The following is a 72,089-nucleotide window of genomic DNA, read 5'->3' as shown; positions in this document are numbered from 1 at the left end:
AATTAAGCTCATATAATTTTTTTACCTGTTACTTGTTGTTGTTCCAAAGTGCATCACATGATTTGTCCATGCCTTGGCAAATTTCTCCTTGTGGACCAACCATGTAGTAGAACAATAGGAGGTAAAGTTGTTGTATTTTGCCTTGCACATATTAAACAATTGCATCCATTTCACTTCAAATTCTTCAACTGTTGCAGCATCCACCACCTCTGCCCACTTCATCATAACCAATTCAGCAAAATCATCTGTGCCAACATAGAGTTTGCACTTTGCCAAAACACACTTGTTGATGTGCCACAAGCATAATAAATGTGTAGTGTTAGGAAGGCTTTGCTTAGCAGCACTCAATAAGGCAAGATCCATGTCAGTAACAATCACCTTAGGCAACATGGCTTGATCAGCTAATAGAGACTTCATACACTCTAGTGCCCAAACGTAGTCATTTGTGCCCTCATTAACAATGTAGCAAAAGGCTATGGAGTATGTCTTATCTGTGGAAGTCAGTCCAACAATCTCAAGCAAGGGAATTGCATATTTGTTTGTCTTGTATGTGCAATCCATAATCACTACATACGGGAATGTGTTGAACAGTTTGATAGCATTTGGATGAGCCCAAAATACATCTCTAATGACTTCCGATCCAGGCTCATGTCTTTCAAAGTGGACATACTTGTCACCGTCCAACTTCTTCAACAAGTGTTGCATTTCTGTCAATCCCCCGCAGAGGGATTTTCTTAACCTCTTGCACCATAAATCTGAGATATGGTAGTCAAGTTTGAAGGATTGTTTTCCTTCAAAGTCAACAACATCTTTCTCGGTAGAACCCAACTCCTTGTCATTTTTCCCACTTGCTCCTTCTCTCCGGGTTTTAGACGACCAACAAAATTGTGCCCAAGTAGTGACCTAGCTGGTTCATGGTTGTGTATACCTTCCATCACCTTTAGCCGCCAATCTCTATCTATGCCATTTTTCCTAGGTCGTCCTTTTAGTCGAAAAGGACATCCTGTCTTTTGTGATCTCGTCCCTTCAACAAGGTCAGGGTCTCTGTAGGGAACATATTTACCATGCTTCTCGCACCCCAACATGACATAAGCTTTTCTGCTTCCATTCCCACCATAATCTGACTTTGTGATCAACGTAACATATCCATTTTCAATCGCAATTCCATGAACCCAATTGATAAGATCATCACGGGTAGGGAAAATCTGTTATAATAATAAAAATTGATTACAAGGGTGATCAAGACATAATAAGAATTGATATATTACACTCTCAAAACAATGCAAAAATCTGTTCAAAGAATACCTGATCAGTTGCAAATAAATGCGAGACATCTATACTTATACACGGGGGCACAAATGCTGGTGGTGGCACCTCTGTAGTGGCCTCTTCAGGTTGACCATTATGAAATCCAGCTTCAATCAATTGTGACTCACGGAAGAAAAATGAATCTGTCATCCCTGTACATATTAAATATGGAACTTTAGAATCCGTAGTGAATACGGAATTGGAAAATCCGTATTGAATACGGAATTGAAAAATCCGTATTCAATACGGACTATACATGTCCGTATTAAATACGGAAATGTGTATTCCGTATTTTATCACGCTCAGAATTCAAAAACTCATCATTCTAACTACTCAAACTACTTAATCTAACTACTTAAACTACTTAATCTAACCACTTCCACTACTTCAACATAACAACAAAGAACAAACAACACTTACCTCAAATGCATCCAATGGTGAGGTAGGAGAGGGTGAGAGAGAGGGTGGTCTGGAGGCATTGAGGGGGTTAAGGGGGCTGGTGAGAGGTTGGTGACAGAGGAGTAATGGTGGAGGGGTTGGTGGAGGGAGGAGTAATGGTGGAAAAGGTGATGTCTGTCAGAGATATAATACGGAAGTTTAACTTCCGTATTCTATTTTAGTGAATACGGAAGTGTTATTTCCGTAGGGCATTTTTGGGTTAAAAATAATGAGGTGGGGCGCGAAGCCCCATAGGGGGGCCCCAAACCCAACTCCTCAACTAACTCATCAAATAATGTTTAAAATAAATCTATACAATCGACACTCCCTCAAGCTGAAGCATATATATCGTGAATCCAACTCGTTACAGTTGATTATTTGTTTTTATTATATATTCCTTTTGTTCCTTTCTATAAGATCCAAACCACCATTTTACGCCCACTAAGAAATGTAGTTAAAGTATTTGGTAGTATTAAATTTGTTCCAAATTCATATTGGATTGGGCGAGACCCTAGGGTCCCTCGCCCAGGCGCACCAGCCCGGGGTGACGCGCGAGTCAGGGAGTTGGGCCTTTTCCTGGGAGGCCCAAATGGCCCATTAAGAGAAGTTAAGGGAACCCAAGCCCAAACCCCGAATGTATAAATAGGGAGCGATTACCAATTGTAAGGGACTCTTAGCTCATTTGAGAGATAACAACTTGAAATTCAGTTACTTTCTCTCTCTAAGCGGTTACGCTCTCACTCTCTCTAGATTCTCACTTCACGATCCTCTCACTATGGGTACCATACCTCATCTCTATGTTCTTGGATAGAACATTTGGCGTCGTCTGTGGGGAACGATAGATTTCGATTCCCGGATCACGTGGATTGTGATTTGTCCAAGAGAAATATGGTTTTCTGTGCAAATTCTATTTGGATTTTGGGACTGTTGGTGGAATTCTAGTCATCCAACGGAACTTGATGGAATCGCGTCGTCGACGACGAAGCCAAGAGCTAGAGCATGGACGTGGCTCACCACCGCGCCGCGTAAGAAGGAGGTTGCGTCGTGAAGAGGAGCACCGTGCCAGGGGTGATGACCTCAGGTTGCAAAACGATTGTCTACAAGAAGAGTTAGAGTATTACCGCCTCAAGCAGTGGGGCGCAGAAGTGAGGGAATCCGAGGTCGCTAAAAAGGTCAAGCCGTTCTCAGCGGCAGTAAGGGAGGTGGCTGTACCGGATGATATGAGGAGCCTTGAGTTAGCAACATACGACGGACAAACGAATCCAAAGGATCATCTGCTTTATTTCAATATGAAGATGGCGACAAGCGCGGCTTCCGATGCGGTCAAGTGCAGGATGTTTCCATCCACGTTTAAGAGTGCAGTAACGACTTGGTTTAAGGCTCTGCCAAGAGGGTCTATAGCAAAGTTCCGCGACTTCTCATCGCAATACCTTACTCAGTTCTCTACAAGCAAGATCGAGCCGGTGACAATTGCAGATCTGTATGACATTCGACAGACGGAACGAGAAACTTTGAAGCAATATGTAAAGCGGTACAGTGATGTGTCTAGGAAGACCGAGGAGTCAAAACCTCAGGCATGCGCGCGCGCCTTCATAAACGGATTGCTGCCGGGAAAGCTAAACAGCAAGTTGAGTCGGAAGCCGGCGCGCTCGATGACAGAAGCACGCGCCCAGGCGCGTGCCTACATCCTATAGGAGGAGGACGACGCATTCAAGAAGAAACGTGTAAGGGCGGAAAAAATAAGCAGCCGAAGGGATGAGTTGCTAACAGGAAAATGGAAATGGAAAAAGGAGGCAAATGGAGCGCGAGGAAAGGACGTCGAGCGTTTCCGCCCTCACAGGACAAACAGCCCCCACCAGCGTGGAAGGCCCAAGAGATGCTCGAACGAAGAATTGGCAAAACTGCTCCAGGAGGCGGAGGTGACGAAAGTGGTCAAGAGCGCAGGAGATGGAAATGGTTCGCAGCGAGAGGTGGAGGGCCGGACAAAATGGTGCGAATATCACCAATTGAAAGGCCATGACACCAGTACTTGTTTCGCGCTGAAAGGCAAGGTCGGAAGGTTGATTAGGGCGAGGCGAGCACAAACAACAGACCGCGAATCAGATAAGGACCAACGGGGCGTTCGTTGGCGAGCACCAGCGTTAGATAAGAGACGAGCAAAGGTGGCGACGGAGAAAGGGGCTGAAGAAACTTTTAACAGCAATACCAAGATGTCAGTCGAAACGATCACCACAATCGCAGGAGGTTTTGACAAGGGTGGCGGTAGGTCCACGGCGAGACTGAGGCGCGAGGGGGCGGTAGCATCGGTGCAAGAGTATCCAGCCCCGTTTGGTTGTCAACACCCAGATATAGTGATATTGGCGGTAGATTTTGAGGGGATTAGGACGCACAAGGACGATCCAGTGGTAGTAATGGTGAGAATCAATGGCTTTAATGTGCAAAGAGTGCTTTTGGACCAAGGTAGTTCCGCAGATATCAATTACGGAGATGCGTTTGATAAGTTGGGATTGACATACAGAGATTTAAGACCGTACACAGGGGTCGTAGTAGGTTTCTCTGGGAAGCAGGTCCAGATGCACGACTACAAAGATTTGTTTACGGTCTTTGGGGTCGACGAAAGCGTTGAGCTTCTACGCGTAAGGTATTTGGTCTTACAGGTTGCGGCGGCGTACAATGTCATCATAGGGCAGAACACATCGAATCGTCTCTGCGCGGTGATTTCAACGGTCCACCTGGCAGTAAAATACCCCCTGATTTGCGGTAAAGTTGGTAAAATCGAAGTAGACCAGCGAAGGGCGAGAGTATGCTACAACAATTGTCTTAGTTTGTATGGTAAGAAAGGAGTTAATGACGGGCACATGTGTCATGAGATTGAAGTTGACAAGGGTGGACGAAAAAAGCTAGTTGCACAGGGTCAAAACGCCGAGGGACAGCTAGTCGGCGAGAGCATGAGAGGATCAAGGAAAAATCAAAGTCGGGAGAAGGAAAGCCGAGAGGAGGGGCAGAATGGACAACATACCCCCACCGTTGACGAGAGTCGTTGGGAGAACTGGGATATGGACGCATCCAGCAGGGGTGTGCTGGCGATTGAGCCCAGGCTTACCGCCGAGCAGGAAGAGCGCTTTGATAGATTGGTAGAGGACAACGTGGACCTCTTTAGCTGGGAACAATACGAGGCAGCGCTCCGAAGGTTGAATACACTTAACAGACCAGTACAGTTGGCGGGAAATAAGCATCAAAGGGCGAGCAGGGAGGCTGACCCAGATCAGAGTAACTGGAGGACGGAGGAAGAATGGGGTCAGTCGCGTGGCCGCCAGGATAAGAAAAGGAATAATACAAAGTATAAGAACCCAGCAGAAGCCGCTGATATGGGGCCGAAAGGGGCGAACCAACACGTCGGGCGAGAGAATGAGACCGGAAGATCCTTTCTACCATAGGGTCGTCGGGCAGGGCGAGGTGCTGAAAGATGGGGTGTTCGGTGTGGTGCTCTGATCAGGTGAGCCGACGATAGAACAAGGGCGTGGCGAGGAAGCTAAGGAACTAGGGTAAAAATAAAGATGTGCTCTTTTTCTCCACCACGAGAGTTTTTTAACGAGGCATCCCTCGAATGTAAAAACTTTTCACAAGTCAAATATACAAGGATATTCTCCGCAATACTCCTAACCTTCAACTAAATAGAGACGGCAGCCTGGTGGGAAAAATTCCCTGAAGGTGGCGATCCCAACACGACCTTGATGTCTGGGGATCACTCCGAAAAGTCCGGCGCTGTCCGTAGCCACCCGTTGGCGACGTGTGCGGATAAGCTTCTTATCCCAAGAACCTCCCCAAAATATGGGCGAGTCAAGTCTCCCTAAAACGCGGGCGAGCATTTTGACTAGGCCAAGCCTTGGGCAACCCACATGGCCATTGGGCCCCAAGCAATCATAAGTCCCCGCCTAATAAGGCTGGTGGGGCCACACATGATCTAACGGGAAAAAGGTGTGAACAAAGCCTCGGTCAAAGACTGAGCAAAAGACCTAGTTATACCCAGCACACTCTCAAAATCACTCACGCGAAACTCGGACTCGAGTACTGGAGCTACGGGCAAAAGGGCGGCGTAATATGGCGAATCGCCGAACTCGCATGTTTATGCATAAATTCGTTCATTCATTCATAAACTCATTCATTCATTCATACATTCATTCATTCATTCATTTGTGCATTCATTATATACTTGCTTGATTCATTCATTAAGGATAGGCGTAACTTTATTCATTAAAATTAACAGAGTACATTTAAAACAGAGGATTCATCCTCATTACATGATACTCTAGCATCACTGCCAGCTGCCTATCTAAGATTCGCCTATGAAATATCAGTTGCGCCATCTCATTCTTGCACTCTTCTTTTCGCTCCTCTGTATCGTTCTCATGGAGCTCCAGTTCCCATTCCCAACCACCAATCTGCCTGGTGATTTTAGCCTCCTCTTGAAGGAGCCCGCCTAGCTCCTCCACATACTCCAGAAAGATGCGAACGACCGCATCCAGAATTGGGTTCAACTCCATTGCCAGCAATCGACAGACTAATTGACGGATGTGGCCCACGGGTGTCCTCCGGTGATACAAGGCGGCGTACAGATTCTGCTCGACAGCTCTTTCCCTCAGTTCGTTCAGAGCTCTCTCGTAGTTTGCCATGGATGAAGTTTGTTCCTTTCCCTCAGATAACCCTGCTATTTATATTCATGGAACGCTTGCTAGCATTTAAACGATGAAACACCTTCCCGAGACTCCGTTACCGAGGTCATCTTTGAATGCCTTAAATCCACTTGGTCGGTGGTAAACGATGGTCCTCTGACTAGCACTAAAGGATGTGGGATTTCGGGAACGAAAGTCAGGAATTCGCAGGTCGATTGACCTGCTCGTTCCAGGCCAGGTCACCAGGGCTCATGAGGAGCATGTCTCCAACGGGGAGAGATGAGAGCCCGAACGTTGTTAAGAAATTCAAAAAAAAAAAGAGGAAAAGGAAAAGAGCTCAGGATCTTCATTAAAAGTGGGCAGGAAAATTAATTGTTATTACACAACAAATTTAGGGGTCATTAACATTTTTATTTTACTCTACATCTTCTTCGCCCAGGAAACGCTCGGCGACGAAGCCCGGAGGATCGTCGGGGCCGACAAGTCCATCAGAAGTCACCTTCTTGAACGTTCCCATTTGGCTAAGGTCAATTCGGGGATGGAGGCGTTGAACTTGAGTTTTGGCGAGGAAGAAGCCACGCCCACGCTCGAAGACGGCGGCAGCAGCGACATCTGACCTCACCTTTTCTTCTAAAGCCTTCGCGTCAAACTGGGCTTGGGCTTCTGCCGCAGATAGAACTTCGTTTTTCTTCGCCAGTTCGGCACGAAGGGTTTCCAATTCCTCGCCCATTGAAGAAATGGTTTGATCCTTGGAGGCCACCAAATCTTCCTTAGCGTCGAGCTCCAACTTCTCTTCCTGTTGAAGTTTGGCAAGGGCTCCTTCCAGTTCCGAAATCTTCTTGTCTCGAAACTCCAAACTAACCACCGAACGGCTAATCTGCTCAGCCAGCCCTTTGGAAAAGGTGGCTTCTTAGGAAGCTAGCTTAGCAAGGAGCGTCTTGCGTTCCTCGAGGAATCCAGCGTTGAGGGCGCGAAGGCGGGCCACCTCAGACTGTAGCGCCTCAGCATCTCAGGCAGACCACTTGTAGCGATGGAATGCGTGGAGCATCGTCGCCAAAGCGCCTTCAGACACTCATCCATCCTCATGGCTTGCGCCGGTGTCAAGGATAGGGAACATGGCAATCCCCGGTCTGTAGAGCTTGGGGGTGAGGGTAAATTGTGTCCCGGGGGTGGCGAGACAGCGGTTGGTACCGAGCTTTGACCAGAGAATGGCGGGACAACAGCCCCCTCAGGGGGTGATTCACTAACAGGGTCGCCCCGGGTATTGGGTGAAGAAGCTGGGGTCGCCCTGGGAGGCCCGCCGAGCTGAGCCGCTTTAAATATCTCTTTCAGACCAGGAGGAGCCGTGGCGGTGGCGGGAATGTTTTCCCCGCCAGTGGAAAAGGTAGAAGTAAAGAGTTGTGGCTTCTTGGGAGGCGGGCGAGGGGCTCCCTCGCCGAGAGCTCGTTTTCCGCCCTGACCCGCCGTGGTCGCTGTGGAAGATGTCTTGTCGCCCTTCAGGTTGATCCGGGGGGGAAACGAGATGTTCCTCTTCTTTTCAAAGGCGGCCAGAAGGTCCGCACTGGCGAAATTCATTCTCCCTGAAACAAGCGAAATCCAATAAAAAGTCAGCAAGAGGTAAGAAGTATAAAATAAGCAACGGGCAGGGGTCGAAGCAGAGAGGCCCGCCGAGCTGAGCCGCTTTAAATATCTCTTTTGGACCAGGAAGAGCCGTGGCGGTGGCGGGAATGTTTTCCCCGCTAGAGGAAAAGGAAAAGAGCTCAGGATCTTCATTAAAAGAGGGGACAAGAAAACCTAAGTAAGCGGAGGTTGATGAAATTTTGGCTTTACCAATCACGCGAGAGCAGTCTAAAACCGGGAGTTTAGCGAGGAAGTCGATAACAACTTTGTCCTCAGGAGTTAAAGAGTCCTTAGGTGGGTCGTTTACTGAGGATACTTCTTGGGTCCAGGAGAAGGGAAATCGGGCGGTTCCGTCCCTCAAGGTAAAAATCTCGGGGTATTCGTGAGATACCATGATTTTGAAATACCTACAGGCGAGGTTGGTGGTGATTGTGGGTCAGAAAGGGTTTAAGCATTGACGGTTGGGTCTATCTTCAAGGGAAACCCAGCTGCGTGGTGGTGAAAGCTGGGCGGACGTCCCGTAGAAGTAAAAAAAGTGAGAGGGCTCGGGTTCTTGCTGGATTGCGTCGCATAGGATTTCAAAGCATCGCAAGAAAGTCCAGTTGTTGGGATGAAGCTGACACGGGGCGACGTTAATACTACGCAACACGGAGCAGATAAACGGAGAAAAAGGAAACCTGATTCCCAAATTTGTGAACATGTACTCATACACATAGAAGAAGTGGGGCTAATCAACAAGGTGGTCAGGAAGGTGAAGCCAAGGGCGCTCGGAGGCTGAGCAGCCACCGTAATACAGAATGTTGTCAAGGGGTTTCTCATGACAAAACCCAGCAGACTCTGAAGAAATTTCGCAGATGGAAGACCACTGTTCTAGGCTGGATGGCTGGTTAGGAATCGTCCCAGCCGGTAGGCCCATTACCGTAGGAACTGGCAAGGACTCCAAAGGTTTAGCTCGAAAGGCGGAAATGTCTTTTTTATCAAGCAAAATTCCCCCGGGAGGGGGAGAGTCGACGGGGGGAACGCATCGTAGAGGGGTGGCGACGGTGACATTGCGGTTGGAGTTCTTGGTTCGGCGTCTTGAAGACATTAGAGGGGAAGGCACAGGAAATGAAAATATTTTGAAGTTGTAGGAACTCACCGGAAGAGGAGGCGGTGCGTAGGGTGCTGTGTGGACTGAGGCAAGGGTGTGTTGAAGGGGTTTCGTTTGCAAAAAGAGTGGCCAGGAGTTGGGGTTGTGAAAGGAGTAGAGGATGGGGGAGCAGCGTCTTTATAGGAGGAGGATGATGATGACCGGGGGAAAACGTGTGGGGAAGTATTGGGGGCAATTGGGGAACGTGGGGGAGAGGTGGAAAATCGTGCACCATACCGACGAAGAAATGATTGCAGTTGCGGGATTTTAGGGAGTGGGAATGTCGCAATAAATGGAAACTGCCACAACTGAAGCTAATTGGTTCAAATTCAAACTGGCAGGCTTTTGCGGGGATTTTGAAGGGATATTTCAAGGAAGGCAGTTGGGATTCTGCAGACCTTCCCTGCCACGTGGCATAGGTTTAATACGCGTCAAACCACCATGACCCGTGACGCATGCATAACAGCAGCTGGGCGAGAAGACCAAGTGTGGGTGATGGTTGTCGCCGCTAGCCGACTTGTGGACTCGTGGGGTGAAAGGAGTTCGTCGGGAAAGTCAAAGAATTAGTCTTAGGCTCTGGTTATCAAGCCATGTTGGCAATTATTTTAAGTCGTTAGGTTTTGGCTTTAGGTAACTTACTCGTAATTGTCGCCTTGTATTTACTTTTTCTTTAAAAGACACACTCAGCTCTCATGCTTCGAGCTCAATGTCTTGTGGACTTGTGGACTGGGCGAGACCCTAGGGTCCCTCGCCCAGGCACTCCAGCCCGGGGCGACGTGCCAACCAGGGAGTTGGGCCTTTTCCTGGGAGCCCCAACTGGCCCATTAGGAGAAGTTAAGGGAACCCAAGCCCAAACCCCGAATGTATAAATAGGGAGCGGTTACCAATTGTAAGGGACTCTTAGCTCATTTGAGAGATAACAACTTGAAATTCAGTTACTTTCTCTCTCTAAGCGGTTACGCTCTCACTCTCTCTAGATTCTCACTTCACGATCCTCTCACTATGGGTACCATACCCCATCTCTCTCTAGATTCATATCAACTTTTCAAAACCACCTCAACCTACTTTTCTTAATTTCTATTCATGATTAATGAGTTCGATAGTGGAAAAGAGAGAAAGCTCAATTAAATGAGGGTATTATTATCTAAAAATAATTAATGCACCTTAAAGTATAAGTTTGTTCCTATAAAAATGATCAAGATTCACCCTCATTTGGTTCTTATAAAAAGGAACGGAGGTAATAGGATAATCACATCAATGGGAACCATAAAATCAAGGATAATCCCATAGAACCAGGGATTGACTAAGACTTCAATTAGGAATGATTTCCTTAGTTGCGTGTATAAATATTGTACAAATCATATTGATTTGAAATAGAAAATATATTTCTCATATCCAACTTGGTACCGCATCAATCTTGTCTGGTTGTAGTTGCTTTCCCCTTCCTTTTCACATTTCCAGTCTAGGGTTCCAACAATAGTGTGCTGACCCGCGTATCTACAGTCGCCTGTTGTTCAAGAAGCCACTATCAGGCATCATTGAAGTTTCACAGGAGAACCACCGTCATATTATGTTGCATGCGCCACCAGTGGCGGATCCAAGACCCGGGGTCAGGGGATTCAAATTTTTCAAATGAACACATCAGTAAAAATATAATTAAAAACAACTTTAATATGTTTATACATTACAATTAAACAACTTTACAAATTATCCTCTACGTGATTTCATATTCTAAAATTGTTGAACAATAAGCTCAGAGTCAATGTTATCAGTAATACAAAAGATATCCTTTACTTACATTTCATTATTTTTTTCACCAAATTTTGCAACACATTTTTTTATAGGCAAATGAAGAATATATTAAAGCGAAGTACAATGAGTACTACAACCCAATACAAGTAGGGTAAAAAGAAAAAATAAAATAGTACAAAAGTAGCTAAATGGAACGACTTACATGAACAATGAACCTTCTATTATCCAAAAATGGCCCACCCAACTCCATGGAAAATGATTTCAGAAAAGAGCCTCATTATTAGAAAAAACCTTATTGAAAAAATCTAATGAAAGAAAAAGAGTACTATTTTTTAAAATCAAACAAGAAGAGCTAAATAATAAAATTGAGCCCATAGATTCACCCCCTCCAAATTCGCCAGCACAAAGCAGCAACCAAATTACTCCAACAACAAATACTCATTGAAATATTCAAATCATATCCACTAATCAAGTAAATGGCCTTCCTTCAACAGAACCAACTACTCTATCAAGCGCACAACATTACATCCCAATCATTTCCCAAGCATTGTGGCATTAGTAAATAAGCAATATTCCTTCACTAGAGCCACATGTCCAACATAAAGGTTTACTATCTATCCTCAAGACAGCACGTAGGCTCATTAATCCTGCAGCCACATGTTGAAAGTTCCTGCTTTTGAACCCTATCCAGCACCAAGCCTTCGACCTTATCTCTCAAAATTTGCCTCTGAAATTAAATCATCCCTACGGAAACACTTCGAGTTCCTTCCAATCCAAATCCCCCAAATAACAGCAACACATAATCATACATGTAGTCCTATTTTGGTGCAAATAGGTGGGTCTTTGGTGCAAATATATATAAAATTTGGTCTACTGGTATAATTTAAAATTTTCAGGAAGTTCAAAAAAAACATTATATAAGGGTGTAAGTGCAAATTTTTTTGATTCAGGGGGTTCACCTGACTTTGAGCCGTGTCCACCCCTAGCCATAACACTGTTTTGCCGACGTGTGAATACCAAGGTGGCCTTCTAAGTCTCTATTTCACGTTAAATGAGACATATATATATATATATATATATATATATATATATATATATATATTCTAGGCTTAAATATGTTAGAGGTCCCTCTAAAATAGGGGTGTTATGGTTAAGGTCCCTACAAAATATTTTTGTTGGAATACACCCTTATGTTGAAAATAATATAGTGGGATAAACCCCTGCCGTCAAGTCTGTTAGTGAAATCCGTTAAGTGCTGAGGTAGCAATGAGAATGCTTAATTCTCTCTCATACATGTCACTCCACATCATTCCATCTCTTATATTCATTTTCTATTTCATAAAAATAAATTTTGGAAGAAAAAAAAAACAAATTTCTTCATCTCTTCTCCCAGCTTCTCCCTTCTCTCTCCCTTCTTCATTCACTGATCACCGCCGGCCACCACCAAGACTCTCCTCTGTATCCCTCCTCTAGTTCTCCTCCATTGTTCCCCTCCTCTCCTTCACCATGGCATATGGTCAAAATCCCTAAATCAGCATATGGTAAAAAGTAAAAACCCCTAAATCAGCAGACTGTAATCGATCTCCATGGTCATAGACAGAGGAGGAGAGTCGAAACCCATCTCCTTGGTGAAGAAGAGGAGGGGGCGATGGAGGCGAAGTAGAGGAGGGAGGTGATGACGGAGTTCCAACAGGTTTACGACAGGGATGGGACAGCGGCGATGGCAAGGTTGGATCCGGCGAGGATGTCGGCGACGATTCTTGCTTGATTTTTCCCTCTCCCCATTAACATCTCTTCCTCTTCTTCCTATTCCCGTTTCAGATTCCTACTACTTCCTCTTCTTCTCTTCCCCCTTCTTTCATCTGTTGACGGCGGTGATTATTGATTGAGATGACAAAGAAAAGGCATCGAGATCTGGGTGTGAGGATTGGGTTTAGTTTTTGTGGAATTTTTGAATTGAAATTGATTTGGGATTGAGATCTGTTGTATGGCTCGAAATTTGGGGGAGGAAGGAGGAGGAGGAGGAAGAAGAAGAGAATCTATAAAAGTTACAGACGTCTGATTTCATAAATAAATATATAATCATGCACATTATTTACAAAGGATTCCTGCAGCCTAGTGGTTAAGCCTTTGTTGTTTTTCCTAGAGATCGCAGGTTCAAATCCTATGGATGCACATTTTAAATTTTTATCATTTGCTTACATGGCGAGGCTGATGACTTGGTCTGAGATGTGGCTCTGCCACGTCATCCTCCGTTAAGAATTAACGGTTTCTGTAACAGCGGGGGCTAAAGCCACCTATTATTTTACCTTTAAGGACTTTTTCCAAAAAAAATATTTTACAGGGGCCTAAACCAAAGCACCCCTATTTTAGAGGGACCTCCAACATATTTAAGCCTATATTCTATATAAAAGGGAAGGTGCTTGTTGTGGTATGCACAATTATGATTATGGGTATGTACATGAGTGACATGAACCACTAATATTAGGCACTTGATTTGAACTTACCTTATGTTCTAATATATCCTTATACTTTCATTAATTATGAAACGACCTCAATCTTAGTTACCTCAGTAAATTTTCACTTATCGTTTCTAAAAGAACTTATGAAGGAAGCTAGAACAATTGCAACAAACTTGTCAAGGATTGGGACAGGAGATCCCAAGGACTCTGACGCAATAAAGGGGAAAGAGAACACCATTACAGACGGAACAAAGTCGGAAAAACGAAACAAGTCGTGAGAACAAGGCTGCCACCGCGTCAAGGAAGGCCTTGTGACGCAAAATGTGACAGAAGGGTGCTGAATAAGCAAGATACGGTCAGTCTGGGCTTGAGTCGGAACCGTCGTCGCCCTGAACGGTTGCCAAATCGGAACACTTAACAGATCGAGTCAGACCAAAACGCAGCAGGGAACAGAGCAGAAAATCGAGCAATAACAAGAGCAGAGGTGCTTGAGCGTGGACAATCGAAACTAGGGTGGTGGCCTGGGTCAGTCGTCGGATCTCCACCACCCTGAAGGTCGCGCTACCGCCTAAAGATCTAGTAGTCCAGGAACCTAGCAGGGGTTAGTCGTGTATATTCGTAGGTTTAAATTCTAATAGTTTCAACTGTTATCAATTAGAAAAAGAAATTTTTTTTTGAAAGTAATTAGAAAAATAATTAAGTCTTTATATTTTTGGACAAAAATAATTTAAATTATAAACTATAAATTTTAATTTGTGCAATGACAATTGAGAACTGAAAATGATGTGAAATGTGAGTTGTTATTATTTACTTAAGTAGTTTCCATTTTGTAACAAGTTAGTATTTATTTACATTATGTTACAATTGATTATCTATTTTCATTAATATTTACTATTTAATATATTAATTATTATAGAAGGGAAAATTTTAAAACTTCATTACTTCATATTTCATGTCGACGATGTGTTCCGGTCGACTCTTCAACTACATGACCCGGACAACATAGCAGCTAGCCCATGAATAGAGATGGCAGAAAAAACCCATACCCGCCGGGCCCGATCCAAACCCAACCCGAAATTTCGGGCGAAACCCAATTTTTTGGGTGTGGGTTGGGCTTGAGTTTCACCCGAATTATAAAACCTATTTGGGTTCGGGTGTGAGATTGATTAAATCCGCACCCAAACCCAAACCCGAAGTCTTATGCATGTAATTACCAACCCTTATATATATTATTAAAGTTACTAATAAGTAGGGTTTTCTTTAATTAGACATTTAGAATTGTGATGTTTATAAATCTATTAATTATGTTGTTTATAAGCTTATGTCCATGACCTATATTTTTCCTTTGTATTTGAAAGATGATGAAGTTTAATCTGCTTATGTTCATGTTGTTCTCTTATGCACAAGTTGTTTCCGGGTCGGATTTTTGGATTTTTTTGTGGGTTCGGTACTCACATCGACTTTTGGATTTGGGTTTGGGTGACCCGAAACCCAAGGGTTTGAGTTTGGATTTAACTTTTGCACCCACATTGGGCTTGGGTTTGGGTTTGGGTGTTAAGTTCGGGTTTGGGTGTGGTGATGACTAAACCCGCACCCACGGGGCCCGTTGCCAACCCTACCCACGAAGGATGCTTTTAAGCATACACCTAAGAGGCAACATGTAGGACATGGGCTAGGGTCGAGCCCTCCCGGTATACTTATTGTTCGATACATTTTTATGTAATTATTATGGTGAATTTTCATTATTTGGTTTATATTAAGTCATCGGCATGAGGACGCTTCGTATAAAGGGTTCAAAGTAGAGGTCTATGTCAACCCTAGCTAAGAGCTCCACACATTCCCCACTAATACCCTGAGTATTTTAGGTCAATCCTAACTAAGAGTTATACTTATTCTTCGATGACTTTCTAAATAATCCATGTTAATCATATCTAAGCTTCAATGAGCCAATAAGGGATGCTTAGGCCCAATAAGAATAGTCAAGTGTCTCAAGTTCATCCTTAAGCTTCAATGGTCTTTTACTAAAAAAAAAGCTTCAATGGGCCAATAAGGGATGATTTGGCCCAATAAGGAATGTTTATGCCCAATAAGGGATGCTTAGACCCAATAAGAATAGTGAAGTGTCCCAAGTGCATCCATGAGCTTCAATGGACTATTAAGGGAGGCTCTGGCCCAATAAGGGAAGTCAGGTGTCCCAAGTGCATCCTTAAGTTTCAATAGGCAAATAAGGGATGCTTAGGCCCAATAAGAAAATTCAAGTGTGAAGGTATGAAAAACGATAGAAAGGGGGGGTTTGAATATCGTTTTCAACTAAAAAAATTTCCCTCTTGAAATTTAGACAAATCTCTCGAACAAACAACACAAGGTGTAAAGATAAGAGATGAAGAGAAGCACACAAGTATTTTATCCTAGTTCACTTGATAATCGCTCAAGCTAGTCTAGTCCACCCGTTAAGGTGATTTCTTCCTTCTTAGAATGAAGGCAGTCCACTATTCAATGTTTGTTACAACTGCACTAGAAACCTGCTCAGTGACTAACAATACAATGAACTAGCAAACACTAAGATTCACTCTCTTAGTCTTCTCAAGGAGCTGACCAAACTTGGTCCCTTAAGGAAATCAAACTAACTGTTTGAGGGTTTTGGGTTTACAATGAATGCTTCTAAGAAAGCTAAGGTAAACACAGTAAGAACGATTGAAGAAAGATTGCTAAGAGAATATTTAATGGTTGCTTAAGCCTGTACAAAGTTTCTTAGCCTCTTCTTCCAACTCCAGCCTCTATTTATACTCCAAGGATTAGGGTTGTATTCGTTGTTTGAAATGCTACCGTTGGAGGGCAAATCCGGAACTTCTAGATCCTGCTGTGGCTGAACATCTTAGGTAAGGTCGTCAGGATAGTACAATTGTTTTTGTACTTGGACAGCGACGTGAGCCTTATCCTAGTTGACTTCTGGTCAGACGATGCTTCATGTTGGAACTTGTGAAGCTTGGTGATCAGAGTCAGAGGGAAGCTTGGATCCTCTGATCTTCGTATCTTCTGCTTCTGGACATCAGAGTTTGAAGTACTTGGTCTTCAGAGCCAGCTTACTCTTGGACTTCAGAATCTTTACTTCTTAGCTTCTGTGTAACACCCCGATTTCGGTGGCGTCACTTTAGTAACTCAAGAATAAAATAAAGCGGAAAAGCAGGTATTTTTTTTCATTTTCTTTAAATAAAAAGACTTGTCGAAATAAAGATTCAACCCCAATCGCGATTAACAGCGATTAATATACAATACAAACACAGCCCTCGCTGCAACTAAAAACATCGTCACGAGTGTCCTCAAGTGACGGAAAGTAACATCAAGTAACTAAGGTGTTGCCCAGCGGCAAACAAGTGCGACTCATAAATGGAGTCATAAGTCTTATAAATACAGTCCTCCGAAAAGTAAGTCAGCCCAAAACGGCTTCCAAAACGACTTCTTACGTCCGACTACTCCATGCGATTCCCATTTACGGAGAACCACACCGAAAGCAACCTGTCGAAAACTATCCTGTCCCAAAAGTACAAATGACGAATCAGAGCTATGACACTAACACCCAACCTTAGTAGGCTTCTAAACACCCATACCCTATACTACTATCATCGACCCTTCCTCGATCAGGCATGAAGTCCGGGTCCTCGTCGAAAGCTTCAGTAATAGTCATTTCGCTCCTGGTCCTCCTCGAGTGACGAGTCATCACGAATCGACTGACGGACGCCTGGCAGCAGGCCGACCGCCCAAACACAAACATACAAACAAAGCCAAGGCGTTAGGGTCAACTCACGGAATAAAATAGATATTACAACCAACATGCGATAAAGGGGGTATATATATATATATGTTGTATATATACATATAAGTTCTGCATTGCCTACCCTAAGGTATATACATGGCATGTTATCTAATCTCTAATAACAACACAATATTCAATATCTCAACAATTCAACAAATAACATAACAATGTTCACTAATATCAAAACATCAAAAACTCATAACGATGTTTATCAACATCAAATTATCAAGATCTCAACCAATATAGTTAGAGTGCATGTTATGTCAATGCAACGTCAATTCAAAAGGTTCCGGAAGAAATAGGCTGCGCACGATCGAGTCGGTCCTAACACTGGCATTGTGTCGACCATAACCCTCGAGTGTCACTTACAACCTTGACATAGCCGGATCAGTCCTAACCCTGTGGGTCGACTTTTCCCTCCGTTATGCCTGACATCAACAGGTCGATCCTAACCATTCGGTCGATCATATCCCCCATCGAATGCCCGAGTTACCCGAAGGCATGTTGTACCCGAAGGTATATATTGTACCCGAAGGCATATACTGTACCCGAAGGCATATAGATATACTGTACCCGAAGGTATATACTGTACCCGAAGGCATATAGATATACTGTACCCGAAGGTATATACTGTACCCGAAGGCATATAGATATATTGTACCCGAAGGTATATACTACTGTACCCTAAGGTAAATGTCGATTCGGCGACAAAAGACAATTAATTATGAAAGGAGTGCAATCACCCTTGATGACTTCTTGAGTCATCTAATTCATCAAATTTCGATGGTCAAAAACTGCTCAGAGAGCGAAGAGTAACAATGTACTTGGAAACTTATAGTTCCCTGACTTATCCTTCAGATAGTCAAATAAATAAACTGCTCATCGAGCGAAAGAGTATAAGCATACTCAGAAACTTTTGAGCTTCCTCAAAACTTCGATTCGGCGACACTTCTCATTTTTCAAAATTAATATCCAAATCCTAGAAGTTCATTTGAGATCCTTGACATTTAATTAAAAGAGTTTGAATGTTATTTAAAGCATTATGGAATTTCTCATGAAAATATTTTCTTTCCAAAACTATAAGTTCAAAAGATCCCGATATCCCCAAATTCCCATGAGAAGGTCTTGAAACTACAAAAGAAGACAAGAGCATGAACCTCAGTTCGTCCTGTCGAAATAAACCTTTAAGAGTTCGCCACCAACGGGGCATAACTAACTGTTATTCCTCACATTTGGTTAGTCCACGAATAACCGATATAAGTTGCACAATGTGGTCAGCATATTCCAATAATAATTGCATACTCCAGAATAATGTGCACAAGTATTCACATAGCCTAAGATTAACCATTTAATCACTTAGCAAGTATGGCATGTGAATTAAGTAATTGCGGCAAAACATAACCCTGTCCTATCCACTAGGAAGCAGTAATACGGAAACCAGTAAACGGCCGAAGCCTCTCAGAAAACGGAGACACACGTCTCATATAAGTTCACTCGGCCGAAGCCTCCATAAAACATTTTCCAGTTCAAAACGATAAACAACATTCAATATCAAGCAATATTCAAGTCGAATTTATCGACGCCTATAAATCAATAGCTAGTAAGTAAGTTACCCTAACCTCGAGTTGTTCTAGTCTCGCGGTGCAGGTCTCGCTCACAAGCTTGTTCAGTCAATCCCAAAGTTTCCACAATCGAACCTTTGAGCAAACAAAGCAATAATGAATCAAAACAAGTCGATACCGTCGAAACAATCCTAACTAATGTTCGACTAAGCTCAAGAAGCTTCAGAGTACCACATTTAGGCACGTATGAAAGGGCTTTCCCCGAATGGATGAGTTTTGACTCGATTCAAGTTTTGTACAAAAACACATTATTCACTAAAACGTGCATAACTCGAGCTACAGAACTCAGAATGACACGAAACCGACGCCAAAATTTCGACAATTGAAAGAGCTACGCAATGGCTCAGGTCATAGAGACCAAAAAATTATTTTTGGACACGGTACCCAAGCAAATAGGTTTCGGCCACTATGGAAAATAGGGTTTTCGAACTTTTTCTTCGGTCTAAATCAATTCCTAGGTTATCATTAGCCGTAACTAAGGCGAATCTAAGCTCAGAAAAATTTTCGGATCAAAAACTGCCGCAGGGGTATTTTGGTCATTATATTCAGCTCAAAATTTCAAAACTGGATTTTCGAAAAACAAATTGGATGGGGACGTCAACAACGACGTTTATGACGACTAATCGTACTAGCGCTAAGCTAAGTCGTGAGTTTTCAGCTTAAAGAACGGAACTTTACCCAAAAATGGGTTTTTCCAACAGAAATTGATCCCGGCGGCATTTCGGCGAGATTCAACAGAAAACAACCGGATATTCATGCTCTAGAGTACGTAGGCAATAAGTTTAGACACCAAAATTAGCTTATTTGGACAGTTTTACAAAAAGCTCAAAACTTTGAGCACAGAAAGACATAGAGAAAAGCGACAGAATTGACGATCAGAAGTAAGAAATAGCATCAGTACCTTGAGGCCTACGCGTAGCAACGAACGGAACGACGATCGGTCAAGAATTGGAAAAAAATCACTTTTCCTCCTTTCCTCCAAGAGCTCTCGGCCGTGTGTGTGTGTTTTGGGATTTTTTGTTTTTTTTTTTTCATTTTTCATACTATATATAGGAAATGGAAAATGCGGAAAAATGAAAATTTCGCGATTCCGATTTTTCCTACTGATTGCAACGTATTTTAGACACGATAATCTTCCCGCTGAATCTTCTAATTCTTCAAAGAAATATCAGTATGATTTTTGGTTTTCGAGGCTTGTTTTTAATGTGTACCGGCTCAAAATGCACTTTATGCACTTTATGATTTTGACCTCGGATGCAGAAACTTCCTTCTGAAGAAAGATTCGGAACGTCGATTAGAGTGGGCATACGTGAATGAAATCTTTATTTGAAGCTCCGAATAGAAAAAGTCTTTATCGTCTGTCGATTTTAGGGTTCTTGAACTATCAGGGTTTCGGTTTCGGCAAACTTCCGAGTATTGAAAATTAACGTTCGTACATTCCAGGGTTTCGTATCGAAATGCTTGTCATGGAAAGAAATAAGAGAAATTCTAACATTCCTCTAAAGATTTTTTGGAATTAGGTTCCATCGTGTCCTAAAACGTTAATTAGCTATTTACTAGCGTTTTTGACATAAGTTTAAGCGAATGCTAGTCGTGCTATAACTTTTATCGACTCTGATACGATCCTTAGCCTTTTCCTGAACTTTCTCCTTCACAAATTAATTCCATTCCATAAACACTTGTTCAGGTTTTCCTTCACGTCACATCAAATTAATCGTGAAAATGAATTTTATTCGGTTTATTCCAAACTTAAAAACTTGGGTCTCACATTCTGGACCTTCAGAGCTTCTGGACCTTCAGAGCCTTTGGACCTTCAGAACTTCTGGTCTTCAGAACTTGAAGTGATCTGAATACACATCAGAGCTTATCATCTTCAGAACTTCTGAAGCATATACTACTGTTCAATCAGAACATAGTGAGTGCGAAAGCGTTGCGTTGGTTACTCTTTGGGCTAAATGCTTCTGATAATTGTGAGTATTGACCAGAGTCAGAGCCTATCATTTAAACACTCAGAAAACAATGTTAGAGTACCATAATTGTTCATATACAATAGTTAACATGTAATCATCAAAACATAGAGTTGTACTACATGACCAAATCTTGGTCTTACAAAGTGACCCAATGGACCAATAAGGCATGCTCAGGCCCAATAAGAAAAACCAAGTGTCTCAAGTGCATCATTAACCTTCAATCGGCCAATAAGGGATGCTTAGGCCCAATAGGAAAAATCAAGTGTCTCAAGTGCTTCCTTAAGCTTCAATGGGCCAATAAGGGATGCTTAGGCCCAATAAGGAAAAAAAAGTGCATCTCTAACCTTCAATGGGCAGATAACGGAGGCTTAAGCCCATTAAGGGAAGTCAAGTATCCCAAGTGCATCTCTATGCTTCAATGAGCCAATAAGGGATGCTTAGACCCAATAAGAATAGTCAAGTGTCTGAAGTGCCTCCTTAAGCTTCAATGGTCTTTTACCAAAAAAAAGCTTCAATGGGCCAATAAGGGATGCTTTGCCCCAATAAGGAATGCTTAGGCCCAATAAGGATGCTTAGACCCAATAACAATAGTCAAGCGTCCCAAGTGCATCTATGAGCTTCATTGGGCTATTAAGGGAGGCTTTGGCCTAATAAGGGAAGTCAGGTATCCCAAGTGCATCCTTAAGCTTCAATAGTGAGGGATGCTTAGGCCTAATAAGAAAAGTCAAGTGTTAAGTGCATATTTAAGCTTTCAATGAGCCAATAAGGGATGTTTAGGCCCAATAAGAAAAGTCAAGTGTCTCAATGGGCCAATAAGGGATGCCCAGGCCCAATAAGAAAATCCAAGTGTCTCAAGTGCATCATTAACCTTCAATGGACCAATAAGGGATGCTTAGGCCTAATAAGAAAAGTCAAGTGTCTCAATGAACAAGAACTTGGTGGTGTTGCTGGACTCTTTCCCAAAACCTGACCGGGGTAAGTTTCATATAAAGTTTTCCAATTTCTTTATTTTATTATATTTTTTACCTATATTGAATCCTACTTTACACACATGCAGACTGTTTTTCTCAAGAAAATGTTCCTTCACAAAACATTTTATGTGTCAAACATGGAAAGATCTAAGACATCATTGTTTGCCACTGTCATTCCAGAGGTGTCCAGAGGAATGGATTGTAAGTTTCAATGTCTTTTTCTAATATATTAGAATGACTAATCTTAATTTCATCACCTTTTTAAGGGATGGATCATACCTTGCAACATGTCTATTTCTTATTTTAGATATAGTATATATAACTTCATCACAATTAAGATTTGTTTTCTGTTCGTGTTTCTAGAAATAATTGTGGTGTTTGGGTGGCAAAGTGGATGATGGAGATGGGCAAGAATAGATATAGAATTGAGGTAAAATCAACTAATTCAGGATATTATAAGCTTTACATTTATCTTTAAAAATATTTTTTATAAGTCTACATGAACTGATAGTTGATTATGCTTTTCAGGTTGACAACGGCACCAGGTTGAGAGTTGCCCTGGACACCACACTGCACCCATACAACACCCACCTAAGTGTCATTCTGTAGAAATCGGGGAAATATATGGACTTGTGCAAGGCTTTAGCAGCAGCAGGAACGGACTAGACTTAGCTAGGGCTAATTGAACTGGCTTTTTTGGGTATATTTGGTCTGCTATGCATACCATTTTTTTGTAAATCTGGTACAATTTCACCACCATTTTCATGGTGATTTTGATCCATTTTTTGAACAATATTGTGGTGCAGAATTGGGCTGCTGTAAATTTTAATCCATTTTTTTGAACAACTTTGACTACCTTTCATGGTGGTACAATTATGCTTTATTTATATCATTTCCTTCAGGAAATCTTTTGTGTGGCAAATTATAAAATCGTTTTTACATATTATATGATATCAATGTATAATGTCATAGTGCTCTATGTATGATTAGTTTAAAAACCCTGTCAAAATTGTACTTAAAAGTTTGGCTTGTATAACTGTGTATAGGGTTCTTTATTTTAGAGAACAATCATGCAAGTTCATATGCAAGTTGTTAGCTTTTTTTTCAATGTTGGTCCCAAATCTTAGTATATAATGGTGTCTTTGTAATTTTATCAATTATATGTTTTCAATCTCAACCGTTTAGTTTTTTGATTATATATCTTGTGGATTAAAGCACATGTGCAGGGCTAAACAAGATTATATGATGGTGTACCTCATAACCCCCTTGAAACATGGTCGAGAAGAGAGTGAAAGGCTAAAGAAGCAAATCAGTGACTTTTATTCTTTTAATAGAAATCATGATATGTTGCGCGAATAATGAATTCAAACAAGTTGATCAAGTTCTCTTTCTACGTGACACACAAACCTAGCATTCTTGATGTGTAAATACTTTAGGCATCGAATATGATATGCAATATTATTAAGCTTTGTCTCATGGAAGCATTTAAAGTTCGTCTTTAGGAATTTGTGAATGTTTCGTTGGGTCACTAGAGGAAATTAATTTAAGCTCCTCAAACAAGCTACAACAAAATATATATTCACACATGGACCAGTTGGCTTAGCAGCATGGTTAAGTTTTTCCCATCATTCTACATTCAGAGTTAAAATGTTAAAGTTGAAAAACATAACAGATGATGGTATGCTGGTTTCGTATTCTAGCTAGAAGAGAGTGAAGGGTGCAAGAAGAAGCAAATAAGTGACTTCTATTCTTTTATTCTATCTATGTTACACACAACACAAACATAACAATCTCGATGGATAAGTACTTTAGTCATCGAGTGTTATGATATACAAATTTGTTAGAACAAAGGTTGCTACGAGGCAATCCCTTACACACAAGAAAACAAAACAAGAACAATGGTTGATCAAGGCATGATCTCATGGAAGCATGTAAAGTTCATCTTTAAGTGATTGTGAACTCTTAATTGGATATGAAGCAGCCTTCGCTATGCCACACCGACCTTCCTTTTCCTTTTCATTCTAATGTAACCTTCATCTCCCCATTCGGCTCCCTATGACTTTTCACTATCCAGTATTTTGTTTCATCTTCAGTTTCTCCATAGCCCACAACTGTTACTCCATGATCCAGGTCAGAGCCACAGACTCCAATAAATACTCCCTGAAATTATAGCATGTTTGGATCAACTTATCTTTCTCAGAGTCAATTATGGTAGAAGCTACTAATTAACTGAAGTTTCTCCCTAGAAATTTGTTTTTTGTATTGAAGGAAAAGTGCGATCTCACTGTTTGGGATTCTCCCCCTCCTGAGGTTGCTCAGTTGAGGGAGTTAGGACAGTCTGTTTGTTTTCTTGTGTTGTCTTTATTTTCGTAATCTACCAAAAAAAAAAATCAAGCAGAATCATATGTTTGATGGTGATTATAGTTATTTTGATTTCAAAAACTATTCAACAAAATTTCCAATGAAGAGGTGGATTAGCATTAGAAATTAATGTACCTCAGAATATAACTGGAAATCAAGACCCCTTGCATCAATGGTTACAGATACAGGTTGGTTTGCAGCTGCTATGAGCAATGCAGTCTCATTGTTCTGTGGAACAGTCCCGTGGCCATCAATTGACACTGCTGGTTCATCACCTGCAGTTTGAATGATTTATGCACCTTTAAACAGTTTCCCCATCACTTAATGAATTAAATTCACACAGTAAAAAGTAAAAACAGAAGAAAAAACTGAAAATGAAGGGGACCTTAAGCCCAAACATAATTCGATGTTGCATCTTACCAAGATGACCCTGCTTTGCGGCAACATGGAATGGATCATAGCCATTTCTGGCCACATTGGAAGCAATTTGCAGGTCCACGCATTTCAGTATCTCGCTAACAACCTGTGATGCATGGGTACGGCTGTTTTGGCCACATACCCGTACCGGGTACGTACCCGGTACGCATACGCTGTGGGTACGTACCCGGTACCTACCCGTTCCAAAAAAAAATGGTTCCTGGCTCAAAACGACGACGTTTTGCCTTTTATTTTTCCTGGCTCAAAACGACGTCGTTTTGGCCTTTATATTTTTTTTTCCTGGCTCAAAACGACGACGTTTTGCCTTTTTTTTTGCATAATTTATTTATATTTAAATAATATGTATATTTTATTATATATTATATTTAAAAAAATATACATATATCTAACGTACCTGTACCTGTACCCCTGTTTTTTTAAAAATCGCGTACCGCGTACCCAATACCGTACCCGTACCCGTGCAACACAGCTAACAACCAAAGCATGCCCATTCTCTGAAGCCACATAAAGAGGGATCTCCCCCTCTAGGTTCTAATTTGCCAACAAATCCTTGGACTCATAATTAGAACAATTCAAATCTCTTTTACTCTACTCAAGTTCTCTACACGAATCCACGTATAAACCAATACTACACTACTTCTAAACAAGTACCAGAAATTTCCCAAAATTATAAAATTAGGGTTCCTAAGTTACCAATTTGCAGAAATTATCTAAAATTTTCCCATTTCCAATCCAATTACCCCAATCGGAAAATGAAGGATTCTAATTGCACCTAAAACGGTTTCAATGAACAACATCCAAGGACCACATAATACCTACCCGTTTCAGATTCAGAAGAAGAAACGAAAAATCGGCGATAAATGAGAAGAGATTATTACCTCAAAGGCTCAAACCACGAACACGAACATTTTCCTCTTCGTGAACCACTTCCTTTCTTTAGTTCGTCCACCTACTGGGATGAACAAGACAAGCGGCCTGGACGTTTGAGAAGAACCAGTGGCGAACTCGCTGTCGCTGATGCGCTCACTGGGCACGGAGGAGGATGAATCAGTGGTAAACTCGCCGAATTTGCAGTTGGTGTGGTCGCTTGGTGACAACAATGATGAGGTTAGGGCCACAATCGACGGTGACAGTGATACCCATGGTGGCCCAGAGCTTCAAGAACAAAACCTCTACCATAAACCCTAATCTAATCGTTGACCAAAAAAAAAAAACCCTAATCTAATCTTTCATGAACACAGTTGGTAAAATCTAGCAAGGTTTTTTTAACTCGGTTTTTATTTTCTTTTACCTCATCTTATGGATCAACTTAAAAATAAATGAAGTTAGGGGCAGAATCATTATTTACAAAAGTGAAAAACATATAACTATTATCAGGGATTAAAAAAAATCAAAATAAGTGTAATAATCTCACTGGTCAATCAGATTCCCGTACGGTACCCATAAAAATTTGGGTAAATAGTCAATTTAGTCTCTGAAAGTGTCTATCGCCTTCAACTTCGTCCCTAAACTTTCAAAATGACGTCTGTGGTCCTTGGATGTACCAAATCTCCCTCATCCGTCATCCCTGGGTTAAAAAAAGTTCACGTCCATTAACCGAAGGCTGAGTTGAATTTTTTATTTCAAGACTAGGCTTATATGGAATTTGAATATTGATAAAGTTTTAAAAACTTCGATTTAATCCCTATGGTTGAAAATAAATTCTTTTTCTCCTCATCTTCCTCTACCTGTCCCCTCTCCATCTGGGTTGAAAAGAAACTCTTCTCATGTATTGTGTAACACCCTGATTTCCGGGTGTCACTTAGTAACTTGAAAATAAAATAAAACGGAAAATGCAGGTATATTTTTTTTTCGTTTTCTTTTAGAATAAAGAACATTTTAAACTAAAGACTCAACCCCAAAATGCGATAAACATAAACTAATATACAATACTATTACAGTCCTGTTGTAACTAAAAACATCGTCACGAGTATCCTCAAGTGACGGCAAGGTTTACAAGTTTTCAGAAAGCATAATTAGTTCGAAATATTATACAAGTGACAGAAAGGAATAGTCAGCCCCAGATGGCCTCCTCTAGACCTCTACAACCGACTACTCCATGTGATTCCCAACTACGGAGAACCACACGAAAGTAACGTGTCGGGGACCTACCCTGCCCCAAAATATGAATGACGAATCAGAGCTATGACAGTAACAACCAACTCAAAAGACTCTAACCACCCATATCCCACACTACTATCATCGACCCTCCCTCGATCAGGCATGAAGTCCGGGTCCTCGTCGAAAGGATCAGTAATAGTCATTTCGCTCCGGGTCTTTCCCGCACAACGAATCATCACGAACCGGCTGACGGACGCCTGGCAGCAGGCCGACCGCCCAAACACAAACATACAACCAAAGCCAAGGCGCTAGGGTCAACTTACAGAATACAATAGATATACAATCAACATGCGATAAAGGGGGTATATATATATGTTGTATATGTACATATAAGTTATGTATTGCCTAGCCTAAGGTATATACATAGCATGTTATCGAATCTCTTACACAATTCAATCATCAAATCATCAAATCTCAACAACTATAGTTAGAGTGCATGATATGACATACAACGTCAATCATAATAAGATGCATTGAGTGCCAATGCAGCATATGCTGACACAAATCCGAATAACGTCACTCTGCTTGGCGACGGGACAAACCAACGGTATTGCCACTTAAAGGTTGGGCACCTCGAGACGGTCGTAACACTGGCCTCGTGTTTAACCATTTCTGCTCGGGCGTCGCTTATCACCTTTGGCTATAGTCAAGACGATCCAACTCTACACGGTTCGACCATTTCTGCTTGCTATGCCGGACCTCAACAGGAGCGATACAACTCTACACGGATGATCGTTACATCCTGTTGTGCCAGGTATAGTCAGGACCGATTCAACTCTACACGGCTGATTGTTGCTTCCTGCTACACCGAAGTACTCCACTTGACACTTCATCGTGTGTATGCATGTGTGCAATATGATTAGCAAAACAACGATTCGTCCTCACAGTTAAAAATTGGTTCATTGACCAGAGGCTTCTACAACGAGAAACCTAGGCTATAGTCAAGTCGGTTGTGACCCTACGGGTTTAACCATCCTGCTTGCTACGCCAGACATCAACAGGAACGATACAACTCTACGCGGCTGACCGTCACTTCCCGTTGTGCCAAGAGTACTCTACTAGGTACCTTACTAACGCCCAGACCCTTGGCTAAAGCCCGTCTTCAGATTCTTTTCCATAAAATGAGTTCCCTTAAAAAAAGTTCTCTTATTAGGTAAAATGTTCCATCGTAAGTTAGTCCATTATGTCGTTAATTCCAAAGTTCAGTTTTCATTTCCAACACCTTTCAAAATAAAGTTCCCAAAGCTAGGATCACCGACCCATTCCCGTTTTCCAAACTCACTTTCATTCCTAAGTCTTTTCCGTTGAATCATCGTCATTAATTAAAAGCATTATATTCTTAATAAATATATTATGGATTTATTTACATAAAACAGATTATGATTATTTTCGGTCCAAAACTCTATAAGTTCAAAGTTCCCATCAAACCCAAATAACTCCCCGAGAAAACACTAGATCCCCTAAAACAATAAAGGTTCAAACCTTGGTTCGACCTAACAAACATTCCCAAAACAAACCCGTCATTGTCATGACGAAGATAAGTGTATTCTACACTCCAAAAGTGGCATCAAAATGCACGAATATAGTCAGCACAATTTAATCATAAACGCAAATACATCAAGCTCTATCGAGCGATGAATCAATATGGCAGTGCTGTAAACATAACCTTGTCATATCCACTAGAAAGCGATAAGACAGAAACCAGTAAACGGTCAAAGTCTCTCAGATAACGGAGACACACGTCTCATATAAGTTCACTCGGCCGAAGCCTCCAGAAATCATTTTCTCAGTTCCAAGCAATAATCAAAATCAAAGCAATATTCAATATCAACACAATAACCAAGTCGAATTGATCGACGCCTGATAGCATTAGCTAGCAAGTAAGTTGCCCTAACCTCGAGTTGCTCCAGTCTCGTGGTCTAGGTTTTCTTCACACAATTGCTCTGAGAAACCCAAAGTTCCTTCAACTGAACCTCAGAGAAAACAAAGCAGAAATCCAAACAAAATCGATTAGCTCGATCACAACACAGCTAATTAACGATAGACAAAGCATTAAAGCTTCAGAATACAACAGTCGAGTACGAAAGGACAAGTTTTCGCAAACGAAAAACTCCCCTCCCCCCCCCCCACACAAACATGCTCTCGACCACAAGAGGAAAAAGGCTCCGGCTCTTTTTCTTCGATCTAATTTAATTACAAGGTAGTTTTAGGGTAAAACTAGAGTAAAGAAACTATCGGAAAAATTTTCGGACGATCGGATCAAAATACGGCTATTCAGGGGTGTTTTGGTCCAAAATAAAAGCTCAAAAACTCAAAGTTAAAACTTCGGAAAACAAATTTGATAGCGATGTTCCTAACGACATTTGTAGCAACTAATCCTAAAGGCACTAAGTCGGATTGCGACTTTTCGACATTAAAGTTTCAATAAGTCGCAAAAAGGGTTTTTACACAGTTTTTCAGATCTTTGACAACTCGATCGAAATTGGCGAATAACGGCGAGTGTTCTAGCTTGTTGGGCAAGCATAGAAGATATCCCAACAGAAAAATCAGGAAAAATGGACAGTTTTACGAAAAGCTCGAAACTTTGAGCACAGAAATAGCTAAAGAAACGCAGTAAAAAGAACGATCAGAGGTAAGAATCAAGCTAGTTACCTCGATACCTTGAAGTAGGGACGAACAGCTCGAAGATCGGTCAAGTTTCGGCGAAATTCTCTCCTCCTTTCTCTCCTCAACTCGCGGCCACAAATGGGAAGAATGGGAGATATTTTGATTTTTTTACTATTTATAGGAAGGTGAAATCGCGGGAAAATGAAAATTTCGCGATTCCGATTTTTGCAGCACGTTCATCGGTGCATTCTAAGCGAGATTCTGGCGACAGAATTCCAGAACTCAAAACAAATCTCTAGGATTAGGGAAAAACGATCCAAAACGATCCAAAAGCGGTGTAAGTTAATCTGTCCCGAAAAACTACTTTTTGCTGTGAAGGTCAGACGACAAAACTCCGTTCTGAAGAAAGATTGGAAACATCGAAACAACTCTGGCAAAGCGGATAGAAACTTCGTTAAAAGCTCCAAATAGAAAAAGTCTTCATTCAGTGATTGAATTTAGGGTTTTTGAAGCAAAGAAATTAGCGTCGTCGGACTTCCGAGAAGTGAATACTATCGTGCGTACAGTCCAGGGTTCCGAAATGAAACACTGGTCGAAGGAAAAATAAAGAGAACTTCTTATTTTTCCAATGTGGACTGGGCGGGACAAAAAGAATGTTCATGCCCGCCCAAATCAAGCAATCAGACGAACGAAATCAGCCTTGGCGGGATTCACAGAATAACATTGAATTCCGCCCGCCCTTTAGATAGGCCCACACGCCACCTGAAAGATTCCTTTAGATTTGTCTTATATGTATAAAGGCTTGGGCCCCGGTTGTCAGGCCCAAGTACAGCAAAAGTCCACATCATGATCATTCCCTCTATAAAAGGAGAGGTCAACACCTTGTAAAAAGTACCTTTTGAACATTCAATGAGAATATTCCTTTTGTGATATTTTTAGTACTCTGCTAGGGTTTACTTTCTGTCAGTCTTCTACGTCAGATCTCCCTAGTACAGAACACAAGGATTTAGAATTTCGCTTAAACGTTGCTTTAAGAGCGGAATTAGCCTATTCTGGACACTCTCGCCATAAGGCAGGTGTGCAGACGACTCGTACTAACTCCTAAAACGACTATAAAACATTCCTCAAGCAATTCCTGAACTTTCTTCTTCATTAATCTTTCTCAAACGGCGAACTCCTGTCACGCTTACACTGATTCTACGCTTGAGTCGGAAAAGTAACTAGTTCTGCAATTCCAGGTCTTACATATTGTTTGTATTTATCTTTCTTGGGTTTGGGGATTTTTATGTTGCAAAGGATTTTGGGTGGGTTGGGGTTTTTGGTTTGTTCTTTTTCTTTTTGGAATTTTTTTGAAGAAGCATGGTGAAGAAGATGGAATGACTATTTTTTTTTTGTCCTTTAGCCATCAGTCTCCGCAGGGGAAAGGGGCCCTACGTGAATAATCTGGCTCTGGATACGGTAGTGATGTTCCTGACCACAAATGTATTATTTTTTACCCGGGCCAGGAGCTTAGGCGAAATCCCTTAAGGAAATGCATATTCACCATTTGTGCCACCCCTTGTGGTTGATGGTGGAATGACTATGAAGAAGATGAAACAGGGCATGAATGTTTCTACATTTTCCAAAAAATCGTTACTTTTTTTACGGAAAAATAACGAGAGACCAAAACTGTTGACGGACACTTACATGGGGTAGCGAAATGCTATTTTTAAATTTTAAGGACTCCGTTTGCACATTTTTCAAACCAGGGGACCAAAAGTGCTAATAACACAAGAATAATTTTGGGGTGAGGTTGATGGCGTTTATAAAGGAAAGGTGAAAAGGAGAGACGGAAGCTTTCATAGGGGTAGCAGTTGCAGCACGTCACCCGGTTATTTGGATTTTTGGAGAAACGTGAGCGCGAAGATCGGACGCTCTTCCCGATTTCCCTTCCACCCTTCACTCCACACTTCCAGACCAAACCAAACCAAACCAGACGATTCCTCTCGAAGCGACGTCGTTCGTTCATCCCAGGTACTCCTCGCTCTCGATTCATTTCGATTTTCTGATCTCTGATGCCTGTGAATATTTTATGTATTGTGCTTTTAGATCGATCTCGCTGTTTAGGATTTGTGAATTACCAGCGTTGGATTCTGTTTTACCTTGTTTCTAAAGTGGATTTCATGATCTTGAATTGCACGGGTGTAGATGTGTTTTTAAAACTTCATATTGTATTGCTAGGTAGATCTAAATGTGAATAATTTGACTTGTTTGTTTGGATGATTACCTTTTTGCTCTGTGGCCAATGTTGGTCCTGGAAAGTGCCGCTTGATTGTTGTCATGATATATGTGTGTGCTTTGGTGCTTTTGGTACGCTGATTTTAGTACGGACACTTCTGGTAAGGGGAGTGTCCGCGTGTCACGCGACGACAGGTGTTGGAATTGTCCGAATAAAAAATTATTTTTCTTCGGCTTGGACACCGCTAGGACACAACTTGAACACTAAGCCGACACTCCTTCATGGCTAGACATTTGAAGTGTGTGATTCTGTGTTCTTGGGAGTTTTTGTGCTGTTTTTTCCCATGAGTTTCTTCCATTCTTGTGATTTTCAATGGTTTGTTTGAACTTTGAACCCAATACACTATTTTTTTCTATGCCCCATTCACCTGTTTTTGAAAATAAATATATTAGGGCCTGTTTGATCCAGTTTTTGAAAACTTTTTTCTGATTTTAAAAACATCAAATTCAAATAGTTTTTTCTTTAAAAACAGTTTTCAAAAACAGTTTTTAAATACTGTTTTCGGAAACTGCAATCTAAAAGACCCCCTTAATCTATTTTTTAAGGGTTTAGGGGTGTCCTGCTTTTTTTATTTTAGCTGCGTCTATGTCGTGTCCTGTGTCTATGTTGGAGTCAATACTGCATAGGAACTTGCTGGTAGAAACTTCTATCGGATACCATATTGTCTTTATGACCTCACTTTAGTTTTAGAATGAAATATGGATCCTTTGTTTTTCAGTTCCACCGTGGAATTTTCAGAATTTTAAGGTATCCCATGGATCTGTTGAATGTGATATTGCTTTTCATAAGTTCACATTGCATTTGCATCACAAACTTGTAATTCCAGATGCTATGATTGGTGAAAAAGTGGTTGCTCACTGAATAAACTTGAAAATTTCAGAAAGCTGCTAGTTAATGTTGATTGATTATGATTTAGCTTTTAATTCCTTCATTTACATTTGAGATGGTATATGTGAAAACCTGTGGACATTGAAATTGAATGGAAAACTTGCTACTCATTTTTTATGGACTGTTTGCAATGCTAGCACTACTTAGAGAATTTGTGCACTAGCTACTATTCATTTGCTTCCTATCTGCTTCCTTGAATGTCTTTATTTTTTTGAGGATGAATTACACTGCACTCCCTTAAGAGATTCTTAAATCACACTGCTCTCCTTTCTATTTTAAGAATTACAATCGCCTAGAGATGTAGCGTGTGATTGGATACCAGTAAGCACATTCATCCCAATCTATAACAGCTTTGACTCGAAAATCAAAATAGGTGCTAACGGGTTCCAAACATACATGTAGTTCATTTTAATGTAAATCTCTCTCTCTCTCTCTCATATTCGCAACATTATTGGCAGTTGGTTTTGAAACCGATAATAGGGTATTCAAAACTTTACTCCCTCCGGTCCTATTTATAAGCAACAAAAAAAAAATTCACATAGTTTAAGAAATGTAGTTAAACTAGATAAAATGCATTAAATTTGTCTTAAATTAAAATGAACTTCCAAAATTACCCTTTGTTATTAGTGTTGGAAAGTGGATAAGAGAGAGAATAATTAATGAGACACATTTTACAAGTTAGAATTAATAAGGGCATCATTGGAAAAAATTAATTAATATAGCTCAAACTTTCATTTGGTTCTTATAAAAAGGACCAAGATTTTTCTTCTCTTTCATGCTTATAAATAGGACCGGAGGGAGTATTTCATTTTCTGTTGACCTAAAATCAGTATAAGGGTATTGGAAATTCATTGTTAGTGTCTTAGACTCTTAGTGACACTGAAAATTGCAGGGTAAGGAAAATTGTCCCCGTAAACCTGTTCATAGTTCCTTACGATCACAGCACTGCTAAGAGGTTCCCTTACATTACCGTGAACTAGAGTGTATCTCATTTCATTTCTCTCAAGGGACAAGAGTCTAATTTTAAAATTAGAGGGAAGGGCAATGTAATTTAAGCATATCGTAGGGGAGGAAGTTGTAAATTATCCTTTTGATAATGATTCTCTCTCCATCTAGGCAGTTTTCAACTTCAAAATCCAAAACAATAAACCATTAGTTCCATGGAAAAATGCAAATGAACTACGTTATTTCAGCCCTTATGTGAATATGCTTTTCATCATCTAGGAATCAAATATTATTTCAGCCGTTATGTTAATATGCTTTACATTAGTTCAATGGAAATTTTTTGCTGTTTTTTAAACAGAAAAGAATATAGAAGAGAGAGCTGATTGCCCTTCTCTCCAAAGATCCACTTCAAATTTTAAATGAAATCAAACCTTACTTGGTCCCTGCTTCATCGATTCGTGCGAGGTTTCTTCCCCAGCAAAGAAATGTCGCTCCCTCTTTCTCTCCCTTCTTCTGTGTGTTGTTTTGCTCTCAGTTTTGGTCCCCCTCGTCTCTCCGACACCTACTCTCATGTGTTTTCTACTATGTAATTTTTTTGTTGCTGGTTGCTGCTGCTGTATAATTTTTTTTATTAAGCTAATGTTTCAGACATATAAGAAAGTGGAGAAGGATGTCACATGATGTAACTGCTGTGAGTGTACCGCCCCACACCGATTCATGATTCGAATCTCAATTCAATAACCATGATTTGGACCGTGTGATTTTAGTCCCTCCATTTTTTTTTGAGCTAATCAAGTCCCTCTACTTTTAAGATCAATCAGATTTGGTCATTCTGTCAATTTAAAATCTTCATATATGAGAGAGAGAGAGAGAGAGAGTTTATGATGGATAGGAGATATGAAATTATTTTAAAATCTTCATTTTCTTTTCAAATACTTTAGGGTTTATGATGGATAGGAGATATGAAATTATTTTAAAAGTTTAATAATAAGAAATACTGTGAAATTTTGAAGGATTTGTAGGATGAGATTAGGGTTTAATGAGAGGAAAATTTGGGATTTTTAATTTTTTTGTTGAAATTTAATCTTTTATTTGTCAGTTTTTAGGGAGTAGAAGGTCTACAATGATGAAATTGATTCAATTTATGAAGCCTTCACTTAGAAATTGAGAGTTTGCAAGTTTTAAGCAAGAATAAAAGTGAATGGAGTGATGTGATTGTAACAATTTACAAAACCAGGGTACTTAATCTGCCCAGGAATAATTTGGGGGACCAAAATCAGACATCAATCATATAAGAGGGACTGAGTGCAATTTAGCCTATATTTTTCTTATTCTTTTGTTTGCCATTTGATTTAAGCTGAGTGACTTTGTTATAGGGTTGTTGGTTGTAGAAGACTCTTCAATACTTGTTTATATTTAATTGGCTTAAAGACCATATTTAGGAATTTGTTGACTGAACTCAGACTTCTAAAGGCTACTGAATACTTCTTCTTGTTGTCTGCATGTAATTAATACATTAAAAATCATCATCAACCTTTATTTATCTGCATATTTGTGTCATTGTTGAGAACTTTTGGTTCGTTTGTTTTTTTGTTCTTTGCTATGGATGGTACTTAGAACCTTTTTTGTAGAATAAATTTGGGTTGTTATTCCTGAATTTCTCATTGCATCCAATGTATATATTTTTCCAATTTGCTGAAAGATGAAGTTTTGTAGTTTACTGTGTTATTTAACCTATTTTCGATTGTTCGTATAAATAGGATGAGGAGCTTATGGTAGAGTTTCATTCATGTGGGTTGTGCCTTCTCTATGAATCATGTGATAAATGCTAATTCCTATGAGCATGATGACATGTTGTAGCATTTTTACATGTTACTTAGAAATGTGCTTTATATTATTTTTCAACTTAATACTGCTGTTTGTGGCTTATATGTAGAGCTACAAATGCTGCAGAGGATGATGGAGTTACTCTGATTTTTTTTACATCCCTTTTTGAGGCCAAAAATATTAGTGTGGCAAGACCTTTATAGGTTTTGTTAAATATTATACAAAGTCATAAGATTATATCAAATCACTAATGTTCTATGAATCATATGATTAATGCTAATTGGTATTAGCAATGATAACATTTCGTAGTATTCCTAATTATTACTTTGATATGTGCGTCTAATGATTTTCAACCTTAATACTCTCATTTGTGGGTTAGATGGGGCTACTAAAACTGCAAAGAACAATGGAATTACTGTAAATATAACCTCTTTAAGGACCTCTTTATAGGTTTCGTTAAACATTACTAAAAAGTCATTTATATGATATCACATCAGAAATGTACTATTATGAATCATATGATTAATGCCAATTGCTGTGTGCAGGGTTACATATCCTAGTTTTTCTATTTATCTCTAAACAAGGGGCTGGATATGATATTCGACTTCAAAAATACAATTTATAGCTTAGTTTTAGCTACAAAAGCTGCAGAGTAGCAGACAATGATTGAATTGCTTGATATTTTTGCATCATAAATGAACTTTTAGAGTTTAGACATTGGATTTATTGGTTATGGAATGACTTATTGTGTTATGACTTACCTCCTTTTTTATATGTGTATAATTCTTCCCCTGATCAGTCTCAGGTGCAGTTTGTAAATGGCTAAAGTTGGTAAGATGCGGTGCAAGTCCCAAACTCGAGGTCACAGGGAAACCCCATATCTTTTATCTTGTGCAAGAAAAAATCCGAAAAGTATTAAAGTAAAGAAAGGCTTTTCTAAAGCATCAGAAAAGAAAGATTGGAAAGATGCAACCTGCTCAGTCTGTATGGAGGTCCCCCACAATGCTATCCTTCTCCTTTGTTCATCATATAACAAGGGTTGTCGTCCTTATATGTGTGCTACAAGCCATCGCTATTCGAACTGTTTTGAACAGTATAAAAAGGCATACACGAAAGCAACATCTGTTCAAGAAACAGATGATCCAAATTTTGATTTAGGTGCAGGTGATCCTAATGACAATACAAAAGTTCCTGAACTTCTTTGCCCCCTTTGTCGCCGGCAGGTGAAGGGATGGACAGTGGTTGAAGCAGCCCGGAAGTCTATGAATGCCAAGAAAAGAAGCTGTATGAAAGATGATTGCTCTTTTGTGGGGAACTACAAGGAGCTTAGGAAGCATGTTAGGTCTATGCATCCATTTTCACGACCACGAGAGGTGGATCCTGTACGAGAAGAAAAATGGAAGAGATTTGAGGGTGAAAGAGAAAGGAGTGATGTGATCAGTACAATTTTATCTTCAACACCTGGTGCTATGGTACTGGGGGATTATGTGCTTGAGCCAAATGACCATGCTTTTTACAGTGATGAGTATGATTCTGATTCTGATGAGGAATATTTGGAGGATGATTTTTTCTCCATGAGGACCATTGGTTTGGGGAGTACTAGCCGCTTTTTGTCAAATATTAGGTATAACCAGATTCAGGGTCATGCTGCTGATTCTTTTGATGTTGATCATTTTGGTTTGCGGAGTGTTGCATCTACAGGTTCTGCTGCTGCCTCTGGACGTGGAATCCACAGGCTGCTGTTTGAAAGGTCTCGAAGAAGACGGAGGCATAGGATACCAGGCAGGTAAATTCAGAGATGTCGAGAAAGAGCTGCTCTTCTGCAATAGTACACCAATGGCCTTGTCATGGCTTGTTTAGTTGCTGTGCAAGCACATTTTTTATAATTTAATTGGCAGAGTATAGCAGTTGACCTACTTTCTAGCAATGTACCATCTCAAGACTTTTCATTTCATGGTTTTAGTTTTTCAAATAGACTGTACAAAAGGCAAATTTAGAATGCTCATTGCCTCTGGTTTCTAGGTTTAGGAGATTCAGGTCATTATGATTGTTAAATCCTATAAGTTGGACTGGTTGTCATTTGGTCATGCAAGGCGGTGAATTGAACAGGTAATCCGCGAGAGGTGTCCCAAATAATTTTGTTTTGAACTGATGCTTTATTCTTCCTGTGATGATTTGTTATTGTACAGTTTGAATTATTGTATAATAATTCATCTTTGATAGTGTTCGGAATATGAAATGTCTATGTGGTGTACTGCATCAAGTTTGACCCACTTTTATTGGTAGTGCTGGTCTTTGAGTTGATGTGGTACGGTAATTTGAATTTTTGACTAATGTTTCTGGGAGATCTGAACAGTATTTTTTGAAGAATATCTTGCCTTTTTTTTTCTTTATTAACACAAAATTTTGCTTTAGTTGAGAGACTTGGGGTCTCCCCAATTTCAACTCTGCAATCCTAGACTCCCCACTTTGTTTCCTTCCTCTTATTTATATCTCCAACTACTAATGGTTTTAGGTTTGCTAACAGTTTTAAACTTAGTTAAAACCTGGCCCTATTATATCAAAATCATAATGGATATGATCAGTAGTTCAGTACTGAAAATGGTGAGCATTGGTTGAAGTCCTTACTGATTAGTGATAAGGACTCCTGGGTGAGACTTTGGATGCTGCATACAACACTGTATGATACAGAATGGTCTCTTAGATGTTACTATTCTAGTCAACAAGTCTTAGTTTAAGCTCTATTTTTAGGATTTTTGGCTCCTTCCGTAAAGAGTGAACGCTTGGAAAGTGTATTGGGAAATCAATGGATTGAGATTGTGATAAAATACGGACATGTATAACTAATTGTAAAATAATGAAAGTTTCAACTGATGGCACACTTGAGTTTAGACAAGTCACTTCCTTGCATCCATTTGATTCATTCTCCGATAGAACAGTAGATTACAGAATTGCTCATTTGTTGAACTGCTTGCTAGCCATCAAGTAGAAGAGGCTATTATGTGTATGGGAACAGGGTAGTAATATGCTTGGGGCGTGCCTGTCTTGTGCCTTTGATGACAATTGACAAGAAAATAGAACTAAACTTTGGTGTCAGCTTATGCCTTCATGTATTGCTACAGAGCACTGGCTCTGGCTAAATACAAAACCCCACACTTCCCTTGAGGTGTGCAACAGCAAACTGCAAATGTCTACTTTTGTATTTGGATATGAGTTTAACATGTACGACTTTCAATCATAATTTTTAAGAAAACTTTCATTAACATTTTATGTTGAACTGCATGCTAATATCCATTTAGACTAGCGGTGGCTGATGTTATTGGACTCTTGATAAACAAATTTCTACCCGACCAGTTTAACGTATAGCCCACATCTATTCCAGAATGTCATTCGGGGAATGGTCATAGACATACGGTTTGATATTTACACACGTAAATATATGGATGTCACAAATAAAGTCTAGCATAGCTGATAAATAATTAGGCTCCTTAAACATCTATTTAACAATTCAATTCTCAGGGATTAATCTCATGCGTGGACGTTTCTCTTTAAATTGACAAAGATAGGTGAATACGTGTTACTCTCTCCAACATTATCAAACTTTTCGCTATCATGGCTACAATAACCATTAATATCGGATCTAATGCAATCAGTTTTCATTTTTCAACTACTCATTAAGTCAATAATATATACCTATTATTTTTTCTAGTTTAATCTTCATCAGTTTCAAGCTGGAAATTCCAGCTATAACCAAATGTTAAATCACATTGAAAAATAGAAGAAATAACATGTTTCTGTTCATTGGTTTCTCCACATAAGACCACCCACGACCTTTATCTTCTTCTCCCCTAGATTTCCTTGCACGATAACTGTCTCCACATGTTCTTCATTTTACCCTGCAAGTAAAATAAAACCATCAAACCACACAGTTTACACACAAATCAAAGAAATCAAATCCGAATCAAAATAGTGAAGAACACAATTAGACAGAATCATATAAAAGAAAACACGATGAGTCTCAAACTCTCAATGTGGTACCAAAATTTGTGGAGAGATTTTCCAGCTGGATTTCCTTTCACCTTCTTTGCTCTCTTTTGATGCCACTGGTTCATTTCCGCATCGATCACTTGAGCAGATTCGAACCGGTTGATTCAACCACACACCCTTCTGCTACAAAAATTCCAATTTTGATTCTGCGATTGCATACCCATCATTGGTATTTAAAAATTTCCGAACATACCTTGCTTTTAATTTTATGCTGTGGCTGATTGGTGATCAATGGTACATTGTCGGATCCTGCATTTCGAAGATGTTGAGAGTAAGCAAGAAGCAGAGCACGACGATCATAGCCATGTGTTCCTGCGGCTATAGGCCTTCGGAGATTTGCATGTGGCTCTGTTTTCTTTGTGCGAGTTGTTGTCGATTCCACATACACTGTGATCACCACCCCGTTTGCATTGGTTTTTCTGGCACCAACACTTTCACTCTGTTTCTTCTTCCCTATCAGAGCCATGTCTGAATTTCTGTGGACAGATGAATCGCCAGTGATGAAATTTGGAATTGAAACTTGTCTCAAACGAACACGATCATATCAATTTTAATGTCAAGAAGCAAGATTAAAATCATGGGAGATAAAGGATTTTAAATTTTTAATGCGAGTGAGTTCTCTATCCACATATGAATTTCTCAGGAAAAAAAAATCAGGAAAAACGGATTTTGGAATTAAAAACTTACTTTTAATAAATATATCCAGAATAGTAATTCATTGAAAATTTATTCATTTTTTTTTTGTTATAAGAGGAAAATGAAAATTTATTAATATAAAAATAAGTGACGTATTGAAGATAAATTTAAATATTTTAAATATTAGATTCGTTAATAGTTTTTTTTTGAAACTCTGCTCATTAGTTTTTTTTTTTTTTGAAACTTTGGTTAATAGTTTAACTTTATAAAATATATTTTTATTTATAATAAAAAGGTTTAAATAACCTCTTGACTCATTTTTTAACACTTTGATTTTTTTTTTGTTACAAGAGTAAAAATAAAAGAAAAAGGCATCAACACACAAGAATGCCATAACATTAGATGAGGGAGGGAGTCCTCTACATTCAAAAGAGTGATCTTTCACGCGACGCTTCCTTGTCTAAGAAGTCAGCAGTAGTGTTTCGGTCTCTATAAATCGGCTCAATCTTCACATTCCAATATCATCCAAGCATTTGTCTAATCCTCAGAATGGTCTCACGAGCCCAGAACGTAGCCACATCAGCGTTTTCTAGAGCACCCCAACGACATTAACACAATTCGATTGGCATAGGATGTCTCTGAATCCAAGGTTCCACTCTTGCTACAACCCCATCTCCATAGCTAGCAACCCTATTGTGTATGCGCTGCCAGGGCCAAACCTCGCAATACTCCACCTAGCCAATTTCCACCGCGATCTTGAATCACTAATGCACACCCTATTCTGGTCGCTCCAACATTCCAGCAACCATCAACAACCACAATAACTGCCACATCTCCAAGGCCCGAGCTCGCTACCGTGAATTTCAGTCCTGCACCGCGAGACCAAGCAGCCCAACTTGCCACATCCAAGGATATTTGTCGGAGCACATAATTCATTGGCCAACGAGATTCATCAAAAACATGATTATTCCTCTACCACCATGCCCATCAAAGCACTGCTATCAGAAACAAGGATTGTTGCCGCCAAATCAAATCCTCAAATCAAATGTTGAATGGAATAGTGTCACTTAAGGAGGAAGCAGTGTGCCAAAATGCAGCTAGAGGCGTCGGGTACCTGTGCAAAGTTGGAAAACATGGTTGCAATCCTCCAAATATGACATGCAATGAGAACACGAACCACTTGCACTAAGGTGACATCATTGTCGCTTTTCATTGGTGGGGAGAACCTCTTTTGCGACAAGTCAAAGAAAAAACCTGATCTTCTCAAGGATATATCACAAAGTAACTGAATTAAAATTTATACCGTGTATCAAACTAATATATGTCTTCCTCTTGAAGAAAAAAAAAACTAATGGATATATAAATGTTTGATTAACGGTGGAGATTAATCATTTGTAACATGTAGAGGTAAATGAGTACCATCCGTCCATGAAATTTTTGATGGGCTCAATTGAGTATAAAAATTGCTTAGGCTTGATTCTTCTGCCGCAGCATCTTCCCTTGTTCTAGCGTCTTGTTAGTATTTTCTCCGGGGTTTAGCCCCGTCTTGTAACCAAAAGAAAAAAAAGTTCCGATGTAATATGTTGACCGATATTTGACTCACTCTCCCGCTAATGCTTTGTTTGAATTGTAAAAGGAAGAATATAAGATGAAAAATGAGTTAATTTTTAAGTTGTTCGAATTGATAGAAAAGGAAGCAAGAGTAAAAATAAAAATGATGTCCCCATAAGATAGCTCAAGTGGTAGGAGCTGAGACATATGAGTTGGGTAGGGGAGGTCCAGGTCGGAATAAAAAAAAAATGATACTCCATCTTTTGGTTCACAAATAAGGCCAAATGGTGCTAATTCGGGCTGTAATGGGCTTTTGGATGGAAACCAGTGGGTTTCGAAAATTGGATAAGGCTATCCAGACCCAAAGAAAAAGAGAGAGAAAGGGATAAGGCAATGGCTTCTTCATTTCGCAGGGTGAAGAAGAAAACTCAAGAAAAATGGCACAAACGCTGGCAATGCCCGTTGCACCCTCTCTCGCCGCAATCAGCAACGGCCACCACCACTTCTCCAGCAGAGTTTCCCTTCCTGTTGCCAACACTCCCAAGGTAAACGATGACGCAAACCCCCAATTAGGGTTTCGAATTTCCCAACAATCATTGAATTCGAGAGGTTCTTTGCAGGTTCAGGGGTTGAGCATCAAATCGGTTCGTGTTGGCGGTGTTGAGATTCCAAACAATAAGCGAATTGAATTCTCATTGCAGTATATTCATGGAGTTGGGAGGGTCAGAGCGCGGAAGATCCTCTGTGACCTCAACATGGATAACAAAATCACCAAGGAGCTTTCTGAGGAGGAGCTCATCACTCTCAGGGATGAAGTTTCCAAATACATGATTGAAGGAGACTTGGTTTGTGCTTGTGCTTGTGCTTGTGCTTGTTCTTCACATTTTCTTAATTTTTGTTTTGTTTTGTTTAATCTCTTTGTGACTGTTTGGTCCAATGTGTTTGCGGGTTTCAGCGACGGTTCAACGCGACTAATATAAAGAGATTGAAGGATATCCAGTGTTACAGAGGCATAAGGCACATTCAGGGGCTTCCTTGCAGAGGACAGCGTACTAAGAACAATTGCAGGACCTTGAAGGGTAAGAAGGTTGCCATTGCTGGCAAGAAGAAGAAGTAAATAGCTTTTTTGAGTTTTTAAATCATTTGTGTATGAAAAAATCAAAACAATCAATGTTCACAATGTGTCAAATGCTTTGATTAAATCTGTTGTAATTTATCTGTTTTTGAAGTTCAACTGAAGCTTCTTAGCAATTCATCTTATGAATATTTAGTTATGGCGCAAAGATAAAAGTCAGTTGATCCTCTTTATGACTGTTAGATCAGAAGAGTCATTGTTGTTCATATCTGGTCTAGATGGCATTAAGTTTAAGGTATTGCTTAGTTCCTAGCTATTTTTTTTTGTCATGCAGTGTGGTGGAGTTCAACTGTAAATGGTTGGGAACATGCTTATTTTTGGGATGATTTTTTCTTGATTGTGATTTGGTAGACTAATATAAACTGTCCATTCTAGTATCATTGAGGTTTGGTAAATGCCTTCAAATTTTCAAGCTTTGGCTCCATTGCATTGGGTTTAATGTAAAAGTATTATGCATAATAGTGAGTGGAGTTTGATGAAATTTCCAATCCATTGAAAAAGGGAAAAGGACTATTTACATACCATACCATATTTGGAAGGGAAAAGAAGGAGGAATGTCGGTTCCATTGGATCATATTTCAAACAATAGAACCTATTATTGTTACATTTCATTGAATCCCGTTCTATCAATTATGATCATGTAGTATGTGTTGTTTCAATGAAATGATCTGTTTGCTTACTGCTTAGTTGTAGGATATTGTTTATATGGTAGACGAATGTTCTAGTCCTGTATCTTGTAGTTTGACAAATGTCATAACATTTCAAAATGATTTTTTTCCTTGCCACTTTTCTAATCTATGGATTTTTTCATAGATTTTTACAGGTCCTGCATACCTGTCTGCGTAGTTTTGACACCTCCTAGCATCACTGCACTTTTCACACCCATTATACTCTTTCCATGTTTGAATTCTGTCCACACAAATAATAAAATCTGGCAATGTTAGGTTTCCTCAATCATAATCTTGTCAGTCTTGTTTATTTTCATGCTGAATCAGTTAAACTGCGTTCAAATCATGCCATCAGACTTTGTGTTCAATCAATCTTATGCATGAATATGTAAAATTGACTAGCAATTTGGCAGAAACAACAGATAGAGTTGTCAAACTCAAGCGTCTACAAGTAAACCGTATCGTAGAGTTAGGTCATGCGAATTAATTTATTTATTTCAAAAAAAAGCCATAATAATGATGAAGATAATAGTTATAGGAACAATTAAAATTATGCATAAAATTATAAAATATCTAAATGTAAGGATCGTATGTCAACCAAACATGAACACAAGTTATGATAAAGAAAGCAAAAACAGAATATAGAGATGAGATGTGAGGAGAGTTGCACCTTTAGAGGAACAGAGTTGGAGAGGAGAAGAAGAACCGTGTTGGAACAGAGGAGTCTCATTGGAGTTGTGCAGAGTGTCACGCTAGAAATTGTGAGGAGGTGGTTCTTAGGTGGAGGCTTCTTAATTGAGAGAATAAAGAGGGGGCAGATCAATTCGTGAATACTGTACTCATAATGGGGGAAGAGAAAGGAAAACCCTAATAGGATACTCAGAATGGGTAAAGTATCCACAAACTTGTTTTGACCATCACACCATGCGTTATGACACTATAAGAATAAGCGGATTTAGCATTCAAATTTAGCATCGGCCTCAACACCGGCGCTAAATTTGATTGGTGTGCGTCGGCCAAAGCCGATGCAAATAACGGGTATAAACTTTAGTTTATTTGTTCTGATTTTTTTGTTACTGGGCCAACTTTAGTCTCTGGCAAACTGATCGAGATCTAAAATTAAAAACCCGTACAGAGGCCCAACTTGTCTAATAATTGTCAATGGCCCCAATCAAGACTCAAGGGTGTTCTTGACCAATAACAAAAAGAGTCTCAAGGGTGTTCACAACTCACTTTCAGCCCATATTTTTCTTGTCAATGGCCGATTTTATTCAACCACTTTAAATGACTACAAACTAGTGTTTTTCACCCGTGCGTTGCACGGGGAATATGTCTATTGTATTTGATACATCAATTAATACTTTGATTATTAAAAATATAATAAACAACAAATGAAATTGAAGAGCCTGAAATGATGAGGAAAGTGGACAAAAAGTTTTAAATTGAAATCTTTGTTGTATAGATTGAAATTTGTGTCCCCGTATGATAGCTCAAGTGGTAGGAGTTGTGGGGCATATGGGTTGGGTAGAGTCCAGGATCGATTCCTAACGGGTGCAATTTATATTTCCGATGTATAAAAAAAATAGATTAAAATTCGTACAATTGAATAAATAATAAAAAGATTGCTTAACCACATCTCAAATTCGGCAAAACATATCAGGGGATGGTTTAATGATGACTAATACAAAATAGCTGATTTAATCTAAAGTAAAAAAAAAAGATTATTTATGAACGTGATTATGCAAGTTTGTTTTCACACAGTAAAATAAATTAAGCTTGATGCAGATCAACAGAAAATCGTTTCAAGTTCTTCATGAACATGAAGTCAATAACACAAAGCATATATATAAGAAATCACCAATAAAGCATTCAGAACACATATTAATCATGGAAAAAAAAGAATGTAGTAGCACAAATCAGGATTGTGAAAGATAAATCATAAAGTATGACATCATTTTGTTTATTTGAAGTCATCCAAGTTTGAGCCAATGTTGCAGGGTACCTACAAAATTTATGATATATATCATACTTTGTACAAAATTTACGAACCTAAAACCGACAAAAGTAATTTTGCATCAGATGTTCGTCAACTTATTTTAATATTATATGAAAAAGTTTCTCAGATTTAAATTTTTTAAATTAGCCAACATAGATTTGTTTTGGTAATAAATTTTAGGTGCAGAAATTTCTCCTCCATTTATAACTGAATGCATTCGGTTGGTATCCCATTTGATTTTATTTGTAATTTAATATAATATCAATCAATTAGTTTAAGTACTGTAAGAAAAGCATCACAGAAACAGAGGATGGGAGCTTGGTAGCCTCTAGGTGGGAATGCCCACCTCTGGGAATGTTGAAACTCAATACAGATGGGAGCTATAGAAGCAGCGTTGATGCTATGGGCGCTGGGGGGGTGTTGCGCGATGATTAAGGAAATTGGGTGAGAGGCTTCTCTTCTTGTTCTCTTGTGGCAGTGCGTTCTTAGCAGAAGCAGTAGCTCTGCATGATGGTTTGAATTTAGCTTGGAATATGGGAGCTCGCAACCTTATCTGTGAGTGCGATTGCAAGGAACTCTTGGGGGCAATTGAAAATTCTGATTCAGCTAGATTTGTCCTGGAGGTGCAGCAGATTGTGGATTTGCTGGGGAAGAATTGGAAGGTCGTGGTCAGGTACATCCCGCGCCAGTATAATATGGTAGCGGATTACCTTGCGAAGCACTTGTCGCAACCGACACCTTTGATGATGATAGAGACTCCTTGCCCGGATGTGCAGACCTTGCTTCTGCGTGATCTAGTAGGCTTCAGTTAGTTTGGTTTTTCTTTGTCTAGTTTTCCAATGTATCGAAAAAAAGAATATAATGATTGTTTTAAAAAATATAATGATACTTTTTATATAAAGCAAAATCTCATGTTACATATGCATAAAGAAATCTCTAAAGTTAAAAAGAAGATTTTAAAATTTTCAGTGTAACACGTGTCAAAATAGGAGAAGGATTTACTTATACATAGGTGACAACACCTTGAAACATCATTACAGCACACATAGATCTTTGCATGCTCTTTTTTGCCCCCATTTATCAAGAAGTGCGGTCCCTTAGAGCTGTATAGTAGCCACCAAGTGTATCTAGAATAACATCTTTTATACTATTATTGGTGTAGAACTCATGCTCCTTTTCTTGAAAATCCATCACAGATCATCAATCATCGTCATGCTTCTTTGGTAGTTGGGAATGTCTTTCTTTTACTCTACACCATCTGGAAGGATCTTAAATTGTGCAAGAGGATGCATCTGTTATAAAAAAAAGTTACAAATTAAAACCAAATTGCAGCAAGAGCTTACATTGTGGACAAAACAGATTGAGAGGAACGATGAAATAATGTTTAGGTAGTGGAAAACAATTGAATTACCAAAAAAGGTGAGCAGCAGACAGGCAAGTCCATAAAACCCAGATAAGAGTTAATAATCTTTTTATACTAAGCAATCAGAATGTGTGAAGGCTATAATAAATTTCTTCCCTTACCTAAGATTTGGGATGAGAAGTGATGTCCATAGAGCTTAGCAAAGTTTCTATCCAAACCCATAACAGCTCATACAGCCACTGGACTGGGCGAGCCCCTCGAGGGGCTACGCCCAGGGGTTCTCGCCTAGGAGCGGACACCTAGCCTGGAGTTGGGCCTCCAATAGCGAGGCCCAACTGGCCCATTAGAGTTAGTTACACACATCAAGGCCCAGCCCCTAGCCTATAAATAGGGGCGGTTACCAATTGTAGGGGACTTCTCCTCATTCCTTGAATACACTCATATGAATTCAACTACTTTCTCTCTCTAGGCAGTGACACACCCTCTCTCTAGATTCTCTCTTGGTGCACTCTAGGCACTATACCTTATCTCTATGTTCTTGGCTAGAACATTGGCGCAGTCTGTGGGGATCGGTGAATTTCGATTCCCGGACTACGTGGATTTCTTTTACGATCGAGAGAAGTTTGGATTTCTGTTGAATTTGGTGGATTTTCGGTGTTTTTGTTCAACAACGAGATAAAGCTACAAAATGATTGGATGATCTTAGATGATCTTTTTCACATCCGGCGATAGTAGGTCGGAGAGCAACACGGTTCAGAGCGACAATGAAGAACGTCGACGGAGGTGAAGCTTCAGATCGAAAAATAATGCAGGCAAGGGAGAGCAGATTGGTGATGACGAAGACGAGAACAGAGGTGAGGAATTTGTTCAGAGCTCATGGCAGCACGCAGAAATTAGAAGGAAGATCGAGCCAAACCTTCATCTGCTACTCACGATGGCGCACTCGGTCGTAGCGGTGGAGTAGAAGAGGTTTAAATTCGTGAAAAGCTGAACGAGTCCCAGGACGTTTTATTTTGGTGATTGGAGTTCGGGCGAGCATGCTTTCCTGGGGCGATGGAATTTTGGCGAGCAAGTGTCGCTGGTGTTGAAGGTCGGTGGCAAGCAAGTGTCGGCGGCGTTGAAGTTTGGCGGCGAGGGCGAGCATGCTTTGCTGGGCGATGGAATTTCGGCGAGCAAGTGTCGCCGGCGTTAGAATTATGGCGACCACGTTTTGCTTTGGCGGCGGAATTCCGGCGAAGATGTTTTTGCTTTGGCGGTTGAAGTCCGGCGACCAAGAAGCAGAGCCACCTTTGTCAGTGCACCTCAGGGCAGCGGAGCATCACCTCTATCGTGACCCCAACCACTGCCTCCATGACTATACCTGATCTAAAACCACCAACAGATCACAATTTCTTAAATCTTTTTGTCTATATGCCATCTAATTTCCTTTTTCCACTGGTTTTCTTGATTTTTACTATTTAGAAGTTGATATTCTCTTCACTATGCTTGATTTAGGGCGAGGAGAAACATGGTGGATCAAGGTGGAGGAGTGGATGAACTAGGAGGCCAACTGTTCGATAAAACGCTTCAACGAAATTTCACCTTTTGGAACGCCACAGTTGGCCTGTCAACTCCGTTATCATGTATCAGGTTGGAATGTGTTCCGTGCTAGAACATAGAGAGAGAATGTAGTACCCAAAGTATGAGGAAGGTGATGAGAATGCTTAGAGAGAGAGAAGCTCTAACCACTTAGAGAGAGAAAATGTAACTGAATTTCAATGCTATTATTACTCAAATGAGCTAAGAGTCCCTTACAATTGGTATTTCCCCCTATTTATAGAAGTGGGGTTGGGCTTTGGCGCCTTTAACCTGCATAAATGGGCCAGTTGGGCCTCGGGAAGGGTGGCCCAAGGTCATGGTGCGTCCCCCGCCCAAGGTCAAGTCTCCTGGGCGAGGCACCCAGGGGTCTCGCCCAGTCCACAAGTCCACAAGACACCGAGCTCGAAGCATGAGAGCTAAGTGTGTCTTTAAGCAAAAAACAAGGCGACATCCCTAAGAATACTGACTAAGACCTAAAAACCTTAAGAATCTATAAGTGAAAAATAATGGCCAACATGGCCTGATAAATAAAGCCTTTACAATCAACACTTTGGATCTCCAGTTGTGCCCTCCTCTTCCGGGCGATCCAAGTCCACAAGCAGGCTTGTGGCGAAGGCTTCTAGTCCGCCCACCTTAACATAGTTATGCACGTGCCTTGAATCGTGATACTCCGCTGCGTGTTGTGTCCATCCCACGCGTCAAGCCTTGAAATGACGCCGGGGTCAGTGAATCCACAAAATCTCAATCGCTACCTTTGACATGTCCCTTCCAGCCACATCACATCTTTGATAATTTGAATTTTAACCAATCGGCAGCAACCGTTGCAGCTTTTCATTTAATGCGTCTTTCTCACTCCCCAGAATTTCGCAACCGCAATCATGTCCTTTCCTGACGTCATGGGGCACAACCTCTCTTTTTCCTCCACATCCCTCGGTAACCGTCCACAACTTCTTCCTACACGTTTTCCTCCACACGTCGCTCCCCGCTTATAACAGCATTGTCCTACTCATTCCTTCCGTTCCTTTGCGATTACGAATCTTTGCTCCTTTACTCTCGCGCGAACTTGTCCAGTGTCAGAATTACCTTTGTTCCTTGCAATCCCTCTGCAATGACTCCAAAGCGTCAGACCAAAAATCTCAAACGTAATGTCGTCACGGCCACCCCTCTACGGTGTGTTCCTCCCGTTCCCCCGCCCCCTCCAGGAGGCGTTCCTCTTGAAGAAAAAGAAGTCATTGCCTTCCGAACGAGGACTTGGGAATCTTTGAGTGCTGCCGCCGTGAGGGCTTTGCCCGCCCAGACAATACCTAACCAACGGTCAAGTTTGGAAAAGGAATCATCCATTTGGGAGATTTCCTCAGAATCCGGCGGACTTTGTCATGAGAAACCTCTTGACGAGCTTCTGTGTGTTCGTGCCTGCTTACCCCTTGAATGCCCTTGGCTCCGCCCCAAAGACGGCTCCGTGGGTGATCCTCACTTCTTTTATGTGTATGGGTATATGTTCACAAGTTTGAAGATTAAATTTCCTTTTTCCCCTTTTATCTGCTCCGTTCTTCACAATATCAATGTGGCTCCTAGTCAACTTCATCCCAACAGTTGGACCTTCCTCCGGTGTTTCGAAATTCTTTGCGACGCGATTCACCAGGAACCTGAACCTTCGACCTTCTTTTATTTCTATCGCGTATCTGTCCAGCCTTCCCCGCAACGTAACTAGGTTTCCCTAGAAGCCAGGCCTGATCGTCAGCGCTTGAACCCCATCTGGCCTAGTATCTCCATCGATTTAGCCCGGAAATTCTTCAGGGTTGTGGTGTCCCACGAATACCCTGAGGTTTTTACACACAGAGATGGCACCGCTCGATTTCCTTTCTACTAGACTCAGGGCGCGCGCCAAATAGTTGACCCGTCTGAGGACTCCCTCACTCCTGAACACAAAGCTGTCATCGACTTTTTGGCTCGTCTTGCCGTTTCAGACTGCTCTCGAGTGATTGGTAAATCTTCCTCTTTCACCCTTCTCGCTCTTTCTATTTTCGGCCGGCTTACCCTTTTTTGTATATTTTTAGGACAAACTCACCGCGCCGAAGGGGAGCTTTTGGCGGCCTTTAAGAAGAAGAATAACGTCTCCTTTCCCCCTCGAATAAATTTGAAAGGCGACAAGGCATCTCTGTTGAGAATCCAGGCAGGCGGAAAACGGCCCCTTGGCGAGGAGGATCCTCGCCCTTCCCCAAAAAGATTGAACTCCAGCGAGCCTTCAGGGACCATTCCAGCCCAACACGGTCTTGTTGACGGCTCACTTTCCCGTCCAACAATTATCTCGTCGCCGCTTGTCCAAACCTGACGTCTTCCGCCAACGCCCCTCCTCCACCTGTTCATACTTCCACTCTCTCCTCAGGGTCTGTGAGTCGGGGATTCCCGTGTTCTCTAACTTTGACATCAGCCCAAATGGTGCCAATGAATGAAGTTGTTAAGCAGTGTGGTTTGGATAATGTCTCTGAAGGGGCTGTGGCGGGAGTGCTCCACGCGCTCCACTGCTATAGGCGCTCCGCCCAGGATGCTGACGAATTACGATTCGAAGTGGCGCGCCTCTGCGCTCTCAATTCTCAACTTGCTGAGGATCGCAAAGTGTTCGCTGCTCAACTGATCGCCAAGGAAGACTCCTTTTCCAAAGAACTAGCCGAGCAGTCCGCTCGTGCTGAAGTTAGCTTAGAGTTCTGCGACAGGAGGATTTCTGAATTGGAGAAAACTCTTGCAGAGCAGCGGCAGGAGGTGCAGCTAGAATCGAGCGCGAAAGCGGACCAAATAGCTTTGATGGAGGCCGACCTTGACAACCTTCGATCTGATCTGGCGAAGAAAGACGACCTTCTATCATCCGCGAAGACTCAAGCTCATCTTGAGGCGAAGGCCTTAGAAGAAAGATTGAGGTCAGAGGCTGCCGTTGCTGCTGTTTCCGAACGTGGCCAAGGCTTTTTCCTCGCCAAAGCCCAAGTTGAACATCTCCATCCTCTGATTGACCTCAGCCAGATGGGAACATTCAAGAGGGTGACTCCTACAGGATTGGTCGGGCCCGACGATCCTCCAGGCTTCGTCGCCGAGCGCTTCCTGACAAAAGAACTCGTAGAGCCAACTCCACATGTTAGGAGTCCCTAGATTATCTTTGCCATCTTTGTACCAAGGGTCTCCCCCTTTTTAAAACTGAATTTCCTTCTTTTTAATGAGAACCCCAAGTTTTTACTGCTTTTGCTATGAGTTTCAATTGTACGCCTCCCGCCAGGGAATGAACCATGCAGAACGTTCCTCTTGGGGAATTTCCAAACGTCTGCCCAAGTGCCTCTTTTCCACGTTCCAACGGTACCGTTGACCACCGATCACGAACGTTCAAGCCTTTATTGCAAGTCGCTCTTTTTCTAAGAAAAACTCCTCGAGAAACTGCTCCAGCAATAACTCTCAAAGACTGAACTGAGCTTATAAACAAGAACCAAAACGCAACAATCTTTACATTTCGTCTGCTTTCCAAAACATCAAGAAAATGGCTTCCCATATTGCTTGTCTGGAAGAGCTCAGGAAGAAATCCTTTGACGAAGACCTTTTCATCAACGTCAGGCATCCGAAAGATCCCAGCGTCTACGACCTGACCAACAAACTGTTGGGAATGGATCTGAGTCCTGAGATGGACGCTATCCTCCGGGATTTTCTCTGCTTCGTGGAGGAAATTCAAGAGCACTGCCGGCGGGAACTGGATCTGCTAGAGGAGAAAGAAACGGTGATAACAGCTCTGGAAACGGTGGAAGAAGGTCCTGAGAAGCAGGAGCTGAGCCAGAAACTCTGCAACTTAGAGTACATGCAATACCGGTTGGAGCTTGAGAGGACAGAGCAGTGCAAAGAATGTAGGAAAATGAGGAGAGACCCCCCCTTTTAAATGTATTAAGTCAAGTATTTGAATAAAAGTTTTGTTTCCCGAATTGTCCTGACGTGCACTATTATGAACATACGAGCAAACAAATAATCGAGTTAGTGAATCGCCCCAATATAAACAGATAAATGAAGGAATAAATGAATAATTAAATGAGCGAAGGATAGTTAAGCGGGCGAGGCGGGCGGCGCGTCACTTATCTTCGCCTTTGTTCGTCGCCGTTTAGCACGTGTTTTCAGTGCTAGCCTCCCAGTTTTGCGTGAGTAATTTTTCGAGAGTGTTCTACGTGTAACTAGGACTTTCGCTCGGTATTTTACCGAGGCTTTTGTTCGCACCAATATTTCTCGTAAGAGCAGGTGCGGCCCCTCCAACCTTATTAGGTGGGGACTTACAGTTGCTCGGGGCCCAATGGCCATATGAGTTTACCCGAGACTTTTGGCCTAGTTAAAAATGCTTCCCGCGTTTCGGGAAGACTCGACTCGCCCATATCTCGGGGAGGTTCTTTGGATAAAGAGCTTATTCGCGCACACCGTCAACAGGTGGCGGCGGGAAGCTCATCCGCACACGTCGCCTGCAGGGGCTACGGTCTGCGCCGGACTTTCCTGAGCGATCCCAAGACATCAAGGTTGTGTTGAGATCGCCACCTTCAGGGAAATTTTCCCACCAGGCTGCCATCTCATTTCGATAGTTAGGAGTATTGCTAAGAATATCCTTTTGTATTTGATTTGTTTAAATTTTACATCAAGGGATGCCTCGTTAAGAAACTCCCGTGTCGGAGAAAAAAAGTGCATCTTTATTTTGGTCCTTGCTTCTCAATCAGAGTATTACTCCCAGCATCCTGTCTTCCTCGCCCTCTTTGCCTTCTCTGCCGTGGCGAGGGATCTGTCCCTGCCCCTCTTCGCGATTGGCGGGCCGAGCTGACTTTGTTGGTCTTCTGTCCCCATCTCTTTGTTGTTCGGCCTCCCTCTTGTTACCCCTTCCTTGTGCTCTTTCCTTTCCTTCATTCCTGGTCTGGCGATGAGTTTCTCCCCTTCTTGCCTTCCGAGGGAGCCAAGCAAATGCAGGAGGCTCCCCACAAACAGTTCCTCTTTTCCCCCAATTGAAGAGGTCAACGTTCTCTTCTACGAGTTTACTCAAGCGTTGTTCTTGGTCCTTGGTGAGTCCGGGCTCGATTTCCAATATTCCTCTACTGGTAGCGTTCATGTCCCCGTCCTCGTCATAACACTCATTATCTTTTTGAGCGTAGAGCTTGCCTTCTCTTATCCTACGGGATTCTTCACCCTGATTCCTCCCCTTCCTTTCATCGTCGTTGCGCTCCCAAACGCTCTTGTTCACCGTCACCGCCTTCAGACGTCCCAATCTCGTGGCACCTGTGCCCGTCGCCAGCTCCTTTTCTGCCATACAGGTTGAGGCAATGGCTATGACACTTCCTCGCCCCCTTTTGGTCCACTGCCAGTTTTCCTATCTTCCCGCAAAGTAGGGGATATTTTACCGCAAGGTGGGCCGTAGATATCACTGCATGGAGGCGATTTAAGGTACCTCGCCCTATGATGACGTTATAAGCTGCCGCGACTTGTAGGACCAGATATTTTATCCTCAAGAGCTCGGCGTCCTCGCTCACTCCGAAAACTGTATCCAACTCTACGTAGCCACGTACCTGAACTTGTTTCCCGGAGAAACCTACCAAACTTCCCGCATATGGCTTTAAATCCTTGTCCGTCAGTCCCATCTGTCTGAATGCGTCCTCATAGATTATATTCGCCGAGCTGCCCTGGTCTAAAAGCACCCTCTGTACATTGAAACATTTTATTCTTACCATTACCACTACCAGATCGTCCGTATGGGGCTTGATTCCCTTGAAATCTGCGGTCGATATCACTATGTCTGGATGTGGGCACCCAAATGGTTCTGGATACACCTGTATCGATGCTGTCGCCCCCACTGTCTCCCGGCCCGCCGCCGATACGTCGTTGCAAACTTCGAAACCTCCAGCGATTGTGATTGTTGCTTCAATCGTTCCTTCGCCTTCGCCGCTGTCAACTTCTTCAAATTTCTTTCCCTTCGCCGCTTGCGAACGTCTCGCCCCGATCAACCGTCTGATCTGACCCTTTAGCATGAAACAATCGGTGGTGTTATGACCCTCTAAGTTGTGGAACTCACACCACCTCAATGGACTCCCCGCCTCGCTTCTGGGGTCCTTTCTGCGCTCGCCGACTCTGTTCATGTCCTCAATTTCTGCCTCGAGAAGTAACTTTGCTAGCTCCTTGTTTGAGCATCCCTGCGACCTCATTCGCTGGCTTACCTTCGCTTCTCGGCGCGAGCACCAGTGTGTCCTATCCCCCATTCTCGGGCGGAGTAATTTCCCTTTTTTCTTCTTTATGAATCGGCCAGCTTGTCTGAACCCGTGCTCGCGACTCGTTTCCTTGTCCTGTACCTTTTCCCTTGCCAGAGTTACCTTTGTTGCTCGCTCACCCTTCCTCTTGTGTGCTTCAATTTCCTCTTTTAAGATGTAGTACTGCGCTCGGGCGCGAACTTCCATCATTGAGCATGCTAGCTCCCTATTCAACTCGCAATAAAATTCTCCCCGGGCCAAACCGCCTTTGAAAGCGCACACGCACACGGGTGGCTGCAATTCCTCGAACCTCGCGGATATGGCACTGTATCGTTTCACATATTGTTTCAAGGTTTCACGTTCCTCCTGCCGAGTATCAAACAGATCCTCGACTGTCCTTGCAGAGAAATGGTCAAGGATTTTTGATGAGAAATCACGGAACTTAGCTATGGATCCTGGAGGCAGATTCGTGAACCATTCCTTTGCTGCGCCTTGAAACGTTGATGGAAACATCCTGCATTTCACAGCGTCGAAAACTGCGTACTTAGCCATCTTCGCCTCAAAACGAGACAGATGATTCTTTGGACTATTTTGTCCGTCGTACGCCTCCAACACGAGGCTCGTCATGCCGTCCGGTACAGTCACCTCTTGTACTGCCGCCGAGAAAGGCTTGGTTCTGGTCGTAGCCGCAGCTTCCTCTTCCTCTTGATTCCACTGTTGGAGGTGATAGTAACTCAACTGCTCCTGTAAACACTCATTTTGCATCTTCAAGTCGCCACTTAACGCTCGACGTGCTTCTGCACGGCGATGTCTATCCAACCTCGCGGGCGCGGGGAAGAAATGTAACTTCGCTCTGGTTCCTTGCCTCGTCGTCGGCGAGAGGGCTCCATCAGGCTCTGTCGACGAACCGAGAATTCAACCACTTGCCTCTGAATCGCACCAGTTTTCACAGAAACTTGAACTTCTCGAAATCAAATTGCGAATTGCGTTGAATCAAATCACGATCCATCAAGAAAAACTGGAGAGAAATCACACAGAAAAACGAGCTTCACTCCACCGAATCACGATCCACGTAGTCCGGGAATCGAAATCTACCGGTCCCCACAGATGGCGCCAAATGTTCCGTGCTAGAATATAGAGAGGGAAGGTTGTACCCAAAGTATGAGGAAGGTGATGAGAATGCTTAGAGAGAGAGAAGCTCTAACCACTTAGAGAGAGAAAATGTAACTGAATTTCAATGCTATTATTACTCAAATGAGCTAAGAGTCCCTTACAATTGGTATTTCCCCTATTTATAGAAGTGGGGTTGGGCTTTGGCGCCTTTAACCTGCATAAATGGGCCAGCTGGGCCTCGGGAAGGGTAACCCAAGGTCATGGTGCGTCCCCCGCCCAAGGTCAAGTCTCCTGGGTGAGGGACCCAGGGGTCTCGCCCAGTCCAGAATGGGTTTCATTGAATACCTTTATCATGGCATACAGTATGTGCTGCATATGCAACTTGGAAATGCGATAGACATGTCCTGTGATGAGTCCCGATCACTCTCATGTGCTTCTCACTGCATTCCAAATCAATGAATGCGATGGTCTCCGCACCAGTTACCAAGGAAGGCAAAAGAAGGAAATGTCTTCAATTGAGATTAGTCATCATTGGATAATTCTGAGGAGTGGGAACATGTCAAGAAGTTCAATGCCTCTAAAGGATGCTTAAAATATGGGGCTGAGACAAAATCCTGGTTTACTCAATCCCTTCGTCAACTTCCTTTTTACCTTGACTATGCCAATTATGAATAGGACTGTTGAATTATGCTGTGTATGATGAATGAAACTTGTAGTATCTTTGTCTTTTGTGCTGCATGTGAAATAGAAACACTTTAGGCTATTAAGTTTGGAGTTTGTACATTTATTGGTGCATGTGAATGCTCATTTATCATTGCTTGAACTAAAATTGACATTTGAATCATGGACACAGATACCATGTACGCTGTTGGACTAGATATGAAAAGGAAGGGAGATGAACATTATCCATCTAATTATAAAGCTGAATTGGTTAAATCTATTGTGATTATACCCAGTGGCGGAACTTGGAGAAAATTTTCAAGGGGGCCGAAATAAAATTTTGAAACATAAATTAAAATGTTTTTATCAGCCATATTTATACCGAAGAAAATAAAGATTAAACTAACTTATATACTTGAATATTAAAATTTATTATAAGTAATGTCAACCATTTTGAAAATTTATTTATCATTTTTTCAATTCTTAGATTCTTGATACATTTTTCACCTTTAAATAACATTTTTTCATTAATCTTACGAGTCGGAAAAAAGAATTTATTCTTTTACTTTTGATGACTAGTTTTCTAAAAGAAATTTGTCTCAATTGTATATTGTTTTTTATGGTATACAAATATTTGTGCTCTAAACTATTATATTTGAAACTCTCACTTTTCTATGAAAAGAAGAAAAAAAATAAAAATATCATTGTAATTCATTTTGACCTTGTGTGATGATAGATCTACTAATCATTAATAGCATAAAAACAACTATCAATATTAAAGATAAATAAAAAGATGTATATGAATACTTAAAGCTGGCTAAAAGGAAGTGAAAAAACTTTCCTACTGTAACAAAAAAAAAAGAAAGTGAAAAAGAAATAAAAATAAAAACCTAGCTTGCTAAAAGAGTAAAAGGGAGTGAAAATAAAATTGAGATTGGTGGGATTCGAACCCAGCATCCCAATTGAAAAAGCAAATGGACTTACCGCCGGAACAAAGCCGTGTACAAGAATATGTTTGCAAATTATGATATATATACTATGTTTCAAGAAAAAAATATGAAGGGTACTATATTAAATTTTTCCAAAAATTTCGGGGGAGCCGAGGCTCCCCTGTGCCCACACTAAGTTCCGCCACTGATTATACCACTTAAATATCCCCCAAAATAGCATGGAAATTTGGCAAGAGGGACTGGGTGCTAGTGTTTGAGTTTGTGATATACCTTAAGTTACCTTTGCAGCTTTAATGTGTGAGGTTTAGCAGAGATTTCGGGTAGACAAATCATGGTAGCTTCTGACATTGGTGGGCTATGTACTAATTAAGAGTTAGAGCCTGTATCTTTTATTTAATTAAGATGTGACATTGACTCAAGCATGAGATCTCTTGGGCGGGGAAGCTATTGCAACTAGAAGCTTGGGAATAGTTCCTGCGCGTTGGTCGAAACCTCCAGCCGAGGAACGCCGTACCAAGTGGAAGGTTGCAACGGGCGACCTGCTAGAGGGATCACAAGGGAACGGAGATTAGTGGTCACATTTCTAAGACACACTTAGCTCTCATGCTTCGAGCTCGGTGTCTTGTGGACTTGTGGACTGGGCGAGCCCCTCGAGGGGCTACGCCCAGGGGTTCTCGCCTATGAGCGAACTCCTAGCCTGGAGTTGGGCCTCTAATAGCAAGGCCTAACTGGCCCATTAGAGTTAGTTACACGCATCAAGGCCCAGCCCCTAGCCTATAAATAGGGGGCGGTTACCAATTGTAGGGGACTTCTCCTCATTCCTTGAATACACTCATATGAATTCAACTACTTTCTCTCTCTAGGCAGTGACACACCCTCTCTCTAGATTCTCTCTTGGTGCACTCTAGGCATTATACCTTATCTCTATGTTCTTGGCTAGAACATACCAATCTAATATACTAACCCCATTCCACATCAAATCAAGAATTGCAGTAACAAAATGGAGACCAAAAGGAGAATGAATCACATGCTGGAAAAGTTACTTATTTGCATCAGATTCATAATTCTAAGATCCGAAATCAACACAAATCAGTAGCTATAAATTTATCAGCAAGAAATGAGATAGCAAGAGCAAAGGCCATAAATTGGTGAATGAATATAAGGAAATTTTATATGATTCATTCTCCTTACCCACATTCCCTTTCCATTCAGCTCATTAACTGTGTTAAGGCTTGCTTCTCACTAAGCAAAAGTTCAAGTATCAGTCATGAAGCCAAACTAAATATAACTTATCTATCTATCTATAAACTATATAAAGGGAGAGTTTTTGCAGCCTTGGGGGTAAAACTGTCAATCAACAAATGATTTCAAAGACTATGAAGCTTGACCATGGATATTTTGGTAAAAATGCATTTTATTTCACTTGGATTAAATCTCAGCCGTTGATTCACAATAAATTATTAATTAGGATCAAATCTTGACCATTGAAATCAACCTACAATCTTGATCTCCTTATTTTTCTGACGTTTTCGTTTTGAGTAATGATATATACACACCTCATCTTTTAAACACTTCATTTCCACCTATTTTTGTTTCTACCTCTCTCCTCTTATCATCTATCACATCTCATATTTTCTCTCTCTTACTTTTTCTTTTCTTCCTATCTCTCTCCTCCTCCACCTCCTTCCACCTCAAAATGAGGTGTGGAGGAAAGATTTTCCTTTCGTTTTCCTTCCCTTTTCATTTTTCCAACTTCTCGCGTCACCCGTTTTCATTCTTCCTCCTCTTTTAATTGCGTTGCCCGTTTTTCCCTTTATGGCTTCGGTTTTCCACCTCCTTCTCACATAGAGAGCTCGATCAGTTGTCAAAGGAGGAGAATCTTGAAGAGAAGAGGAAAGGGAGAGGAGAAGAGGAATGGCGAGGGGATGAGAAGAGGAACATGGGGGAGAGGAGAAGAGAAGAGGACGTCTTCGCAGCCGTTTCACACTCAGCAGCGTGAAGGAGATGGATCCAGGGGGATCTGCGGCTCTTCTGACAGCGGAATGACAAGGTTATTCCTGATTTCGCCTATTGAGAGTTAAGTATATATATTTTTTTTTTCAATTTCAGGTTTTTGCAGTCTTCGTTTTTTCTTTGTACTTGATTTTCTATAGTTTTCATTGCACTGGTTCTGTTTTTGAAAGCTTCTTTTGGTTGGTATGAATCTTAGGGTTTCAAACTGAGTTGTAATCAATCCAAAATTAGTCTTTTTCATTCGCTTCAATCTCTGCAATTTCATTCCCTAATATGATCTTTGTGCTCAGCTTCGAATTATTTACATCTTGAATTAGGTACTTCTCCCTCTTCTTATTTTAGATTTTGGATTTGCATCTCTCTCTGTTGATTCACTTCCTTCGCCTTTCTATTTTCTCATTTAAGTATCGTGTCAGATTGGTTTGCATATGTTTCAGGGCCTGTGTATGTGATTTCTCTCTGGCCGCTGAAAAAACCGATCTGAGGATGCAGGCTGCAGCATGGAGAATAGGACAACTCTGAGGTTAGGTTGTAATAACCTTCTTTCTATAAATTAGTTTACTTTAAAGGTAGTATATTGAAGTTCTTGAAAGATGGAAAAAATTAAGTTGATGCATCTGTGTTGATGGTGAAGGAACGATTCAGTAGAATCAGCCAAGGCTGATGGGCACAATGCAGTGGCTAGGGTTGGAATCCCAGATGAACATCGGGGAATCCTTTGTGATCTTCATTGGAGCTTTTCGGTTTTTGGCGAGTACAAATATTCAGACTTGATAATTTAATTTTTTTTAGGAAACAAACCCATTTGATTAAGCATTGAAGAAACCTGACATAGAAAAACCATCTGCCGCAAGATGATATAGCCAATGCATAACCATTAGATACAACTTTACATGCGTCATAGCAAAGGAAAAAATTGCTTCAATGTCAAGTCCACCTCTTTCAGTTGCCTCTTGTAAGACCAAGGTATATTAAGTATTTAATTAACTAGTTATTTATCGGTTTAATGGCGATAATCGCTATTAAGCTTAAGTTGACGTGTTATTTGTGTCTTGTGTGTTTATATAAATGAATGTATTATTACTATTATTATTATTTTCTAATTTAAAAGAAAAGAAAAAGAAGAAGGAATTGAAGTTAAAAAATTGAAAATCAACATGAAAGAAAAAGATAAGAAGTTGAAGAAAGGAACAATAGTCACGTAAGTGACTTGAAGATGAACTTAGAAAATACATATATGTATATGAGATTTAATACTTTTGTTAACACTTTGTTTCTTAATCACTTAAACTTACTCAAAGTGATTTTGAATTATATCATAGAGTTCCTAATAATTTTTGGGACAATGATTCATCTTTCCTATACTGTTCTATAACTCTATGAGTTAAATTCTACACTACTTAAATTGATATTATCTATTGCCATGTCTAGCCAATAAACTAATATCATCGAGCCATTTTTCTATATTTGTCCTACTGTCTACACGTGTCTCAACATTTAATCTTGAGAGACATAGTCATGATCCTTCTTTCCACATGTAGCCGTAGGAACACATATTGGCCAAAATACCATGACTCATCCAATTTCTTCTATCCACGTGGCACTCATTGGCTCCATTTCCTTACACCTAAGCTTTGAATGGAGCCTATATATATTGTGGAAACGTGAGTGCAGAATAATGCTACACACACACAAAGCATTAAGAAACATATGTTACTCACAATAATACTAGTTGTGAGTAGATGAGTTTTTAGTGAAAATTCTTGAGAGTATGTCTTGAGTGTGAGGAAATTCTTGTGTTTTGGAGCGGAAGTTAGGATCTTGAAGCTTAGCATTTACGAAAGAGATTAAATTTTATTAAGGTAAGGGCACTCGGTCTAGACTTGTCTGCATGTGATTGTGCCATATGATGCTTGTTTATATGATTTTTTGTTGGTTTAAACTTAATGATGCAAGTATTTCTATATGATGTATTAAACTTGAAATCCTGTTATTATGCTTTGGCGTATGAATTGAATATTGTGATTTATGATAAATTTGAGATGTGAGCGTTGGCAAAAGATGGTTTTGCCGGTGGTTAACCGGATACTCAATAAGGAGTTATTTTTTTATATGTTCGGACTATGAGGATGACGGTTCCGATGTTGTGTTGACTAACCGCATGGCATTATGCATGTTTTGTTGTGGTTCGGAACCGATTAGGTTGAACCACGATATGAAACTCTGTCAAGGTATAACGACATTTTCGAAGAAGTGACAAAATAAAAGCGACGGTGCGTTATTAAGATTAACCCCAATTGTGGAGTCGTGCGAGTGATTCGACGACGGTGCGTTAGTGTTGACTAACCCCAATTGTGGAGTCGTATTTTGTCTCGTCTTCTTTTAAGTCGTTGCTGAAATTACAATTAGCATATGCATGAGCATGTAGTCTAACTGGACTCTAGGTGGACTTGTTTATGCTTTTGGCTTTATTACTCTATATGTTAGTCGTTTACCTATATAACATGAGCCTGAGATTGCAAATGATGTATTAGAATTGATGACCTTATTAATGTGATGTTATGTCAATCTTGTTACATGTTATATGTGTTGTTTGGGAGTTGACCCTTGCTTATTTGACTGTGTGCTGCATGGGCGCCTAACGCCAGAGAATGATAGACCGCGCCGAGAAAGTACTATATGATTGAGGACGTGTTCAAGGGACAGGCGGATGTCAGGTATAGAACTATGTATGTGTCTTAGTGGTTTTATGGTTTTGGGTTAATACTTGGGGGTGAGCCGAGTTTTCTTGTCGGGTTCGAACCTAACCTAGAGACCTTCTTTTTGTATTGTCTCAAGAGTGGTCGAGCATTAGTTTACCCTTATGTCTTTCAAGTTGAAGGAGTCATTTGTAATCAAGATTTTATTAATAGAATGGAATTATTCAGTCAATTTACTCCTTCAGTTGTCAAGTTTTTTTTAATTCCGCAAAATTCACCCACATTTTTGGGAAAGGTTACTAAAGTGACCCTCGAGAAATCGGGGCGTTACACCTCCGGCCTAGTTTTGATGGCCTCAAATTAATGTAAGAATAGTGTTAAAGTTTTTTAGTTCACTTGGCTAATAAGAGCTACAGTCAATTTCTTAGGTGGTAAATGCTTGGAATGGAAGATAAGGTTAAAGGTAGTTGTTGGGGTAGCAAAAGGGTTGCAGTATCTTCATCATGATTGTCCAAGAAGAATCATTCACAGGGACATCAAAGCCTCAAACATATTACTCAATCACAATGATGAAGCCGAGTTTGCATACTTATAAAAACTCTACAACTATCTCTTTGCATATGCAATCTAACTGTTTCACTTTAACTGATGCTCATAGTCTTTTACTGATGTAATTTAACTATTTACGACATCCACCTCAGATAGTAAATTTTTTGATAATTTTCAATGCATGATGATAATAGTATTATTGATATTTTCCTTTCTAGAGGTTGCCATAATTGAAGGAGGTGTTTGATTAATTTTTTTGTTATTTTGATTTCCATTCTATTGTGTAGATGATGCTAATTCTTTGTTTTGGTTATGTGGCTGGGGACCAAGTTGGTGTTCTATTGAAGGTCCAAATTTAATCTCCCTGTCACATTGAATTGATATTATCTGAAAAGGAAGAGCCTTTCAAAAAGGAGGTATTATATTCATCTATTTTTTTATTTGATTTCCAATTTCTATTATTGTTTTAGTAAGCATATGATTGTGACAGTGAGACATCACAGTAAGTGCATAAAGTTTTAATTCTACTATTCAATGAATCTATTTTGCTCTAAATTTGAGGGAGAATTGATCTTTGAACTTTTGAAATCTTATAGGTTAAGTTTTGAAATCTTATTGTTTGTACAGGATTCAAGGTAACTCTTCCTCTGTTTTTGTTTTTTTTTTTGGGGTATGGAACTAAAAGCCTCCAAATTAAAATCCACCCCCCCATGGTGTTTTTTATTCTTCGCAATTTTGGGTTGTATGTAAATTTAAGTAATGATTGTTTTTTCTGTATATTTTTATTTCCTTGATATGATTGGTTTTCAATGTGTCATCAATATCTATTTTTCTTACGCAGGTTTGCAAATCTGAAATTATAATGTCTCATTTTTGCTCAAAATCATGCTCATTGGCCTGCTTACATGTTTTGGAGTTAGCTTGAAATATTTTTCTCTTTGTTCTTAACTTTAACTGTGTCAAGTGTGACATTTCTCCTCTGCCATCCTCTGCCTGGCTTAATGGTTATGTTCTTAAGCATCCATTTGTCTAGCTGTGCCATACAACTATAAAAAAAAGTTTGCATCATTTCATTCCTTTGATACTAATTACACAGTTATTAAAGTATACTTATAAGTGACGCAATTGAGACTTATAAGTGTGGCAATTTAGGCTTCTTTTTTGATAAAAACGTCTTTAGTTTTAATGTTAAATTTGATTTTGATGTCTCATATTCAATTGCAGGAAATGGTTTGTTTATCTCCGTTCCAATTTTTTAGAAAACTGTTATGACTCATAAGAAAATAGTGTATGTTGCATGACTTGATGACCATCAAGACCATCTTCAGTTGATTTGAATTGAAGTGAGCTCAACAATTCAGGAACTGGATGAGATGCCAAGAGGGAGAGACATAGAGCAAGCTCTCCCTAGGCTAAGGGTGCAGCCTTAATCCCTTTTGTAATTTGATATTTGATTTCCAATGGGTAGTAGTGTTTGTATTCCAAACTGTACCATGAAATTTGCAGTTTTTTTTCTCTTTTACCGATTATTAGCTATACATCTCTGATGTGGGATGAACGAATAAAGGGTTGCGGGAAAGTAAAAGGTCCTTAGCTTAGTAGTATACAATATAAGATCTATAGTCGGTTCGCCTGTCTTTTATTATGTAGCATTTGTCATGTATTTTATTTTCTTCTTAAGCTAAGACTAAAAAACTTAAATGTAACATTTCTATTCCGTCTTGAATAATGTTTCGTGTTAGTTGTTTGCGCCATGCAGAAAAATTTATCCCAAATTTCCCTGCAAGTATGTTAGCATTCCTTAAGTAATTGCTATTTTCGTGCATATTTGAAAATTATTTGGAGCGGATCCTTGCCGGAGCTTGGAGCTCCAGCGAGTGCTTAAATGGCATGCTGGTTGTGTTTAGTAAGGTGACATGGAATAAAAAAATTACAAGTCAGATTATTAAACTAAATTAACATATTCCTAATTATAATCCTAATCTAATCAACTAAATTAAATTCCCCCCTAAACCTATCCTAATTCACCCCTATGGACTTCATTAATCCTTCAATCAGTACAAGATTTTTACAAGTTATGCAATATAATTCTTAATTTAAAAGTTATTTAAATTTAATTAGGTGATAAATTACTATTTATTAGTTTATTTAAATTCAATTTGAGTGGATATTATGAGTCCAATATTTCCTCTACCAAAGCGACCAGATATACCTATGATTTAAAAAAATCCAAGTGGCTCTGCTGTTGTGTCTTAGTTTAAAAATAGAAATCCTTCATCTGAAGTGATATTTTCAGAAAACCAAGTTGTTGGAAGTAAGATAATAAGAAACTAAGAATCAAGCAATATGAAGACTTTTTACATGAAATGTGAAACAATATGATCTCAATTTTATTCTTAATGTAAATATTTCAATTGATAAAAAAGACAATAATATAATATCTATTTTTAGCACACACATGTTACTTCAAAAAAAAAATAGTCAAACATTTAGGAAAACAATAACAAAAGATTAAAAAAAAATAACAGCAAAAAAACAAACATTCACTAAAAATAAGCTTACAAATTTATAATTTCTTATATCTGAGATAAATCCATAAAATATCCTTTAAAAATAACTCATATTAAAAAAAAATACAAACAAAAATGAATAACCCCCGTGCATCGCACGGGTCAAAAGTACTAGTGAGTTATAAAGATGGAGCTATGAGTACAACTAATACCCATGGATGTGACAAGTATAAGGATGCAGTTCCCGGACCATAACCCCAAACATTCTTGAGCCAAATAGGAAACTACCTGAAAATCAAATAGAATCAGACTTTTAGTTAAGCAAATTTATAATTTTAACCCATGCACTAATTAAAAAAAAGCTTCCATTATTGAGATAGTAAAGCAAAATAAAAGAGAATATAGCTATGTCTAAAACCAATTTACAATTGACGACAAAAAAAGCTATTAATTAATAATAAAAATAGCAAAATCTGGAATTGAAAGCAATTGTATGAATAAGTATCTTACCTAAATCTCATTTCTTTAACTGGGATCTTGGGTCAAAATTGTTGGACGTCCCTTCTTCTGAAAGAGTTTCTCTGCCTTCATGATGCTGACATTGTAGATGAAGTTTTAGCAGCCAAAACTGGAAGACAATGATGCAATTAAATAAACTTGCAATGGGAAGGATAAAAGCATGTAAGTCTACTATCAAATGGCTGATTAAATACATTCAGAGTAAGGGCATAAGAGGAAGCATCACAACATTAGTTTATTTAAGAGACATGAAAGCATCACAGAAACCACCAACAAATACTAAAGCATATATGAAATTAAACAAAATAATCACAAAATAGGGAACGATGAACAAATTAAGAGAAAATTCAAATTGAACCAACACTACCAAATATACTGCTCACTAATTAGTCAATCAAATTCAGCATAAAAAAATAACCTTTAGGAAGCGAAGCATCTTCCTTTGATTTGCAATGATGTCCATAGGTTCCATGATTCAACTTGAAATCAAATGAAAAAAAGGAGATTGAGGCATTTTATGATCAATAGGTTTGGGAGAGGAGACATACTACTTGAGTCCTCTGCATCGCAACACACAAAAAAGAGTCACATAAAACATATTTAGTTAGAAATTTAACTGGCTTCTTTGTTACAACATCCGAATTTCCAATACCTGAAAGAAAAAGGAAACTGATAATGCTTGACATTGCCAGTCATGCATTAAGGAATCTCACGATCTTCTTTAACTTGACCAGTTGCAAAAGTTTAAGATCCAATTACAAAATTTATTTATCCCATCCAAAAGTAGATATGAAATTAAAACCTATGGGAAGCTAAGAGGTTGTTCACTTACACTATTTTCTTCCTATATTTTTTAATAAGCATAAAAGGTAGCATTGTTGTAGTTTAAAATTAAAACATATCAATTGAAAATTATACCCAAATACAAACAATATCAGCTTTTAGGTTTCAGCGCAGCCTTAGATGCAAATCATCTTACTAAATGGATTCTCATTATTAGAGAAACAAAGAAGGTAATTGTATAGAGAAATCCTTGGGGTTTTACCTTGGAGATTTATGCCCAGATTTGCTTGAACATCAGCTTCATAGTTATATTCCTTGAACATCACAAAAAAGTAAAGGAAAAAGCTTTGACTCTAAAACAACTAATCTTTGGAACCCAAAAACAAATATGCAAAGGCCCAAAATATGCAAAGATGGTAGAAGGTCGAAGAAAAAATGAAGGTTGAGGTTGAGAGATTGAATTGAAAACCTACCTGATCATAGAGATGCAAGAGCCGCCCGGAGGAGTCCTAAATCGATGAGCAGTCACGGTGGCTAAGCTGCGAGGAGAAGGCTTCTGGCGGCGCAAGGTTTTCAATGAGAAGAGCCAAGAGAAGTCGCGCAATTGAAAGAGGAGGAGGAAGAGATGAGCTTTGTCTTAGGTTTAGCTATAAGGAAAAATCAGGTAAGGAGACATCAGGGCGCATGTGTCAACAGAACAAAAGAGAAACTTTTTAACAAATCTAAAATCCGACTCAAATCTAAAATAAAAAAAGGTACTAATTAAAGATGGATAAAAAGTAAAAACTACCAAAATCTAGCAATTCACAATAAAAATTATAAAATCATGAATTAAATAAAAATCCGAAAATTCAATAAAAATACCATAAAAATTAATTAATACTCTCAAAATAAATCTAAAATAAAATAAAAGACCCAAGATAAAATCAAGAAATAAACAACCTAAATCTTAACCAAATCTAAAATTTAAAAATGCAATAATTAAAGATAGATAAAAACTACCAAAATCTAGCAATTCACAATAAAAATTATAAAATCATGAATTAAATAAAAACCCAAAAATTCAATAAAAATACCATAAAAATTAATTAATACTCTCAAAATAAATCTAAAATAAAATAAAAGACTCAAGATAAAATCAAGAAATAAACAACCTAAATCTTAATCAAATCTAAAATTAAAAAATGCAATAATTAAAGATAGATAAAAACTATCAAAATCTAGCAAATCACAATAAAAACTCATAAAATCCTAAATTAAATAAAAATCCGAAAATTAAATAAAAATCTGAAAATTCAATAAAAATTAATTAACGCTCTAAAAATAAATAAAAAATGAAATAAAAGACCGACAGATAAAATCAAGAAATAAACAGCCTAAATGCTAATCAAATCTAAAATTTAAAAATGTGCTAATATTTTCGGATTTTTATTTAATTCAGGATTAAATAAATAAAGATAGATAAAAACTACAAAAATCTAGCAAATCACAATAAAAACTCATAAAATCTTGAATTAAATAAAAATCCAGAAATTCAATAAAAACACCATAAAAATTAATTAATGCTCTAAAATAAATAATAATACAAATTAAGATAAAATCATGAAATAAGCAACCTAAATCCTAATCAAATATAAAATTTAAAAAGGTACTAAATAAATATAGATAAAAACTATCAAAATCTAGCAAATCACAATAAAAACTCATAAAATCTTGAATTAATTAAAAATCTGAAAATTCAATAAAAATTAATTAATACTCTAAATATAAATCAAAAATAAATCAAGAAATAAACAAGTTAAATCCTAATCAAATCTAAAATTTAAAAATGTATTTTTTTATTAGAATTAACCTGAGAATGACACGTGAAATTTTTTTTTATGAGAATGACACATGAAATTTTTTTTATGAGAATGACACGTCACTAAGAATTAACGTGAGAGTGACACGTCACTAAATCAGTCTGATAGAAGTTCTTCTTTTCTAATATATATTATATAATATATTGATTGATATGTTGAAAGAAAAAACAAAACCCCACAAATAAGGTTCCTTAGGGGTTGTTAAACAGAATAATAGTAGCAATCTTGTGATTCGGTATACATCAAAATAATGTTGATTTGATCCTTTTCATAATGTTATTTCCCAAAAGCTTAAAATCAAAGCATGATCACTATTGAGCTAACAATAGGGGGGTATAAACCAAACATCCCAGATACTGTGTGCACAATGTGTCAATTATTATTATTATTTTGGTTGACATAAAATCACAACTACCTATGCGCCAAAGTGGGGTTCCTTTGTACTCAGATTGTGAGACCTTATTCATGACATTCCTTGTCTACTTCTAAGTGCTATGTATTTTCATCTATTTTATGCTCTACATTTTCATGGAGGGGCTTCTTTCTGGATCCATAATAATGAGTGCTACAGAAGAAATATCAACTAACACAAAAATATGTACCTCATTCTACATCTATCAAAAGATCAAAGAAAACCACTAATTTGTTTTTTGGTTCAACTAATATATGTTAGATTCATCTTAAATAATGTCTCTCAGGTTTAAATCTTGAAAAAATGAAAATAAACTCTTGCTCAACGAATTGAAGGTATGAAAAACGATAGACAGGGGGGTTTGAATAACGTTTTCAGATAAAAACTTTTCCCACTCAAAGATTTAGACATATCTTTTCGTAACAAATAACACACGGCGCAAAGATAAGAGATGATGAGAAGCACACAAGTATTTTATCCTGGTTCACTTGATAATCTTTCAAGCTAATCCAGTCCACCCGTTAAGGTGATTTCTTCCTTCTTAGAATGAAGGCAATCCACTATTCAATGTTTGTTACAACTGCACTAGCAACCTGCTCAGTGACTAACAATACAATGAACTAGCAAACACTAAGATTCACTCTCTTAGTCTTCTCAATGATATGACCAAACTTGGTCCCTTGAGGAAATACAAACTCACTGTTTGAAAGGTTTTGGTTTACAATGAAGTGCTTCTAAGAAAGCTAAGGTAAACACAATAAGAATGAATGGAGAAAGATTACTAATTGATCGGTTGAATATTTGCTTGAGTTTTGCACAAAGTTTCTTAGCTTCTTTCTTCCAACTTTAGCCTCTATTGATTTCTTAATACCAGTACAGGGAGAAGATGGTGTGACAACACGGGCTCAGAGAACTTGGCTACTTGGAAAGCAGTTGGGTTTGAAACCTCGAGGTTCGGAAGCGCTGATGCTTCGTGGCTTAGAAGCTCAAATTCGACAAAACCATCCCCATCTTAACTGATATGTCAGGACCATGGCGGTCTTATGAGGGTCTCACATAAACAGTGGTATTTTTTCCTGCCGTTGTTGATTTAATTTCAGGGTGTGAAATAGTTGATTCTATGGAGAATGTAGTTGTTGTTTTTGTCGTTGCCGCTGTTTCTATTTTTGCTGCTGCTATTTGCTGTTGTGTTGGTTTGCTGTTGCTGTTGTTGTTGCTGTTGCTGTTGCTGTTTGTTGTTGCTGTTTGCTGGTGTGCTGGATTTTTGCTGGTTTCGCTGTTGTTTCTTTGCTGCTGCTGTTTATTGTTGGTGCTGATGTTGCTGTTTTGGCTGCCTTGCCGTCATTGATGTTAATTTGGTGCTGCTGCGGACTTGTTGTACCAACTATTGGCTGAGTTTTTGGCTGCTTTATCGAATTTATGTGTCCAGGGACTGAGCTGTGTCACATGTTTACTTGTTTAGTCCAGAATGACTTCCCCAAGATTGCGGTACTCTTTTTCCTTGCTTGGTTTTTATCCCTCTGGGTTTTTCCAAACAAGGTTTTAATGAGGCTCTCTCTTGGGGTTTTTCGTCATTCTGTGGGTTGGTGATGGGTTTTTAGCACAGCTCAGGATGTATTTTCATGCTTTAGTCTTATCATCTGATTGGGTTTGTACTTGGTTCTTGCCTATAGCTCATTTTGGCTTAGGCTCTTATTAATAATATACCTTTCATTTTCTAAAAAAAAAAAACTTTAGCCTCTATTTATACTCCAAGGATTAGGGTTGTATCTGTTGCATGAAATTCTACCGTTAGAGGGCAAATCCGGAACTTCCAGATTCTGCTATGGCTGGACATCTTAGGTAAGGCAGTCAGAATAGTACAATTGCTTTTGTACTTGGATAGCGACGTGAGCCTTATCCTAGTTGACTTCTGATCTGGCGACGCTTCAAGTTGGAACGCATGCAGCTTATGAGGTCAGAGTCAGAGGGAAGCTTGGATCCTCTGACCTTCGTAGCTTCTGCTTCTGGACTGTTCATCAGAACTTCTAGTCATCAGAGTTTGAAGTACTTGGTCTTCAGAGCCAGCTTACTCTTGGACTTCAGAGTCTTCACTTCTTAGCTTCTGGACCTTCAGAGCTTCTGGTCTTTAGAACTTGAAGTGGTCTGAATCCACATCAGAGCTTATGATCTTCAGAACTTTTGAAGCATATACTACTGTTCAAACAGAACATAGTGAGAGCGAAAGAATTGTGTTGGCTACTATTTTGCCTTGTGCTTCTGATAAGTGTGTATTTAGACCAGAGTTAGAGCCTGTCAATTAAACACTCAGAGAACAATGTTAGAGTACCATAATTGTTCATATACAATAATTAACTTGTAATCATCAAAACATAGAGTTGTACTACAAGACCAAGATTTGGTCTTACACGAATTAACTCCATCATAATGTATTACACAATGAAAAAAAAAATCAATAAGCCCCCCAAGCCAAAAAAGTATAAATAAAACCGTAGATACATTATGGTTTCGGAGTATTCAATTATTTTGAGTTCTTTTGATGAACCGCACAAAAGATAGCATGAGTTTTTATTTCACCGCCGGCAAAAGGTGATCTCCCATTTGGAGCCAATTTGGTAAGTGCATAGAATTTAACTATTTATTCTCATTTATCAATATCAATATCAATATCAATATATATTAGAAAAGAAGAACTTCCATAGTGACGTGTCAGCACCAGATTAATTCTTAGTGACGTGTCAGCACCAGATTAATTCTCATAAAAATTATTCCACGTGTCAATTTGTTAGAGGGTATAATTTTCAATTGATATATGTTTTAATTTTATATATTCTAAACTAATTGATTGATATTATTTTAGAAGATATAATTTTCAATTGATATATGTTTTAATTTTATATATTCTAAAATAATTGATTGATATTATTTTAAAAGATAAGATTTGGTCTTTTAATTTATTTTAAATTTACTTTTAGAATATATTAATTAATTTTTATGGAATTTTCGAATTTTTTATTAATTCGGGATTTTATGAGTTTTTATTGTGATTTGCTAGATTTTGTTAGTTTTTATCTATCTTTATTTAGTACATTTTTTAATATTAGATTTGATTGGGATTTAGGTTGTTTATTTCTTAATTTATCTTATTATTTATTTAATTTTAATTCCAGGAAATATTTTATTTTATTTTATTTTAGATTTATTTTAAGAGTATATTAATTAATTTTTCTTGAATTTTCGGTTTTTTAATTAATTCAGGATTTTATGAGTTTTTATTGTGATTTGCTAGATTTGGTAGTTTTTATCTATGTTTATTTAGTACCTTTTTAAATTTTAGATTTGATTAGGATTTAGGTTGTTTATTTCTTAATTTTATCTTATTATTTATTTAATTTTACTTCTGAGAAATATTTTATTTTATTTTACATTTATTTATAGAGTATAATAATTAATTTTTATTGAATTTTCGGATTTTTAATTAATGCAGGATTTTATGAGTTTTTATTGTAATTTGCTAGATTTTGATAGTTTTTATCTATCTTTATT

General features: G+C 39.5%; 2 protein-coding genes and 2 long non-coding RNA genes across 5 annotated transcripts; 3 read left to right on the top strand and 1 right to left on the bottom strand.

Moving 5' to 3' along the window:
- Positions 1-23,477: 23,477 nt before the first annotated feature.
- LOC130735570 (uncharacterized) lies at positions 23,478-25,766 on the bottom strand. The gene is made up of 3 exons (XR_009018506.1): positions 25,437-25,766; positions 24,256-24,395; positions 23,478-23,919 (listed from the first exon to the last, which is right to left on the bottom strand). It is a non-coding gene; the product is annotated as an uncharacterized LOC130735570 (long non-coding RNA).
- A 5,382-nt stretch (positions 25,767-31,148) lies between these two features.
- Positions 31,149-37,495, top strand: LOC130735553 (uncharacterized). Of its 2 annotated transcripts, none has more exons than XM_057587505.1 (2): positions 31,149-31,338; positions 36,069-37,495. In XM_057587505.1, the coding sequence occupies exon 2, from the start codon at positions 36,082-36,084 to the stop codon at positions 37,051-37,053; it is 972 nt and encodes a 323-aa protein (XP_057443488.1). In that variant the 5' UTR covers positions 31,149-31,338; positions 36,069-36,081; the 3' UTR covers positions 37,054-37,495. The 2 variants fall into 2 exon arrangements, with proteins under 2 accessions (XP_057443488.1, XP_057443483.1); XM_057587500.1 differs by having other exon boundaries at positions 36,063-37,495.
- Positions 37,496-41,883: 4,388 nt separating this feature from the next.
- On the top strand, positions 41,884-42,748 carry LOC130735521 (30S ribosomal protein S13, chloroplastic). Its single transcript, XM_057587475.1, has 3 exons — positions 41,884-42,042; positions 42,118-42,342; positions 42,453-42,748. Exons 1-3 carry the CDS (start codon positions 41,935-41,937, stop codon positions 42,612-42,614), a joined length of 495 nt encoding a protein of 164 aa, XP_057443458.1. The 5' UTR covers positions 41,884-41,934; the 3' UTR covers positions 42,615-42,748.
- A 17,847-nt stretch (positions 42,749-60,595) lies between these two features.
- LOC130731950 (uncharacterized) lies at positions 60,596-64,187 on the top strand. Its single transcript, XR_009016895.1, has 3 exons — positions 60,596-61,926; positions 62,325-62,873; positions 63,682-64,187. It is a non-coding gene; the product is annotated as an uncharacterized LOC130731950 (long non-coding RNA).
- Positions 64,188-72,089: the final 7,902 nt, after the last annotated feature.

The sequence above is a fragment of the Lotus japonicus genome, chromosome 1 (assembly GCF_012489685.1).
Source record: "Lotus japonicus ecotype B-129 chromosome 1, LjGifu_v1.2".
Lineage (NCBI taxonomy): Eukaryota > Viridiplantae > Streptophyta > Magnoliopsida > Fabales > Fabaceae > Lotus > Lotus japonicus.
This window is presented reverse-complemented; position numbering and strand designations above follow the sequence as displayed.

What these genes read in the sequence shown, in the direction of transcription:
- LOC130735521 (XM_057587475.1), top strand. Translation starts at nt 41,935, where the DNA reads ATGGCACAAACGCTGGCAATGCCCGTTGCACCCTCTCTCGCCGCAATC. An exon ending in CTGTTGCCAACACTCCCAAG is followed by an intron (nt 42,043 to 42,117) that starts GTAAACGATGAC and finishes GGTTCTTTGCAG; the next exon opens with GTTCAGGGGTTGAGCATCAA. An exon ending in ACATGATTGAAGGAGACTTG is followed by an intron (nt 42,343 to 42,452) that starts GTTTGTGCTTGT and finishes TGCGGGTTTCAG; the next exon opens with CGACGGTTCAACGCGACTAA.
- LOC130735553 (XM_057587505.1), top strand. Translation starts at nt 36,082, where the DNA reads ATGGCTAAAGTTGGTAAGATGCGGTGCAAGTCCCAAACTCGAGGTCAC.